At 45.7% G+C, this 63,666-nt stretch overlaps 1 protein-coding gene across 1 annotated transcript; it reads right to left on the reverse strand.

Annotated features, from left to right (window-relative positions):
• Window positions 1-11,301: 11,301 nt before the first annotated feature.
• Window positions 11,302-48,239, reverse strand: LOC121851941 (condensin-2 complex subunit G2-like). Its single transcript, XM_042346007.1, has 27 exons — window positions 48,026-48,239; window positions 46,999-47,217; window positions 45,993-46,214; window positions 45,261-45,370; window positions 43,915-44,034; window positions 33,166-33,339; window positions 31,953-32,135; window positions 31,286-31,397; window positions 30,245-30,402; window positions 29,552-29,695; window positions 29,186-29,280; window positions 28,607-28,676; window positions 27,801-27,887; window positions 26,707-26,799; window positions 22,745-22,870; window positions 21,176-21,355; window positions 19,282-19,434; window positions 17,785-18,007; window positions 17,156-17,262; window positions 16,525-16,710; window positions 16,166-16,236; window positions 15,861-16,020; window positions 15,057-15,218; window positions 14,417-14,533; window positions 13,660-13,809; window positions 12,185-12,284; window positions 11,302-11,639 (listed from the first exon to the last, which is right to left on the reverse strand). The coding sequence occupies exons 1-27, from the start codon at window positions 48,237-48,239 to the stop codon at window positions 11,302-11,304; spliced, it is 4,074 nt and encodes a 1,357-aa protein (XP_042201941.1).
• Window positions 48,240-63,666: the final 15,427 nt, after the last annotated feature.

Consider the following 63,666-nt stretch of genomic DNA (forward strand, 5'->3'; position numbering starts at 1 on the left):
TGAGCGGGAAAACCTTGTTAACGATTTGCTCTCCCAGTTTGTGAACATCGAGTGGGTAACTCTACCACACAAGTACTATAATGGTAAAATTCATTTTAGAAGATGTACATAAAAATAAAGGATCAATGTGGGTTTGACCTTTTCATCCCATTAGTAAACATAGGATGGGATACCATCAATTATGTAGAAATGTTTATTTAAATATTTTGGGCACTGTAAATTTGTCATTGGGAAATCAACACAGATTATTGCAAACATGCACATGCATGCGCACATGCATAAATATGAAATAGGTAGAAAACATGCATAACAATGAGCCGCACAGCGGAGTGGTGAACCTACGTGCCTTTCAGTGTTGTATACATAATGGTCTGCATGGAAGTCAGTATTAAAATATTAAGACAATATCTACTGAAGATTATTAAAAACATGTTGTGCTCTGTACAAAATAAATGCATTGATGTATTAACCTGAATGGTATACAATAGCCAGAGTTGGGAACATATCTAGTGAGAATGTTTTTTTAATAACCACTCTGCTTTGTTGTTTTTGTAAGTACGACCAATCATGCAGGTGTTTCTGCTAAAAGTACGAGTGACATACCATGTGTCTGTACTATTGCAGGCATAAATATACTTCAGGAAGAAACCTTACCACAACGAGTGCCAGTTACACACTTATGTAACAAAATATTCGGATAGAATAAAAACTCACACTTACCTGCACTGCTTGATTCTTAAGTACCATCTTTATGAATCCATAGAATAGACTATGTGCTTAAAGTTAATTGCACATTATGTGTAGTGACATTGCGGATGTCACTGTGTAATGCCGGCCCTGGAGAGGCACGGCGTACGATGTACTCACATCGCGGACACCCCGTATATGTGGGTGTAGTACCGGCCCTAGAAAGGCTCAGTGAGCGAGCGCTGAGACATAGCACTGAGTGGCACCACGCTCGGCGTGCAGTGACGACCCTACAGGATGGGGTGTGAGTGTGTCAGCCATGGAATGGGGTTAGGCCATGGCACTCTGGTTGACCCCGGAGGACACGTGACTGGTAAAGTCTACACAGGGGCCCAAAGTGGGGGCTAGGAGTGGTCACGTGTCGGGGCGAGATCCTGCTGGAGGATTCGAGAAAGTGGTCGTGGCCAAGGGCGGAGCCAGCCACGACCAGTGAGGACATAAGCCGGGTCCCCAGAGGGGCCGGGGTTCAGTGTTGCCGTTGTCATCTGAAGATCTACGTTCGACGTCCGTGTCGAGTCCCCAACACGTGGACCTGGACCCAAGCTGGAGTCCTGTCCGTTGTAGCTACTCCCAGTGTACGTGTAGTTAATTTTACATTCTTTACATAGCCTAAATGTGATCTTAAATTCAAGACTGAATACTATGAATAATCAAGTGTGGGATATAGGTTAAAGTCAACATCTAACAGTAATACTCTTAAAAAAAAAATTTTTAAGCAAAATCAAATGTGTGCAGGCAATCCATCCTCACTGCAATAAGTAGGTCTGCTTCCCAAGCCCTGCTTCATGAAATGCCGAATCTACTTCATCATATACACAAGTCACCGCTATTTATACAATTCCAAGAAGGAACTAAACCTCGCCAGTGAATGCATGTAATGATTTGCCCCCCATCAGTGCAATCAGATTCAGGATGAAAGTATTTTATTGCAATTGTGATAAATGTAGTGCCCTCTTGGCTGCAAGAAGCATGTAAACCAGTTACACGCAGTAAATAAGAAACTAAAATAATTAATTTCACATTTACCTTTAATGTAAAACATATAAATAATCAATGGATACGTTGTTATGTGTCTACTAGACACTGTTAACAGACGGTCTCTTTTTGCGCACCTGGTAATTTTATCGTTACGAAGCACAGTCGCCAGGATGCAGGCAGAAAGTGGGGGCATGTTGGACAACGTCTCCAGGAGCACGGGGGTGCTCTCCGCCATGTTCTGAAGTACAACACACAACGTGAGCTGCTCAACACTGTTTGGGAATCCGTATGCCTTGGAGATCACCAGTCTCACCCTGTGCACATCTGCAGTATGCTCACCTGTCGAACGATCATTTAAAAACCTCATGCCACAGCGAGAAAGAAACAATGTCAAGGTACATAAGCACCTGCATTCTTCTAAAGTTTACGCTCACACTCAGACCGTAAATATAGTAAGCAGCATATTGGTGTATCCCCAATGTACACAAAGTCATACAGTGTATGGCTAGCATTACCTGAATTGATTATCTTTAGCTGTTTGCATTAAACATCTCAAGTGATTGTCCATTAAAACTGTACTACCTGAAATTGAAAACTAAGAGAAATTCCACTTATGGTCTTTAATATAGCCATCCACTATAATGGATTTTTTAAAATCAAATTCTTCCAAGACATCAACAGTACCAAACTTTCAGCTAATGATAAAATTTGTGAGCATTACCAATCAGCTGTTCTCAACAATAATTTGCAGCGAGCCACAGCGCCTGACTAAAGCGGCACTCTGCTCATCGCACGTATTAGGTATACGCACACTCCTATACCTAATAGAAATCAGCGACAAAGTCCATAAACACAATCTCTCAGTCCGCCACTCTTCCTAAGGAGCAACTCCAGCCTTTCATCCCTCATACCTTTTGTATGATGTTCTTAGTTTCAGCAACCACAGCGAACATTGTGATTGAGACAATGTCATGGAAGAGGCTCTCTTGGAAGGCTCTCCACTGACATACGGTGGCCAATAATCCTGCAAGTGCAGGACCAAGCTCCAGCAGCACCTGTAACACCAACACATCCCCATGTGGGTAAGGGTGGAAAACTGGACAACCGACTTGAATACTATGCATACCACTAGTTTTTTATTTATTCAGGGAAGTACTGAGACCCATGTCATGAGGGTACTGCTTTAAGCTATACTCTTAGTTCTTTAAGCTGCTACACCAATTCTTCATTTAACGACACATTTATATATTTGAAGTATGGGAATTGACGGCAGGAACTTCTTGACGGGAACACACTTTTTATTAAATCTTTACGTGTCAAAATACAACGTGTAGTCTCCTTTCTTCCGACTTCACACTCCACTACTCTCGTGTAAACTCTAGGCCTCTGGCTACACACGATACCCTTCACTCGTGTAGACCCTATGCCTCTGGCTACACAATACACTCGACTCGTGTAGACCCTATGTCCCTGGCTACACACACTGCATTCGGCTCGTGTAGACCTTATGCCTCTGGCTACACACACTACACTCGCCTCTGGGTTACACAGAGTCCCGGTCCCGTTAGGACAGCGGGACTAGGTACCGCAGGGCCCTAGGTCTTCATCCCCGTCTTCATTCTTCGCTGGTTACACACTGCCCTCACGCCTGTGTGCATCCCCTTTTATAGCCCCTGCTCACGAGAGACGGAGCTGATGCGTACTTCAACGTGAGCATCGCTCCTTAATGAACCAATCACGACGCACTCTCTCTACGATCCGTTTTCCCCAGCGCGTGTTAACACTCCTCCACCAATCACACCGCGCTGCCACCCGATCACTCCCTCTCAGCACGTCACCGGCCCACAGCCAATCAGTACCCCGTAACCCACGACCCCGCGCTGACCCCTGATCCTCCACCGTCAGCGCGCGTCACCACCTACACAGCCAATCATTACGCGCTGGCATACGATCTCTAATCCAGCGCGTATCACCTCTACATCACCCCCTCCCACATAGCTTGCAGCCGGCCCGGCTGTTAACCAACAACACAACCTAACGTCAACGCAGTAACAAAGAAACTCCACCTCCAGTGTGCCCCGTAACGCAACAACAACAACACAACACAACACTTAAATATGAAGCAATATACAGCCCGACGAACAACACAATAAAAGCGAACACCGGAAAACGAACGCGCCAAGTGTCTCTGTGACTAAACGCAGTGCCGAGGCGCTCCGGCTGCCTCGACTCCTCACGTGGCAGGTCACACAAAGTAGCGCGACCTAGCGCGAGTCCGTCTGGCCGGTCCGTCGTATGGGACGGGACGTTGGCGACCGTCCGGTGGCTCCGGCCGCTCAAGATCCGGCCGCCGGTGGTCGGCAGCTGTCAGTTCCGAGACACCTGGGAGCGGATCAGGCGGAGACATGTGAGGAGCAGGCAAAGACAATTCCCCCTCAGGGTCGCGGTCACGTCACATGCTCGGCCCTCATGACACAAGGGGAGGCCATACGGAGGCGAGAACGGTTTCAGTCGGGAGGGGTGGACGTACCAACGGCGTTTTCCCCATTTTATCTGAACGCACTGGGGGCGTGCAACCCGCACGACCTCCACGGGTCCCCGCCACGGCTTCAACAATTTAGGCGACGTAGCCAAAGGTGCCTGAGGGCAATGCAGCCAGGCCCTGTCACCTGGTTCCCAATTGTGCACGGACACCTTCCGTGCCCGCAACCGCTCGTTTGCAATTTGGCGAGCCCGCGAATTAAGCCGTGCGGCCTCCCTTGCCTCTGTCAGCTTATGAATATTAAATTTAATATGCTCTGCCAATTTCGAATTAGTTCGTGGTGCGGGCAGACCCAGCTGCGTTTCCATGGGCGGGTCGGCTTCCCGACCGTACATCAGATAAAACGGGGAAAATCCCGTAGCTGCATGGGGGGCCATTCTATACGCGGCGAGGACCCCAGGGACCTGCAGGTCCCAATCAACATGCGCCTCACACACCTGCTGGCACAACATAGAAGTCAATGTCCTGTTAAGCCTCTCCACCATCCCGTCCGTCTGCGGGTGGTACGGGGAGGTACGCACCTTCTTGGTACCCAACAGGTCGCACACCTCTTGCAGTAATTTACTCGAAAAATTTTCCCTTGGTCAGTCAGCAAGCGTTCGGGAGCCCCCTTGTCCAGGACGTAGCCCTGGACAAAGGCGTCCGTCACAGCCGCCGCCGACTGGTTGGCGAGTGGCCACGCCATAGGCCACCGGGTAAAATATTCGACCCCCACCAACAGGTACTTATTACCCCTAGGCGTGACCGGAAAAGGCCCCAGAATATCGAGTGCAACGAGCTCGTTAGTGCGCGAGACCTGAATAGATTGCAGCGGTGGATTAGCTGCACGGGCGGTGGTTTCCGTCTGGCGCACTCAACACAACCCTTCAGAATATTCACCACGTCACCCCCATTCCCGGCCAATAATAGTCACGCTGAAGCAGGGCAAGCGTTTTGTTAACTCCCAAATGCAAGAGGCGTTCGTGTGCGGCCAAGACAACCTTCCCCCTCACAGCAGAAGGCACCACAATCGCATGCCGCCGGGACAAACTGTCCCATCTCATCAACAGGCCTTGCTTAAGCTCGTAGGAGCCAGTTCGGTCGTGGTTACCTTCGGAACCCCCGTCTTGCGGCGCAATGCCAGCAGGGAGCTGTCCGCCATTTGGAGACGGCCCCACTCAATCAATGACAGTGAGAGCAGCGAGTCCTGACCCCCTGGGGTAGCGGGACCATCCCCAATTGGTGTGCTCGCGGTCGCAACCAACGCCTCCCTACCTTCCGTAACCGGCGGTTTACAGCGCGCCGATCCCGATAAGCACGCACATTTGTGACAAGGCAACAACCGCGACAGGGCATCGGCATTTGTGTGTCGCAACCCTTTACGGTACGTAGTCGTGAACTGATAGTCCTGGAGGACTTCCAACCACCGCGACAATTGGCCCGAGGGCTGGGCGACCCGCAATGAATACTGGAGCGCCGCGTGGTCCGTCCGGACCGTGAAATGACGACCATAGAGATATGGCCTGAATTGTTGTACAAAAAAAACAATGGCAAGCAGTTCGCGACGGGTGACGCAGTAGCGCTGCTCTGCCGGCGACAACACCCTGCTACCATAGGCGACCACCCGTTCGACCCCTCCAACGACTTGGGACAGCACCCCCCAATGCCCGTGTTGCTAGCATCCGTGTCTAGCAAGAAGGGACTCGCAAGTCCGGATAGCGCAAGGGTGGGGCCCTTACCAAGGCGTCCCGGAGGGAGCAGAATGCAGCCTCCTCCTCCGGTCCCCATCGGAACTTCACTCCTTTCGCCGTTAGAGCGTGCAAGGGTTTTGCAATGGTGGCGAAGTGCTCAACGAATCGGCGATAATACGAAGCAAAACCGATGAAACTGCGCACGTCTGACACTGACGTGGGCGTCGGCCACGAACTGACACAGTCCGTCTTCGCAGGATCGGTAGAAATCCCCGAAGAGTCGACAATGTGACCCAAGTACCTCACGGATTTACGAAAAAGGTGGCATTTGGCCGGTTTAAACTTTAATTTAGCCGATCGCATTCGCAAGAACACCCCTCTCAATCGCTGGAGGTGTTCTTCAAACGTTTTACCGAAAACAATGACATCGTCAAGGTAAATGAGGCACGTATCCCACTGCAAGCCCGACAAAACCAATTCCATAAGACGCTGAAACGTCGCAGGAGAGGAGTGAAGTCCCATGGGTAACCGGTTAAACTGAAACAGGCCCCCTGGAGTCCGAAATGCAGTCTTAGGCTTAGACTCTTCGTCGAGTGGCAACTGCCAGAATCCGGATAATAAATCAAGAGTCGAAAAGTATCGCGCACCAGACAATGCGTCGAGAGACTCGTCCATCCTGGGGAGCGGATACGCGTCGGCCACAGAGATCTTATTCAGGCGACGGAAATCGACGCAAAATCGCAGGGACCCGTCCTGCTTTTTAACGAGCACAATAGGTGCTCCCCAAGGACTGGAAGAAGGCGAAATAATGTCGGCTTCTAGCATATCGTTAACTGCCGACTGAACATGTTCCTTCTCAGCAGGACTCAGTCGGAAGGGATTTTGCCTGACCGGTGCCGCATCGCCCGTTTCAATGTGGTGGCGTAGCAGGTCCGTGCACCCAATGTCATACTTATGTTTACTGAAGACATCCGAAAATTCAATCAGCAACCCGCGCAGCGCACCCAACTGTACCGCTGACAAATCGTCAGAGTCCGCGCACAGCGAATCAACCCAATCGAGGTCCTCCTTCAATGTAACGTTTTCGTGGGGCTCGGATCCGCCTGCGCAACCAGCCTCTCCTCCGCAGGGACCCGCGCCGCGTGAGCTAGCACGGTGCCCTGCTGAATGACGGCCGGCCGCGCCCCAGCGTTTAAAACCATCACAAACGGATCCCTGTCAGCCCCAACCAAAGTGTGAGCCACCGACAAATCGAGACCTCCAACAGCCCTATTAGAAGGACCCAAAAGCATGCCTGTTCCGAGGCCTCCTTCACCCATGGCTTCCGCAACCGGAGGGGAATTAACATTTGTGAACCCGGGGGCACGTGCACGGTCTGTGTCGCTAACGCCTGTATGGTAGCGCACGCCGTCCGAATTTCATTAGGGCTCGTCAAAAATGAAATACGGCGACCCGATGGTAGTTCAATGCAACGCTGATCAATGAGAATTTTGATGGGCATTTTTGCCAAAAAATCAGTGCCCAATAGACAAGGGACCGCCAGGGAGGACGAAACAAAACGGGTCCCGACAATTTGATATCACCAATGCAAATGGACGCCCTAATCTGACCGATAATGCCCAACGATCCCCCGTTAGCGGCGTAAAATGGCACATCCACCGGAAGAAGCGGACGACATTGTACAGGGAGAATATTATAAATGAGATCCGATATAATAGTCGCCGATGCCCCCGTGTCCACTAACACCCTGACCTCGACCCCATCAATAGATCCGGTAACGACGGATGAACCCGCTGAGGCAGCCACTATTCTGTGCCCCAACTCCGACCATTTAATGTCTCCCCGGTCCCGGCCGGAATCCCCCTCTCTGAACCGAATCCCCGAACTCTACTCGGCTCTCCCCGCCGCAACGCGACGACCCATATGTGTCGAGTATGCGGGCCGAGCATGTGAGGTGCCGCGACTTGCCGGGGTTTGCAGGGACGACTTGGGGCCTTGGTCGTCGTCCAGCCGAGGTCCCATGGCGCGCTGACGTGGGGCGCGGCAACCGGAGGCCACGTGGCCCCGAGGCCGCAGTTATAGCAGGTGATGACAGTCGTCGGAGATCTCGGTTGCTCCAGCTTGCGGGCCGCTCGCAGAGGCGAACGACCCCCCGATCTCCAGTCCCCCGGTCGTCCCGCGATGAACGCCTCCTCTCGTGGGCTGACGACTTGGGGCACGGTGACAACTGGGCCCGGAGTTGAGGCCACGGCAGCGTTGCAGACGACCCCCTGTTTACGTTGAAGGACCTCGTGCGCTTGTATGCTTGTGGCGACCCGTAAGGATGAAATATCGGTCTCATCGGCCGTGTTGATGGGGACCCCCAGGTCCTGCGCCAACTTGAGCAGCTGCTCCAAAACCATGGCATCTTGGCCCTCCTCGTCCATACGAGGGAACGCGGCGTCGGCGAGAGCAGCAACGCCGTGCGGTAGGCGAGCACGGTCTCCGTGTCCGCCTTCCGTCTTGCATAAAAATGATGGCGGCACGCCGAGGGAGGACCATAGACCTTGGCCATGAGAGCCAGCGCATCCTTGAGCGTGGAGCGGTCCGACCTGCGTGCGGACGTGAAGGCCGCGAGCGCGTTGTCGTCCAGCATGGCAGGCAGTGCCCGCAGTGCCGTAGCGTCGGACCAGGCGGACATCTCCTGATGCGCCAAAAATCTGCGCTGAAATTGGCTCCAATCCCCGCCTTCCGCCTTGAAGGCTGACAACGTGGGAAGGCGCTGCTGAAAGATGAAGTCGTCCTCCTCCTCGTGCTTCCTCTCTGCCGCCCCGTCGGTGTGTAAGATGGCGGCCCCATCGGCGGGTGTGTGATGGCGGTCCGCCGCGCGCGTTGGTGACGTCAGCGGGCGCGCATGGAGAACCGCTGCCACGTGGTGATGGCCGTTCCCGCCAAAAGTCGGTGCAGATGAAATGGCGGGAATCGCCAAATCGTTTTGGCGGGAATCTGCAGGGCGACCCTGTAGAACGTCGGCCGCCGTCTCCGCTCCTCCCGACGAGCTGATCTCCGCCAAGATGGACGCGGCGGCGAGCAGCAGCTCCGCCAGACGGGAGTGCGCCTCGCGAAGCACGGCGTCAGTCCCCCGTCGCTCGTCCGGCGCCGTCGGCGGATCCTGCCCCGTGGGCAACTCCTCTTCCTCACCCCCGATGCCAGCTGGCCCGCGTCGTCGAGGTTGTCCCCGTGGTCAATCCCGTGGGTCCGACGGTTCCTCCTTGTATCCATGCTTGGAAGACCGTTTCACTTCTGACGCCAGTTGAAGTATGGGAATTGACGGCAGGAACTTCTTGACGGGAACACACTTTTATTAAATCTTTACGTGTCAAAATACAACGTGTGGTCTCCTTTCTTCCGACTTCACACTCCACTACTCTCGTGTAAACTCTAGGCCTCTGGCTACACACGATACCCTTCACTCGTGTAGACCCTATGCCTCTGGCTACACAATACACTCGACTCGTGTAGACCCTATGCCCTGGCTACACACACCACTCGTGTAGACCTATGCCTCTGGCTACACACACTACACTCGCCTCTGGGTTACACAGAGTCCCGGTCCCGTTAGGACAGCGGGACTAGGTACCGCAGGGCCCTAGGTCTTCATCCCGTCTTCATTCTTCGCTGGTTACACACTGCCCTCACGCCTGTGTGCATCCCCTTTTATAGCCCCTGCTCACGAGAGACGGAGCTGATGCGTACGTCAACGTGAGCATCGCTCCTTAATGAACCAATCACGACGCACTCTCTCTACGATCCGTTTCCCCAGCGCGTGTTAACACTCCTCCACCAATCACACCGCGCTGCCACCCGATCACTCCCTCTCAGCACGTCACCGGCCCACAGCCAATCAGTACCCCGTAACCCACGACCCCGCGCTGACCCCTGATCCTCCACCGTCAGCGCGCGTCACCACCTACACAGCCAATCATTACGCGCTGGCATACGATCTCTAATCCCAGCGCGTATCACCTCTACATATTTATGCAATCTAACCCCAAAAACCTATATTATGGTCTTCATTGGTAATATATACATGTGAAGGGAAACCACAGAACTGAAAAACAATCCCACTCATTAGAGAATAACGATTTAAAAAATCTGGACAAATAGGCCAGCAGCCTACTTGCATTTACTAGCCACCTAGTAGCCTCTCATGCACTCAATGATTTCGAAATGAACCAACTCTTCCCTCCAAAATTCTGAATTACAAGTGTGTTCCACTAGTCTTAGCTCAACGAGTAACAGATGGAGACTCAGCCATACTCCTGGAGGCAAGACATTTATTAATACCAACACACTAACACAAAGGGGTAAATGCCCCTTCACCAGATAACAACCTATGGTGGTGGTCCACCAGGCTAACTACAATAACTGCACTGGCAGTAGCTACGATGGACGGGACCCCAGCTTGGGTCCAAGTCCCCGTGTTGGTGACTTGTCTTTGGACGTAGGGCGTAGAACGTAGAGTCTTCAGGATAACAACAGCAGCCGGTCCCACTGGGGCACGGTTTATATCCTGTGTGGCGGGGCTCACTCCGCCCCTAGCCACGACCACCTTCTCGAATCCTCGAGGAGCATCTCCAACTAGACACGTGATCCCCCCAGCCGCCCTTTGGGGGTCCCCGGGTAGGCACCTCCGGTCACGTGTCCTCCGGGGTCAACCAGAGTGCCATAGCCCCTTTGCAACCCCGTTCCGTGGCCGGCACCCTCGCACCCTATCCTCTAGGGGCTGGCACTGCACGCAGCGCGTGGTACCATCCGTCGCTGTCAATTAGCGCTCACCGAGCCCCGCTTAGGGCCGGTACTGCATCCATATTCCAGTGGTGTCAGCGATGTCATTACATCGCACGCCGTGCCTCTCACTGCCCAGCTTCACACAGTGACATCCCGCGATGTCACTAAACAGATATGAATTGCCTTCCACATCCCTTCGCAACTCAAATGAACACTGTACTAACAAGAGTGTCACCTCCTACACAACACTTGCTATTCCATTCCCATTTTTTTCCCAATATATACACATATACAAGTGCTATTAGCGAGCACACTAGGCCGCCTGTCTCCCTCGTGGCGATGTTTACACAATGCATTAGGTACCCATTGGAGGCTGAGTCGACCTAGGGGAGGCCCAAAACCGGTTCAAATAATTACCACTGGTGTTGGTCGTGGGCAGGAATCGAATTTTGGGTCGCCGGGTTTGTAGCGCAGCACACTAACCGCTAAACTACCACTCCCTACATACACATATATACCACACACAGCACATACATCCACAGATAATACGCATCATTAGCAAACAGCCAGAAATGTTAATCGAGAGATTAAAAACTACATTGACCCTGTGGTTAAGGGGGGTACCTGTTGCGCGACATCCGCCTGCTTGCGGGTACAGCGGCCCATCATTTGCAGGAGCTTTTGGAACACGGTCGGAGCAACCTGCACGAGTTCTCTGAGCTTCTCCTGCGAGGCGGCGATGGCGCTACGTGCGGCAGCATCAACGACAGGTTCTGCCCTGCTCCGGGCACGTGTCACTCTGGCCTTTGCGTTCTTGCCGACGGCGCTCGCTCCGGGCACCTCGGTCGCGTCCTCGTGGTCCTGGCACAGGCAGTGCCTCAGCACGCTCTGCAGAAGTTGCAAACCCAGTGGCAGGCACTGCACTCCTTTATCTGAGAGCAATCGTGGGAATTAAACAGTTGTGTTCATTATTGTTGTGTTCAAGGTGTACAAGGAACTGTTCGAAAGATTAATTAATGAAAACAGAATCACTTCATGAAAGCACAATCAGAAGCCTGTTCAAGACTCAGAAGTAAGTTATCAAGTTGCTGCTTCAGTGAACTTTTCTGAAGAAGGCCATTCGGCCACAACGTCAAGATTATCATTAAAAAGGGTTCATTTTAATTAATGTGTCACGTTTTGACTTCAGAAGCAATTTTATTATATCTTAAAGAGCCATTCTCTGATACAGGGTCGTCCACTCCTCGCTAAATATTCAAAGTGAATATGTATTAGTCTCATTACATGATGCCAATGGCACATAACTATGAAAATGGGTGCCAGAAAATAAGTGCAGATGTATGGTGTTCAGAGAATAAAAACTATAAATGATAAAACAATAAAGGCACTGTTGCAATATACTTTTTCGGTGCCTCATGATGTATAATTTACGAAAGGAGTGAATTGTGTGCTATACAATATTATTGAGCTCTCTTGCCTGTTTCCACCACACTGATGGTGAATTCCAGGCAATGTCCAATAAAGTCAGGGTCTGCAAGCCCCACAAGCACTATGTCCTTACAGGCCTTCAGATACACCTGTGAAAGACAACATCAGGATTCAGTGGTCAAAGCTTGAAAGAGTAGAGGTTGGAGGTTGGAATGGGCACGGGGCAAATGTCGTACGATGCTGCTGAAATTATTTTACGGCGATACAGTAGACAAAACACTTAGCATGCAGGACACAGCATTCATGCGGCATGTAATTCTCAGGAAACTTGACTCATTATTGCCAACACACGAGTTGCTTACAGAAACATGCTTTCTTTGATGTCTGGCTCATTAGGCACACACTGGTGTCAACAATGCATAGTTTATTTATTCAGTATATGTTCCTGTGTTATTCATGTTGAATGCTGTGGCTGTGAAGTGTGCTCATGAGTGAAACACTGCCACTTCGCTGCACAAGTCACTTGCCATGGGTGTATATATACGTGTGTAGGTATGTACACTTCATATGGGGAGTGCAAGTGCAGGGGATAGCTCATTGCGCTAACATTTTTACAATCCAGGTTTGATTTGTGGGTATGCAGAGAAGTGGCAAGGACCGGGCATTGCTTATGTAACACAGTCAGATATGAGCATCTATGCAATTTTTTGATCTGGTAAGACAAAGGTGATAGGGCATTGGACTGTCCCACCACTTTCTCATGTTCTACACAATAGGGGCCTAAATTGGTGCTAACTAATATCATTTATCCAATGCAACCAAGCTAAACAAATATCAAAACCGATGCACTTCTTAAATACAAAAATTAGTGGAATTCATTACGCATTGCGATCTTGTCCACATCCTGCAATAAACGGCAATGCATAGCTGCTGAAAGTGCCTGTCTGGGCAGCTCACGGATATAGCAGGCATTCATTTAATAAACAACAAACGTACTTTATTGTGTGCACATGAGACAACAAATTTTTTTTTATGTTTACACGGTATGTGGATATATATATATATGTCCTTGGGTTTAATTTTTTTTGCCAAACTGTGTAAGTGTAACAATGTATATGAAATTAAGCATAAAATTCTATACACAAACAGCCATGCAATGTTTACAAAAATAACCCTTCAATCAATGATTGTTTTGTAAAAACCACTGATGGCCTGATATGCAACTAGTCACCAAGAAATGTAATCTCCATATGTAATTGTTTTAAATCCATAACACTCACACGCAATTTTATGCACTGCTTAATGATGCATCAAAAAAGATGCAGAAATTGAGATATATAATTAATTGGAGCTGAACAGGCCCTGAGACAGCAAAGCCAACACAAAAAGCTATCATCTGGCAGTGGCTTGAACATGGCAGTTGGTGATAAATGTAATTCCGACAGAAGCGACTCCAAAAGAAACTGAATGACTTGTAACCAAAAAGAACAATGAAACTACAGATTCTCATTAAGCATTCCTCACTGTTGCAATGTCGAGCGCGAAGCTCGCTTGAGCCTCAGCCTTGTTGCTAGCAGTGTCGTGTGGAGCCTGGAGTGCGCACAGCACGTACTGCACCACCCAGCTGCTTGTGCTCTCAAAGGAGGCCTGAATCGCGCGGCCTTCTCCATTGTGCTGCCAAATACAAACAAACATATGTACACACTATAATAGAGGTTTTTGGGTTACACACTGCTTACACACACACAATACATAAGTACACAGCCATACTAGTTATTGCTCGCAAAATCCCTGTCATTGAACTGGGTGCTGTGTCGCACTGGCCATCATCATCATTTCATCACTCTAAACAATATGATACCCATGACTTGACAACACCAAAGCAGGGCAGGCAAGTACCTGCATTTATCGTGTCCATCATATCATGGGTTGCATTACGAGATAGGTATTACCATTCAATGTAATTACTTAAAATTACCTGGTCATTCAGTAAATGCAATGCTTTTGGATTACCTACATTACAATACTGTGGAAGTACTGCTTATACATTGACTTATATTGAAGTTATTGTGCAGTATGGCAATATAATTATTACTCCGCTAAAATAGGCCACAGCAATCAGGGCATTTATTTATATATTAAGATTCATTTAAATGGTTGATGAATAAAATTTTTAAGTGGTATCCCACATTGACGCTGCTTTGATAAATGAAGACATGCACCATGGGCTGGAATTGGGATCGCCTATTTGTCCCAGGCTCTTCTCCACAGGGATGCTGACCTTATGGTGAATGAGGATCTGTAGTAGACAGTGCAGCCGGAATACACGTAAGGCCGTCGCACTCGCAGTGTCCACGCCGATCGTCTTCGGGTTTTTAAGGAAGGCTCGCAGAGTGTCCTGTATAAGAGTGCAGGGAGAGATTATCAGCAAATTAAACCACTTGCTCGCTCTTTGTACTTATAAGCGTCGCAAAGCTTTGCCGTCTCTCTGTTGCCTTTCAGTGCTTAAATAGAGGTGACATGGCCAAGCAGTAGCGCATTTGCCGCTTTTTTCAGAGGTTAGTGATTTGTGACTGCCATGTTCAATACTGCGGGTGTATGCACTGTTTACTCCGCAGTGAATGTTAAAGATCCCATGGCATAATTCAAAATAGCAGCCATATAAGCCTGCATCTTGGTACAAATAAAAAAACTACACCTAAATTACTTGTGGTAAAACACAGCACTATCATTCCCTCTTGGCAAACTATGTCAGTCTGTGAAACAAAGTGCCTTCATGATAGTCTTGCACCATAAGAATGGCACAAATACCAAATGTTGTAAATTGTTATATAAATCAAAAGCAGACATTCACAGAAATACAACCCCATTCCGTTGTACTACCCCATTTATTTGTGCGAATGTTCGAGTCACGTAAGCACCTTTGAGGTGGCCAGTAGCTCAGTGAGAGCATTCAGCTTGTGACCAGAATCCAGCACAGAAGCGCAGCACACAGGTGAGCGGAGCATGTACTCTGTGTACTGCAGTGCCAGGTCGGGCTTTGGCAACATGGGTACACTTATCCGCACTCGGTTGACTCTTGTCTGATGGGTGACAGTTGCAGATAGGAACAGGTCAAGTTCGGACAATGAAACATTTCAGTGCGAGTCTAAATCCCACAAGCAATTTTTACACCCGCGAATTTTGTTAGAAAGATTCGTGATTGAAGCAGTAATAGTTGAAACATAAGCAGCACTATTTGCGATGGTCATACTCATAAATAAGAACACTGATGGAAAGAGGTGGTATAATTTTTCATTGAGCAATAATAATATATTTTATATAAGTACTCATGGCTCTGTATAGTTCCTTGGTCTTTGCGTTCCGATTGGCTGCCGTCAACTCACTGCTCAGCGCCTTTTGATTAGCTAATGGCCACGGGCATTTGTGCGGAGAGGGGGCTAAGTAGGAGGGGAGGGCTGCGGCGAGGGGGGGTGCTGGGGATTGTCCCACGCAAGGGGGACACCCAGTGGTGGAGAGGTGGGGGGATATTGGGGGTGGGGGGGACCATCCTTGAAAGACGGGTACATACACTATTTAGTCAATGAAATAGTATCTGTAAATGCTAATGGTAAAAATATTGAAATAAAAAGTCGTTGAAAATAATCATGACAAATATTTATTGTTAAGTAATGTCAATTGAAAGGTTATTCTATCTTTGCCCCCTTGTTATCTCTCAGACTAACCTGTGGAGATTTTTGGCCCAGATTGGCAGACAGCCATTCTGTAATGAGCTCCAAAATGTGACCCGCCTGGCCCCAGCAGCACATGCAGTCCAGCAACGGTGTGAAATCCATGTCATCCACACCCAGTTCAAAGGCACGTAGCCGTGACAACACGCTGCCACTGCCACCGCCACCAACCACACAGGCAAAAAAACGATAGATCAGCGATTGATGGAACCGTGAGCATACACAAAGCTTGAAACTGGTGAGGTATTCTGTGAGAAGTAACTGGAAAAAAAGTATTAAAGTATTTCACCAGCCCTCACCTGAAAGTAGGGATGGTGTTGGGAGGCATGTAGGAAGCAAGAATGACCAGTGCCTGGTAACAGCGCTCGTTCTATTTTATGGAAGAAAACAGTGTAGCAGCCAAGTTGTTCAACCCACGAGACATGCAAGATTTTTGACACTGAAGTACTCGAAGGCAACACACAGTGTCATTCTGATGAAAGGATATGTATATGTACATATGTAAATGAAAAAAAACTTATATATACTCGGTAAATATAAAAACGTAACCATGTTCTATCCCTTTAAGCCTACTTGACAAAGCAGACATCTGAATGAGGACTGGCATGCTCAATTATAATTACAATTTGTATTCAAAGATGTCGCCCAGCATAATCACCTTGAACGTTCTGAAGTAACCGGGCACCACGTCGGAAAACTTAATCACGAGCTGCTGATACACGCGCGGGTTTCCCAGTAACACTTCGCGAATGCTGCTCCACAGGATGACCACCACCTCTAGCAAGCTGCCCACTGTCGTCAGGTCCTTGGCGAGAGGTACGTCCTCATCATCATCATCATCTTCCTGCTGGAAGGCACATGCTCGAGGGTTCAGCATGCGACGCTCACGTGCAGACTGTGCTGATGCAGGTGTTGATGCACAATTCCCACATTACCTGAACACTTACAGCACTAAAGCCGAGTGAGCCACGTGACAACAGTGTGGTAATATGACAGAATTAACAGGTGAACACAATAATTTGGCTTACAAATTACAATTCAGGAAGGACTAGTAGGAGTGTAAGGATGAATGAAATGATCAACTAAAATTGATTATTACTCTCTGATATGCATGCAATAATTAGTTTGCGTGAGAATCAATATATTTGCATGAAATCGGTTCATGCGACCTATGCAGCTACAAAACGTACTATAATTTCCACAATAGGACTATTTTTCCACAATTACCTCGAATTATGACTAATTTAATCGTTATAAGTCTTCCAAGGACATATCAGCACTTATCTTACACTCTCATTTTCTTTCTCATCTCCCTCAGCTTCTTTCTCTTCATTCTGGCGTTTGTGTTTTGGCAGACACGTGTTCAGGCAGTGATACAGCTGCAAAATCAGTTTGGCTGCGGGAGGATGCACACACAAGCAAATCATGAACTGCACTGCCACTGCAGATAATTACATTAAAAATCCCTACTTAAATTTCAACTCACTTTAGGACCACATCAAATATACAGAACTTTACTTCACCACTAGTTTACTCAAAAGGCCGTCAACATCAATCATCACATTTCCATTACAGCTCTCATACTTAACATGCCTTCAGGAGCACACACTGCAGCCGACTGAGATGACAGGGTCAGGGAAGCCAACAGCCAGCAGCATCAATGAGCAAAAACTCGATGCTCCATGGGTAATAATTTTGTAACAAATCACATAGAGATTGAATGCTCATAAGAACTGTGGGAAACACATTTGGACAACCTGGATCTAAGTGAAGTGAGGAACACAGTAGCACCTGCTTAAAAATTATATTACAGTATTTTACTTTTACAATCGAGTAATTGCAAATTATTGGTATATAATGTTTTTTATTTTAGCAATTCATGTACAGTGGACGATAGTGCAAATACATCAGACCTTACCGATATTCGTCGGCGACACGAACTTGTGTAAGTGTTGATAGAAACAGCGGGTGGCAGTGGGGTTCATCTGCACAAGGGTGATGCAGCGCTCACGCCACGTCTCCTCGGGCTGCTCAACCGGCAGGAAGGAGCTGGCCAGAAGCTGCACCAGCCGGCGCGTCACTACGGGGCTGTCCATCGCCAGACGCGCCAACAGGTGCTCCATCGGACAGATCTTCCAGTACTGCGGGTCACAGAAAGGTTAATGGGGCAAACGGGATGGAAATTTAACAAGAAGAAAATGAGGTAAAGCGAGACCTGCTACCCCCCCCCCCCCCCGTTGAATTACGTAACTCATCTCCCAGAATGCTTTACACTAACATTTAAGCATACTTATTATATAAGTAGACTCATTATTTTGTTCTTTTTTTATCATGACTTGTATTCCTACTTAAAATGTATGCTGCTAGACAATTTTATCCAAAAGGGTTAATGGAACAAAAATGTTATGTGGATAGACAGACTGTTGTCTATTTATTAGCTATAATCCTTCTAGAGGCGGAGCCATGGTGCTATCGCGCGCTGCGCTATGAACCCAATGGACTGATTTAGATTTTTGACAATGGCTAACACCCATAGTGAGTGATATCTGAATTGGTTCTGGCCACTCACCAGTGTGGTCAAAACCATAAAAAGTAATATTTGTACTATGATTATAATTCTCCGAACTGGATATAATCATTATATTTTTGTCACTATGGTTTGATGTATTGTTTCGTGAATATTATTGTGGATGAAAAAAAGTTATGATAATCGTAATGTCCCTAATACATGCTAAAAGCTAGATATGACAATAATGTCTGCATTGAAAGTTGAATGGACTTTTCACACTTTAGTCACTTTAATTACCACTTGAAAAAACCTTTTCCTCTTAACTATTTCACAATGGACCCAGGACACATTAAAATTACAAATGTGAAATGGATAAATTGGGGAACAATTTAATTACTTTTAGCATTATTTCATCAAGTTTATCTTTATCACAGTAACTTGAAATAAAATTGCATCATATCGAACAAAATGGGTTTAATAATTAAGTGAAAGAGAGCTATTTGTTCTTAGTAACCAGTCTGCTTGCCAGTGTGGATGGAATATTTATTCACAAAAGATAACAAGCATTCTAGATTTGAAGTTTTCGTGACTGGAAGGATTCATACTCTTTGGTTTTTTCGGTAAAGTCACGTAGGTAAAAATGTATATTAATTAAATCACGACGTTTCGGGCGCAACACAAGCATCCTTCTTCAGGTGGGGATCACTTAGCAAAAGCACACCGCTTAAGTGTGTGCTTTCATTTATTTGAATTTTTTACCTACGCGACTTTACCGAAAAAAACAAAGAGTATGATAACAAGCAACAAGGTTTTCGTCGGTATACTTGCAAAGGCAGCTAATGGATACGAGTAGCAGCACTACAGAGGTTGATAAAAGTGAAAATGCATGAGGAAACTGCATTATACCTTAGCCGCTCGCACAGCCTTGACCTTAAGCAGCATGTCGACAAAAGCCACACGCACCCTCTCAGTTACATCGTGTAGCCCATTCCTGGCTTCTGGAAGGAGCTTCTCCATTAACGGGTGACTCAATTTGTTGTCGAGAACAATTGGCAGGGACTGTGAAAGAGAACACCATGCACCCACAAACATAAAATCATGACTGACGAAACAATTGCTATTTGCAGACATAAAAACTCACAACATGAATCAGTGAAGAGGTAAGCACTACATTTGGCTGACTGTCTCTCGGCTGTCACTATTATGAGTAATTCTTGACACAGACCACATAAGATTCCAACTGCTATTCATATACGCGTATAGGTATCACACCGTGTTCACTAGCATAGCGTGATGAGTACATGACTCATCCCCGAAACACATGTGCATACACCCATATAGGCAATCTCACACACACAAGCACAAATTAAGTCATAAACACACAAGAAATTTGAATTTAGGGATCTATCCTGCTTTGTATGGTGACACAAACAAGGCCTTCATGGCCTTAAATGTCTGAAATAATGCTGGTAAATCTTGAGGTATGTGTAGAGGCTGGTGATATTTGGGGTACCTGTACCTCTGACTCAAGCGTGGCACATATCACATGCACATTATTTACTTGGCCAGTATGCTTAAGACCAAGTGGCCGAGGAAAATGTAATGCGCTTTCTGTCAAAGGCAGTTCTTTAACATTAAACACAGGATAACACTTACAAAAAAAGAATCTGAATTCAATGTCTTAGTTTTGTCACCCTAAGCTTGTTACATGTTTACAAGGTTGTAAATAGGATATGTTACCTTTGTGTACACATTACGATTTTTTTTTTTAAATGTGGTTACCATCACCAGCAAATAACTAAACACTCTTGCTAAGGAGTTCCTGGGTTATTTGAGCATGGAGACTTGACAGGCATGGTTAGTATTCCCTGCAGACCACTGGAAAGAAATGTTACTGTGACAAAACTGCAGCTGTTGTGATTACATAATAGACTGTGCTTGTCTAATTAACAATTATAAAACAACACAACTGAACAATTTTATTTTTGCATGGAATATGCTACAGCTAAGACCATTATCTGCCACAACCCTCAAAAATCAAGGTGACAATATTCCTTTCAGTCACACAAGTAACAATAATCCGCACCATGCAAATATAATGCCAATGTATAAGGACATTTATATACATTATGTAAAAAATACATTGCAAAATTGGTTAAACATTGGAACCTCACTGAGAACATATATTTTCTAAGGGAGATTTGAGGAAATATAAATGTATTATTTATTCATAATAAATTTTGAGTAGGACTCACAATTGGGGATATGGGCAAAGACAGGGTCCCACAATGATCTTATTGCAAATGAGGTTGTAAAATATTTAGGATGCACTCTTTATCAGATGCCATTGTTTTGCTAATTCCATGCAGAAATTCCTGGGCTACAATAGGAATGAAACTGTCTACTGCTTGTACAGAGGGTCCAGTGGACGAGCACAGTGTTTTTATGCTGTCCCTGTTACCATAGTAAAATGAATGTCCACACTTACGACACAAGTGCACAGAGATTTGTGGGACTCCAAAACCTGCTGGGTTGTGAGATATCCAAGATAGCAGAACAAAATAAATGATTAACCATCTGTGTAAAGCTTTGAGTGTTATCCCTTCATACGTGTAGGTTTTCCTTGGGTACGCTGGTGAAAAACACTCATTAATCCTGAGATTCAGTGAGGCTTTACTAGACAAATACATAACATTCTTTCCTGGATAAAAAAAACGACTAACCAGTCAGATCATCACCTTCCTTAAACAATGTATATGGTGGTGGTAGTGATGATGACAATCATGATGGAGATGGGGACCTTGTAGACGGCACAGCGCACATCAGCCGAGGAGGCATCGAATGCGAGGCTGGAGACAAGCTTTGTGAGTAGCTCGGAGAGCGGGCGTCCGGGGATCATCTCCCAGTAGCGCGAGGTTAGGCGGCACACTCCTAGCACCGCGCTCGAGCGCACTCGAGGGCACGGGTCATCCAACACACGCTGCGTGTGTACGCACGCACAAGCAAACACAAGGGGTTTGGTGAGAGAAAAATATACAGTACGTACAATCACACTGCATAACCTATAGTTCAGTCTGTTCAATTTATATGGTACAAGATCATGGTCAGACATTCGCTGCTACTTTACAGTCATCGAACATTACCGTCTTCTCTGCAATACAGCATTAACATACTGAATTCGACAACAACATTTTTTCTCATTCCAACATAATATTAGGCAGGCTATCGGGGAATCTGTGCTTCATGTTAAAGGTTTGCATGTTCAAGGGCCCATCGCTACTAATTTAGTGTTGTGCTATAGCATATTGTGAGCAAATACAAGTACCAATCAAACAGCTTGCTCTTGGAGAAGACATTAACTCTACTGACCAGATGATCTGTATGCAGCAATTAATATTACCTAAATATTGCTGGTAAATGCAGCTCAGTGTGTCAGGATCCTAGTCAGATAAATCACTTGTAATTAATATCAATGCAATGAAAATGGCAACTGCTTGCCAACAAGCGTATTCAGCTTGATTAAACTACCGTGTGCTTATTAGTGGGTATGTATTTATGTGGCCATACTCAAAAGTGTTGCATTGCAGTAAAGAGTACAGTCCATTGCAAGACTGCTTTAATATACAGTACTATTTAATAACATGTACAGACAGTACATATATACATTCGCATACATGAACGTTATTAAGTTCAAATTGTACCGTCATGCAATGTGCATAGAATAGTTATGAAAAAACATGCATTACTTTATATATTAAATAGGTTTTAATTTAGTGTAAAATCAGATTCTTCTGGTCTAAATAAATATTCTGAAAATATAAATAATATAATAACGACAAATATTTATTTTGGACTTATTCTTCACCTAAAACAATTAACTCAGCAAAATTCTGTAGCTTGCTCATTATCTGTCACTGTCGGCAATGATGGATGTGTATTGCAAACGAATGGCTTAGAAATCCGATTGCCAATGTTGAGACACTCGGCCATCTCCTCTGAGATTCTGAGTTCAAGGCCCAGGTCACTGCTCGTGGTTAACTGGCTCACATGTACGGCAAATCTAACGGTGTCAGTCAAAAGTCCCTTTCGTAGAAGAAAAAAATCACCTATCGGGTGAGAGCCCACATATTCATCTGCCCGGCTCTACTACTTCATCAATGGGTAAGAGACAGGTAAAAGTGGCCAAGAGCTAGCCAATGCCTTCCTGAGGCTGTTCCTTGTTGAGACTATCAACCCCAGTGTGTGCAAAGGCTAATGAATGGAGCTGCTCTCACGATCTACATGGCACTGCTAGCACAATATATAGTGGTAAATATCCCCAACTCTACCAACAACAAAAAAAGCATTGATCGATGCACATGACACTCACAAAGAGCTCCTCAAACTGCCTCTGCAGATTCGCATCTGCCTCCTCCCTCCCAAATGCAGGGTCCTGCAGTGGGAAAGCGTCCGTGAACAGCAGGGTGGCGTTGGCCCGTATCTCGCTATTGCTGGCCTGAAACAAAGGCAAACACCCTCAGCATGAGCACTACATGGGGAGAATATCTTTTGGAAACAGTTTCTTTTGTAAAATAGGACAAAATTGCATGATGTAATAGTACAGTTTCAATTCAGTTAAACCTGTTTGAAGAGTAATTGCATATATGAGAAAAGAGGGCAAATTCACATTGTTGAAACAACTTTTCGGTGTGATTGTTAAATGTGCATAAAAACTTGTGAAGCAATCATGATGTATTTTTGAAAAATTAATACTTTTGGATTCAATATAAGTGTTACAAATTGTGGAATGAACTGTTTCCAATGACAGGCTCAACGCACTCAGATAATCGCACTACTGACTAAACATTTAAATATTTGAACAAGAGGAATGACATTTTTAACCCATATTTGAAACTGGCCTGCTTAAGATGCAAGTGCAACAATTAGTAAATAATGCACAGATGTATTTACTTTCAGTTCACCAGTCTGATATTTACCAATTTACAATAATACGTCAAATAGGATGTACATAGGAGTGAGCATTAGGTCTCGGCAAGGTAAGGTAATTTACAATTTTTACCGGGTAAATGGGTAAAGGTGTCGACCACGCCAAGGGGTAAGGTAAAGGGTAGGGTGAAGGTAGCACGGAAGAATTACCCGGTAGGGTAAAAGTAGCGCAAAGTATTACCTGGTAAATACCCTATTTACCGCTCGCTAATCGCTCCGTGGCGCAGTCCGTGGCCTCCATTTTAAAGTGGAATCATCAATGTCGGACCAGATGGAGACGGACCACGTTCTTGAGGTAGAGGATGAGGTCGAGGATGCCAGCAATGGCATTTCCGGGGTCGCTGCAAACAGCAATCGAAAAAGGCAGCGGCATGCGTTCCCGTGGGAGCACACTCACGATTGTATGGAGGGTGATCCTCGTGTGCAGCAAGGAAAGCGGCAGTGCACTGCCGCAAGTGGTTTTCCTCCCACACGAAGAACGCGTCGGGGTGGAAATCCCACCTCAAGAAGCACAACGCGCTCGCCCCAGGCAGCGCGGTCGGGACGTGGACGTCGGCGTCGGCGAGCCGCCTAATGCAGCAAACGCTGAGCTGGCCAACAATCCCGGATCGCCTTCTGGTAAAGTTTGAGAACGCGGTGGTTTATTTTGTTATCCAAGGTGCAATCTCTTTGCGAGCCGCCGGCAGCGATAAGTTGAAGACCTTGGTCCACACATTGACGCAGGGATACGAGGACCCGTCGACCCACACCGTCATTCGCAGGATTGTCGAACTTCACGCCATCATGCTGCCCTTCGTTAGGACGTTCTTCTCCAACCTTGACGTCGCCATCTCGCTCACCATTGACGGGTGGTCGAACCGCAACCTGAAGGGATTTTGGATGGTCACGGTGCACTGGATCGACACCAAATCTGGTGCGTCGAAATCCATGCTGCTGATGATCCTCGATGTGCAGTCTGGAAGGGGTGTCGGCAAGCGCATTGGCACCACTCTGTTTGAACACCTCCAAAGCCTCGGGCACAATGTCTCGACCAAGCTGCTCGCTGTCACCAGCGACAATGGCTCCGATGCGATCAGTGCTGTCAAGACGTTGTTCGCCCTGGTCAGCGCGGATGCCAGATATGAGCAGTTGCGGACTTGCCACCATATTCGCTGCGCAGATCATTCGGTCCAGATCGGCGTCGTCCAAGTTCTCAAACTGATCAAGTCGATGAGGCGCTCGTCAATATCAGGCGCAGCAAGGTCGTCCGGCAGTCGTACCGTTGGGAGGCCGAGATCGCCAAGTTCGACAGCAAGGAGCTGACGTACCAGGACTCGCCGACCAGGTGGAATTCGACGTTTGACATGGGCGATGACGCCATCAAGAAGCGTGTCCCATTGGACATTATCATGGGGCGCTTCCAGGATGTGATCGGCGTCGGTGCTTTCACTGAACTGCAGTGGGCAAACATCGAGGGCATGAAAGCATTCCTGCGAATGCTGTGCCAGGTCATGACCTCGTTGTCGGCGGACCGCAAGTAAACATTGGATCTCGTGCCAGTGATGATGGAGCACCTGATCCGTCATTGCGATCGCGGCGAAGGCGCTCTTAGAGCGATAGTCCTTGACCGCGACGGGGATGAAGGCCGAGCTGGTGCGGTACCGCGACTTTCTGCTTCAGAAACCCGCCATTGTGGCATCCTACTTGAATCCACAGCTGCCGAAAACGACAGACCAAGACAAGCTGGCTACACTGAAGGCCACAATCCGCTCTGTCCTGCAGCATCGCTACTCGGACATGCTCGCGATTCCGCCGACGGCAGTCGCTGCCCATATGGAGGGGTCGCTGTTTAGCACCCTATTCAGCAATGTCGGCAGCTCCATCGACGACGGTGATGAAGTCGATAGTTTTCTGAGCATGGGCGTCACGACCGCCAGCACCTTCATTAACGTAAAGAGCTGCTCCCTGCCCACTACAAGATGGCCTGCGGCTACTTGGGAGCGCCGACGACGTCAACTCCCTGCGAACGCGCGAATAGCGGAGCCGGGCGGGAGTTCACATGCTTTCGCCAGTCGCTGTCGTCGACGCTCTTCATCCAGTCCATGTGCTTGGGGTCTTGGATCGCAGCCGGCTGCCTGAAGGTCCCGTCTAACCGGGCCGGAGAAGCGCAGGATCGTCGTTCGTCCGAGGACAATGGCAATGACGAACTTGATCAGGTTGTTGATGAGATCGTCATCGACCAAGACGACTAGAGAGGAGGTTATGGAGGACGGTGTCGTCGACAGCCTCAATGCCCAATTTGAGAGTATTCTATACAAATAAAGCGCTCTACCTCGCATTTACCTGTTATAAACCTTTTTCATATGTAGTACCCCGGTAATTACCCTGTAATCGGGTAATTTGTATGGAGTAAGGGTAAAAGGTAGGGTAAAGGTAGGCTCGTTGCTTTTTAACTTTTACCTTACCTTGCTAAAGGGTAAAAGGTTAGGGTAGAGTGATTGTATTGTGGTTAGGTAAAAGGTAGGGTAAAGGTAGGCTCGTTGTTTTTACCTTTTACCTTACCTTGCCGTGGCTAGTGAGCATGTGTTCGAGTAACATGCTCCAAAAATCCTTTCTTAGCACTTTACCGGGCCGCCTTAAGCCTCGCTCCACTAAAACGCCAACTTCACCGAGCCCGAGCTTTTATTTTCGTAGTATTACGTAATTGTTTGTTTTCTATGCTTATAACTCTTTTTTCCCATGTATAAACTTGAATTTCGTCAATTTCTACCTGCTCTACAACCTCCTCTCTTCTTCTCCCAGGTATTGCTACAGTTTATTTCAATTTTAAGGTTTTATTTCATATCGAGTTTATTTTACTGGCATTGTTACTTTATTTTAAAACACAATTACACTTCGATTGCTTATGGTCTCAGCCAACAGCGATCGGAGAAGTCTAGGCCTAGCCTAATGCATGGTAAACGGACATTCGGAAGTGACTGCTTTCTGTTAACAATTAATATTAAAATGTTGTGGTATTCATAAACAATTGTTCCATTAGTTTCATTATGGGTAGTGTTAGAGTAGATATTCGATTAAATGAAACAATCATAGGAAGTGCAGAGCGTATGTACAGCGATATACGATACAGGTAGCGATAGCAAAACGGACGGCAGCGCGAAACAGTAATGAGAGAAATCGAACTAGTAATTGGGTAGGGGAGGCACAACTATTTCCGGCTATGGGATTTTATCTTGTTTTTCGGGGAAAATTGTTGTTTCCGACATACAGAAAATTCGGGTTACGGATCGTTTTCGGGGCCCTAACCCTTTCGTGACCCGGGGACTGCCTGTACTGCTGGCAAAATGAGTGAGGGCCAATACTTGCCTTTAGCGCCCTCCACAGGATTGGCTCGTACAGTCGGTGCAGCATCTCGTCCACACCCTGGCGGACCTTCTGAGCGTGGAAGTAACTCAACATCTGAGATATAATGAAGCAATCATGAGTCAAGCACAGCACTCTGTGTTATCGCCTGCAAAGCATTTCCACCTGTATGTGACTCATTGTAATTTATATCGGTTCAAATATTATTAAAGTCAACAGCGCCCACCAATCTCACCGTCTACTCAGACAATCACAGCTTATCAGCCTTATCTGAATCAAATTATATATATTCAGTTCAGTGATAATACTGCCACTTGCTGGACTAAGCTGGTAAGTGTTATAAAGTCAATACCTTTTAGATAACTTGTAAAACTGTCATACTGGTTTTCACACAACCACTCATAGTTATGTGTCTGAAATGTAAAATATAAGTAGGAATTATTTTTCAAATGTGTACATATTTTATATACAAATATTCAAATTGAAATATATATCAATACACCAGCTAGAACTTATTGACTGCAGTGATTGAATACGCATTTTCATATGTATATATTTTTTACATTCCACAATGCTGTGGATTTAAAACCTGCCCATAAAACATCCATTTGGAATAGGAAGAACTCAGTATTAACAAATATTCATTCCATACAGGCTAGGCAGTCGTGTATTCAGTACACTGGACAATGTGCTAGGGTTTAAATCGTCAAGAGTTATATTCCATTCATTCAGCAGAAAGGCATATATTATTACAAAGGCAGAATATAGCACTTCAGTGAGGTCCATTTAAAATCCCGCAACGAGGGTGGGCTGTAGTGTATTGGTGTTATAGCCCAACATGACAAATCCAAACATTACCTCCGACTAAAATTATTCAATATAACAATGGTTATTTTCTTGTATACACTTACCTCTCATTCAAAATAAACAATGTCTCAGTGGGCTCTCCCAAGGTTTAGAAGGTCATTTAGTTGAATTTCAATTTCTGTTAATATAAACTGTGGTTAAAATAACCACACAGGAACCTGGCATATGTAGGCACTTCACTTAAAAAGGCTCCTGTGCTGCAGTTGGAGATATGGAGAGAGTTTTCTTGCCTGCCGCACTTTGGAGTTCAATGGAGAGCTGTAAGGCAGGTACACGCCGTGCTCCATCAGGTTCTGGATGCAGTGTTCCTCCATCACCTGCAATGATAAAATGGTACTTATAAAGACCTGAAAGTTGAAATAGACCATTTGTATAATCTAAAACTTTCGTGACTGCAGGAATTCATATTCTATGGTTCTTTCGGTAAAGTCACGTAGATAGACGATTGTGTTGCGATCGAAACGTCGTGATATTTTTTTTTTATATCTACGTGACTTTACCGAAAGAACCATATAATATTTGTATAACCTTTATTCAAGAGACGTAGATAAACGATTGCTTGTGTTGCAATCGAAGCGTCGTGATATTTTTATTATTTTTTATTCACTTTATATTCATTTTTATTATGTTATTATTTTTCTATCTACGTGACTTTCCCGAAATAGCCATATAATATTTGTATAACTTTTGTTCAAGACAGACTTTTTGAGGTGTGGCAGGTGCTTTAAAATGAATTCTTCTTTACAATTAATTGTAAGTTTAATTATACAGTATATTACAAGCCAGGAATTCAGGCAATGGCCTTATGCTCAAAATATTTTGGGCTTTTATATTTATTTGGCAGTTTGGAAACAATGACCACAAATAATGTAAACGTTGGCTTTTCCACCAATTATTAGGCAGCCATTGGAAATTTACACCTATGAAACTATTCTTGCAAACTAGTATTCTAATTCTGTATATGAAAATAAGTCTCAGAATATTCTCACGCAATCATGCTTTCTTTGACAAGTGTTCTAATTAATTGAGCACTAACCTTCAGGTAAGGGCCTGTGGCCTTTTTCCAGGCTTGAAAATAAATGTCAGCATAGTAGCCCACTTGCACTCTGTGGGAGACATCACATAACCAGCCAAATATATGGAAACATTATATTTAAAAAATAGTTCTGACTACTCATGCTTGCCAGCGTGCCTGAGTTAAAATTTTGAACTATCAACGATAAAACCAAGTTTTCTGTAAGTTTAATTATACAAACATGTTCACCAGATACACTATATATATAAAACTTCATATTAGTTTTACACTTAATTTCATGAAGTTCAACTTTGAGGACTAATCTGGCAGACAAGCAGAGGAAAGCATGTCATTTCTGCAGCAAATAAGTAAATCCACCAGTAATGTTTATGAAATTTTAAAAATGTGCGGGTATATTTACCAAATGTCTAAACTACCTGGACATTATTAATTGTAAAAACGTAAACAATTGTAGCATATTAGCATTTGGCATGTAATCAATAACCAAAATATATGCTTATTGGTTATAAAAAATACCATTTAGCATCGAAGCAAACATCTACAAGTATACAGAAAATGCACAAAGAAAAATGGCCTCACTTAGTCAAAGAAGGAAGGTGCTTCTTAAGAACGGCATGAATCGTCTTGATAAAATCCACATTTAAACCGAAAAGGAAGGACAAGAATCGACGACTCTGAAAAACGTAAATTACACGCAATCAGATAAACAATTATTCAAATCACAGCAAGATTCATCCAAGACATTTATTTCAAAAGATATTGCTGAACAGCATACACAAAGATTCTGTAAATGACCAATATAAATATCCAGTAAAAGTAACAACACAATGCTTTAATGCTCGCTTGTTTTACATTTAGTCCTTAAACTGTCTCCGCTTAGGTTTTTCAAAGAACGGTACGAGAACACCACTTTGATGCTGCTGCCTTTGAGTCCGCTGCTCTCACCTCCTCGGTTTTCAGGTAGATATTTGTCACTATGCATCCCTGCAGCAGCAGCTCCTTCAACTCCTCAGTCTCGGGTGGGTTGCCCAGGAAGTCAAACAGCCGGAAGCTCTCACGCAGGCTCCACAACCGCTTTATCACTGCACCCTGCATTAGAACAGTTTCAGCGCGGGCACATTTTATCTGGCTTGCAAGCACCAAGTCCCACTTGACAATTTATAATACAATGGCTGTGTAGCTACATCAACACAAGCAACCATGTGTTAGAAGTACACACAAATACTTCATATTATCGTGACAAGAACTAAATGTAGATGTGCAACAATTTACCCCCACAGAAATTGTATCTGTAATGACTGAAGTGATTTTTTTCTAAATTCAACTATCTGAGTTTCATAATCTCATTTGCATTGTTTCTTGTTTGTACTGTTTCGTTCGCTCCATTAGCTTCAATGTAACATTACCATATAATTTGCATACGATACACATACATTGTTGATTGCAATACGGACAATTTGATGCATAATGTTAGTTTAATAATCGATTTTAAGCGATGTATCATTACATTCAAAGCTAAATAATAATCTTTAAAAAACGCACTGATTGCAGTAAAAAAAAATCACAAGAATGAAAGTCACTGTCATGAAAAACAACAAATTATAAATTGCCATTCAAGGCATTGCTACATACCAAGGCTTTGCTCTGCTGTATTAAATTGCACCGCAGAATTGTGAGGATCATATTCTTTCCAAGCTCCTCTTTCCCAGGTAGGTCTCTCTCCCACCAAGACTCGCACAGGTTTATGACCGTGTTTCTTAGGTTAGGGTGAGAATCGGTGAAAAGTGGCAACAGGGCTGTCAACAGGGTGAGAAAAACGGTAGAGTAGATTGGAACTAATTATCACCACAGGAACATACATATCTTGTATTGTTGCCTGATGTAACCACCTGGAATGCATTTTTTATACAGGGTGACAAAAAAGTCTGGACAAATAGGGTTATTTCATTTATTTAGCACTGGCATTAAAACATTTAAACAGTTTATTCTTTAAGTTAATATTTATCTATTATCATTATTCATATCTATTTGTATTCTTCCTGTGGGTTCACCACAATCCCGTTGTTTACAAAATTCGACCAAGAACCTTGAATGAATTTAGACAAAACGTAATTTAGGAATGGTCAAAGATTACACGTGAATCTAAAAAAAGTCCAAAAATAACTTCTACAGAGAATTCATGTATACATTCATGTTAATGGAAGTCAGTTTGAAAATTGTTAAAATAAGATAACCCATTCAGTCTTGACCTATGGGCCACCCTGTATATTCAGCATAACAATAATTTGTAGGCTCAATTATTAAATAAACTATTGCCAATATTTTGGTAATCTACCCTATACAGTACTTGAAATCAATATATCATCCAGTGCGCATGCATAACATTTCCCAGTGCAACATCAAGAAGTATTTTATTTTGCAGATATTTATGAGATGAACATACTGCAATAGGTTCATTGGGATATGCAGCTCTAAACAATGAACTGTTATAAATTATCCAAGTCAGAGAAATGTGGCAAATAACTACTTTATGTATCTTGGTTTCGTTCTCCTACTATACATACTCACAAACTTTTACTCTTTCCAATTATAAAAAAACTGAGAAGTCGTGGAAACAGATATAGTCAATAATTTATCAATTTGTATCAATTATTCATAGACGTCACCCTGCCTCTTTACCATGTAGAATGATAGCCGACTCCAAAATGTCTTCTATCACCTCCGCACTGACAGTTTTCACAGCCACAGATAGCACTGTGGCTACAGCCGTCACAACAGCTACAGTTGACTCCTGGATGCAAACACATAATGATGGGAGCAGGTGTCACATTTTAACCACACAACTCCTAACATCAACAATCAAATAACAAGTGCCATCCATTGTCAGAGTTAATATATCACAGTATTTTTAGTGAACGTGTATAAAACCAGTTGAAATTTTTTTCATGTCTTTGCATGCTTACCACAATCATTCATACTCTTTAAAACGTGTTTTTATCTACAGTACTCAGAATATATGACATGCAACTATAATTTAATTAAATGTTTTGGGTATATTAATACAGGTAAATCAGACGAATACAGAATTTTTAATTGTCTGGTAGCTCATGGGCTGATGCAGTAAAATTGACAAAACAATGAGCCAGCAAAGCTGAGATTCTTGGTTCAGGTCCAAGATAAAATAAGGCTTGCAAGTATAAGAAGCCTTAATGATCTCAGCCAGACCACCAATGTGTGTAATTTTCTGTTTACAATCATACTGAGATATTTGGTTGATAGGCATTCGATGAATCACATTAAAATGTACCATGAAAGAGTAAAAGGACAGAATTTAGATGTATAGTACCGATCCCGTGGCTTCTGTCTCCATGTCGTCGTGTTGCGGTGGGTCAGGGTTCCATTGCTCAGCGGGGCAACGCAGCAGGCTCTCAGTGAGTATCTTGCCGATACTCTCAAGTGCATCCTTCAGAGCGCGCAGTGGCAACTCCTCCAGCACTTCCTTCAAGCAGAATGGGTCTGTGCGGCTTTTCTACAAGAAACACCGTGATTATATGACATTTAACTGTTCGGCTGCATTCCCTGAGCAAGTAACGATGTATTGAATAGAATGAAACGAATTCTAACGCTAATGGTATATGTACAACATCATTTGTGCGATCATTATTGTATGTTTTAGAATGGTTTCATGTGATCTGTGCAGTCACTAGAGGCATTATATTTACCAAAATATGAAATAATATCGAATATCAAGGTAAAATTGTAACATTTCACTGAATTGATGCATGTATTCGTGTTCAGGATTCCAAGTAAGGTTCTGGGTAGACGACAGCTTCTTTAGAATGCTGCTGCTAGAGTCCGTACGCACACACCATTTCGCGAGCACATCACACACCTGCTTTCTTGTGTTTACACTGGCTACCAGTCAAGTATCAAGTGGATGAAAAGACCCTGCTGCTGACCAAATCTCAGTGGGTTAACCCCACAATATTTGCAGGAATGGATCCATGTTTACACTCCAACGAGGTCCCTGAGATCTTCAAATCGCCTTCTTCTAAGTCCTCCGAGGTCAAGGCTCATTTCCTGAGGTGATTGGGCTTTTGCCAGTGCAGCTCCCAGACTATAGAAAGCTTTGCCATTGGCAATGAGACGATCAGAGTCGTTATGTATAGATTTAAGTCTGTCTTGAAAACTCACCTATTTAAATTGACCTTCACCCCCTAGTTAGGGGCGTTTACCCTGGTTCTGTTTATATCCTGCTTTCGATACACAGGGCACATAGGAATCTTGCAGAAGGAATACTCCTTACAAATTGATGTTTTTTTTAATATATGCGAAGTATAAACTTACAATAATCACGCTACACACAAAAAGCGTGTTCTGTTCGCATCATCCTTAAATAAACACCTAAATGTAACCATCGTTATTTTCTTCCGTGACATCACAACGTCCCACGTTCCATTGACTTTCTGGCAGCAACAAGCAAACCGTACGAATCTACTGCAGTGTCCGTCGCTAGTGAGTGACAGGGACGCGGCATGTTGGCAGAGGAGAGCCCTCACGTGTCGCTCTACGATCTCCAGCAGCCGTGACGGCGACTCCTCCTTGAGACTCTGCAGGAAGGCGTCTCGGGCAGGTCGGGTTGCAGCAACAGTCGCCTTTCCTTCGAGGCAGCCATTCTCGATGGCTTCTCCAGCTATGCTGCACAGGGTTGTTAAACGTGACACACGTACGAGCTTTTGAGTGGGAAACCCCTCCGTTAAATAGAACAAGGTTCCACAATGGGCTCCCCCTATCTCCGGTTGTAGCCAACATTTTCATGGAGAAATTTGAGACTGACGCCATCCAGACTGCCACTCTACACCCGACCTTATGGAAGAGGTACGTAGATGACACTTTTGTCATCTGGCCACATGGCCGGCCTGCTCTAGACCAATTTCTCGACCACATCAATTCCATACACCCAGCCATCAGATTCACCATGGAAGTCGAAAAAGATGGCAAGCTACCCTTTTTCGATGTCTTAATTAAAAGGAGACCTGATGGTTCAATGAGCCATTCTGTCTACAGGAAAGCCACCCATACGGATGCCTACCTAAAACCGGATTCCCACCACCATCCATCCCAGAAGAACTCCCTCATCAAGACTCTATACCATAGAGCCCAATGCATCTCCGACCAGGAACACATTGCCAGTGAACTCAAACACGTACGCCAAGCTCTTAAGGCTAATGGTTACTCCGACTACACAATCCGCAAGGCCATCACTCCAACCGTCAAGAAGGATCCTGCTGAGGAGCCTTTCAAAACCATCACCTTACCCTACATTGCTGGGGTCACAAAAAAGATCTCCAAAATCCTGATTAAACACAAGATTCAGGTACGATTCAACACAGTACATAAAATCCGTGATCTGGTCCCGTCTGTAAAAGACGTGGTTCCAGACATACAGTACCCTGGCGTCTACAAACTAAGTTGCCTCTGTGGTAGCAGTTACATTGGAGAAACCAAACGACATGTCTCGGATCGCATCCGTGAACATAAAGCAGACCTGAAACACGGTAGGACAAACACCTCAGCCGTGGCAGATCACTGTTACAATTCAGTGGGCTCACATGACATTGACTTCTCCAAGACAGAGGTTCTCTGCAAGCCATCTGGCTACCATGAGAGATTCGTTCATGAGGCGATCCACATATACAAACACAGAGACAATTTCAACCGAGAAGATGGATTCTGGCTCAGCAATCATTGGAAGGACGTAATAAACCACTTCGGATCTTAACTGATTGTTGTTCACGTTTATGGTGACTTTCAGACCGCAGTCCACTCACTGGCATTAACTGTGTATCTTGTGTTCTCCACAGGGAATGCATTATTTGCTCCGCTGCGGGTCTCCTGCCACCGTTCTCCCATTCACATGTTTCATTGCTTCTACATATTATTAACATGCCCTCCCTTTGTTAATGCTACCCCCCCTCCCTTTGGTGCTGCTGATCCTGCATAATGCATGGGCATAATATGACTTTGAAACCCCCCCGCCCACCTCCTACGCATTTCTCATGAATATGCTAAATTCCTCTTGATATGCACATTCTTTTGTTAAGGCTCTCTTCTTCTTCCACCTCCAACTCAGCTTATATATAAGCTCCTAGCTTGGCAGTGTCTCATTCTTCACCTGAAGACGGCTGCTTGCGTTGTAGCCGAAACGTCGTGAGAATTAAATTTGATTTAAAGCTTTCGTGACTGCAGGGATTCATCTTCTTGGTTCTTTCGGTAAAGTCACGTAGAAGGGAAGTAATAAAATAATAAAAAATAATAAAATAAACATAATAAAATTATTCTCACGACGTTTCGGCCACAACGCAAGCAGCCGTCCTCAGGTGAAAACCAGGTCCGTCGAGGCGACAGAGTCTGAATGAAACAGCACACGAGCTTGGAGCATATATATAAGCTGGGCGCATTGACAAAGGAATTTGCATATCAAGAGGAATTTAGCATATTTATGGGAAATGCAGGAATGTGATTAGTACTGCATATGCATGTGCATTATGCAGGATTAACAGCATCAAAGGGAGCTGCAGTTGCTGCTGCTGCTGCTGCAGTTGCTGCTGCTGCTGCAGTTTCTGCTGCTGCTGCAGTTTCTGCTGCTGCAGCAGTTGCTGCTGCTGCTGCAGTTGCTGCCTTATCCATTTAATATAACACTATGTATTATTCTACCCACCCTAATGTGTATTACACTGCTATATATTTACTATACAATTACGACACCATACATTACTCTGCACACTGCACCATGCCAGTGAGTGGAACGCGGTCTGAAAGTCACCGTAACGTGAACACAATCAGTTAAGATCCGAAATGGTTTATTACGTCCTTCCAATGATTGCTAAGCCAGAATCCATCTTCTCGGTTGAAATTGTCTCTGTGTTTGTATATGTGGATCGCCTCATGAACGAATCTCTCATGATAGCCAGATGGCTTGCAGAGAACCTCTGTCTTGGAGAAGTCAATGTCATGTGAGCCCACTGAATTGTAACAGTGATCTGCCACGGCTGAGGTGTTTGTCCTACCGTGTTTCAGGTCTGCCTTATGTTCACGGATGCGGTCCGAGACATGTCGTGACATATGTTCACGGATGCGGTCCGAGACATGTCGTGACATGTCGTGACATGTCTCGGACCGCATCCGTGAACATAAGGCAGACCTGAAACACGGTAGGACAAACACCTCAGCCGTGGCAGATCACTGTTACAATTCAGTGGGCTCACATGACATTGACTTCTCCAAGACAGAGGTTCTCTGCAAGCAATCTGGCTATCATGAGAGATTCGTTCATGAGGCGATCCACATATACAAACACAGAGACAATTTCAACCGAGAAGATGGATTCTGGCTTAGCAATCATTGGAAGGACGTAATAAACCATTTCGGATCTTAACTGATTGTGTTCACGTTTACGGTGACTTTCAGACCGCGTTCCACTCACTGGCATGGTGCAGTGTGCAGAGTAATGTATGGTGTCGTAATTGTATAGTAAATATATAGCAGTGTAATACACATTAGGGTGGGTAGAATAATACATAGTGTTATATTAAATGGATAAGGCAGCAACTGCAGTACAGCAGCAACTACAGCAGCAGCAACTGCAGCAGCAGCAGCAACTGCAGCAGCAGCAACTGCTGCAGCAGCAGAAACTGCAGCAGCAGCAGAAACTGCAGCAGCAGCAGCAACTGCAGCAGCAGCAGCAACTGCAGCTCCCTTTGATGCTGTTAATCCTGCATAATGCACATGCATATGCAGTACTAATCACATTCCTGCATTTCCCATAAATATGCTAAATTCCTCTTGATATGCAAATTCCTTTGTCAATGCGCCCAGCTTATATATATGCTCCAAGCTCGTGTGCTGTTTCATTCAGACTCTGTCGCCTCGACGGACCTGGTTTTCACCTGAGGACGGCTGCTTGCGTTGTGGCCGAAACGTCGTGAGAATAATTTTATTATGTTTTTTTTATTATTTTTTATTATTTTATTACTTCCCTTCGTCGTGAGAATTATTTTATTATGTTTTATTTTTATTATTTTATTACTTCCCTTCTACGTGACTTTACCGAAAGAACCAAGAAGAAGGCTTTTCAATGTACACACATTAATTTGCACTCGAAAGTACAACATACATTATTTTGACCCCATGAATTAATCAATTTGATTTGCGGAATGAAAGTGGGTGGCTTGCATGAAGATAATTAAACATATAGAAGGGATGCCACTCACTTTATTCAGCACATCAAATGTGATTCATTCTAGGGTCAAAATAATGTATGAACTGTTGTAATTACGCAATATTAATGACTTCAACCATCTCGATAAGAGTTACACCTATTTAGGCCAGAATGCCATACAAGGAGCTGGTGTGGCAAGTACTATGACTGACAATCTTTGTCTTCCCGATGCTGATGTTCACATACCCCACCAGGTACACTCATTTAAGACTGAGTCGAAGTAGGGGGGCCCAGGACTAGTTCTGACATCACTTGCCGCTGATATTAACTGTAACTGGGAATTCACTGCGCAAACCACTGTGCCACTGCTACCCACATATGCACACAAAAGACTAAGATCCCCGTTCAAACTGTTAGGGCAAAAGCTGCTAGTGTACACTTATGAATGCCGGTACGGCCCACGAGGGGGTGGATGGCCAGCACCACACTCGATGGCCTTTGTCTCCCCAGTGGCGATGTTTACTACACCGCACCAAGTACTCATTTGAGGCTGAGTCGACCGAGGGAAGGCCCATGGCCAGTTCCGATATAATCGTCACTGGAATTGGCCGTGAGTGGGAATGGATAAAAAATAAATCCATGAAATGGTTCTTACCTTGTACTCCTGTAACCACCATCAGGATGCTCAGCCAAAGAAAACGTTTCTTATCCATTGTCAGTCACAGTGTTACTAGAATAACACAATAGAGACAATGTATTCACACCGGCAAGAAATATAACTCACTTCACTTACAACATTTTCATCATCAGCAGCCTGTTTATATTCACTGCTGAACGAAGGCGCCCATCACGTTGGTCCTGCGATGCCACGGACCATCTTGATTCTGCGCTGATTTTGTCACTCCATCCCCACGGTGGTCACTCTCGACGTGTTCTCTTTCCTTTGGCTGACATTGTCACCAGCTTCATATATCTGGTATCATCCGTCTAGCAGTGTCCAACCAAGGCCACTTTGTTTTCATAAAGATGAACATGATGCACAGAATCATAATGAGATAACAATTAGCTGCACTATGCGTAGACACGAATGCACATCTCAAAGTACACACCTTAAGGGAAACGTGAATATAATAATAAAAACGGGCTAACCTGTTTGTAGAATGTACCTCATCAAATGTAATGTATAGCTCGTCCTCAGACACCGTACTACCACAACCAAGCACAGGCTAGAGACAACTAAAGCTGTCCTCGAAGAAAAACCTGTTAGCACTGTAACCAAATTTCAAAAGATGTAAAATAAATGTAAATTTTTCAACATGCCAACTACTCTTGCGAGAAGTATGCGTGGGTGGGATGGGGAGACGCGTGCTCGCGTGTGAGTTTGAGAGGGCGATACTGTAGAGCAAGGCTCGCAGTGCAGGGGTGGAGAGGCTGTGTGTATACTGTACTCATTGTCTCACACCCACACTAAAGTTAATGCGGAACAGGGCCCACTGGCGGATACAATCACGGCCGAAACGTTGCACGTAAAAGCAATAGCTCGCCCTGCTAAAAACATTCAGCCTGGTCAACATTTAGATGTAGCCAGTCATTTCGTGAAACGAATTGATATTATATAAACTTTCATTACATCAGTCTAACAATATTGGAAATCATATGCACTAAATACCAAAATTAAATACCATACGCATCAACAATTACTTCATTATTTACAATGCCACATGAAAAATCTTGATCTACGAACCTTTTGCCCGTCCATGGACGGGTGTATTGCAGTAAATCTAAAACTTGCAAGCGAAAAGCAAACCGCGACGTGATATTCATTGCATCAATGTGTGTGCAATTAGTAAGGGCGCGGTGACACAGACTTATTACATTTTAAGGTTATAATCCCTTAATTCTAGATTTGAAGCTTTCGTGACTGCAAGGATTCATATTCTTAGGTTTTTTCGGTAAAGTCACGTAGGTAAAAAATTAAAATTAATCAAAAGTAAAATAAAAATCACGACGTTTCGGAGGCAACACAAGCTTCCGTCTTCAGGTGGAACCGTCACAGCACGATAGCTGTATCAAGTAAGAGAAATTCCAAGAAAACAGTCCTTGTATATATACTGGTTGAGGGTGGGAGGAGCCAAGGTAGGCCCTGGATATTATTATTATTGTGAGGTTCGGTGCGGCTGAAGCACGCTGTTAGGAATGAGCCTTTGTTGTGTAGACTGGTTGAACTCGGAGGTTCCAAGAGTTGTTAAGGTGCGGCTGATGTAAAGGTGCGTGTAAATGGGACTGAGCCTTTTGTTATGTAGAGGTGGTGCGGCTGAAACCGCTGCCAGGAATGAGTCTTTGTTGTGTAGACTGGTTGAACTGGGAGGTTCTAAGAGTTGTTAAGGTGCGGCTGATGTAAAGGTGCGGCTGCTGTGAATGGGACTGAGCCTTTGTTATGTAGATGAAACAGCACTTTGCTACGTTGCTGGGATTAATTCTAGATTTGCCAAATATGTGTGGTAAAACTTAAAGTAAGAAAACCAGTGTGTGAAAAAAGAAGAAGAAACTATACGGTAACTGAAGAATAGTGCCTGTCAAATAAGATGGTCCAAATATGTGTAGTTAAATCTTTTTGCATGGTTAATAACATCTTTCCAATGATTACTAAGTTTGTACCCATCATCACGGTTGAAATTATGTCTGTGTTTGTATATTTGGATGGCTTCGTGTACAAACCTTTGATGGTAGCCAGGAGGTTTGCAGAGCACATTGGTCTCGGAAAAGACAATTTCATGAGAGCCCACAGCGTTGTAGCAATGATCGGCAACGGCGGAAGAATCAGTTTTGCCGTTTTTCAGATCTGACTTGTGCTCGCGGACACGATCAGAGATATGACGTTTCGTTTCTCCAATGTAGCAATCACCACAACTGCAACTCAGTTTGTAGACTCCAGGGTATTGTAAGTCAGGAATGACATCTTTCACAGATGGAATTAGATCACGGATTTTATGTACTGTACTGAATCGGACTTGGATCTTATGTTTGTTTAGAATTTTGGAGATCTTTTTGGTCACGCCTGCTATGTATGGCAACGTGATAGTTTTGATCGGAGTTTCATGTGGCTGTTTCTGTATGGTGGGAGAAACAGCTTGGCGGATGGTGCGGTCAGAGTATCCGTTCATCCTGAGGGCCCGATGTACATGCTCAGCCTTTGTTATGCAGTCTATTCTTAGTCTTAAGCCTCACCTTACCATATGAATAAAAAGTGTGCTTTACTTGGCCCTTTCCCCCCCCCTCTCCAACCATTATATAAACGGAGTGGTAGCTCCTGCAATCTCTCATTTACTTGATACAGCTGTCGTGGCTGTGACGGTTCCACCTGAAGACGGAAGCTTGTGTTGCCTCCGAAACGTCGTGATTTTTATTTTATTTTACTTTTATTAATTTAATGTTTTACCTACGTGACTTTACCGAAACAAACCTAAGAATAGGTAAGGTGAAGTTCAATGTTCATTTATTCTATTAATTATAACTGTGTTTTTAGTTTTGTGTATGCTTTTATGTACTGTACTGTATTTTCATATTGTAAACTTTGTGAAAAATGGCCCATGTTAGGAGCATCCTTGAGTGGGGAACCAATTAATGCTATTTCCATTCATTCTTATGGGGAAAATTATGTCGGTGTTCGAACCAATCGGTGTTCGAACACGGTTTTGGAACGAATTAAGTTCGATCTCTGAGGTACCACTGTATATTCCTGGGTGATTATAGTAGTATGACATTCAAAACAGACATTTTCACTTCCCTCTCCGAACGTACTTCTGTGTAAAAAATGAATCATTCAGAGACATTAGTAAAATACAGGTGAAGGTTAACGCTCGAGTAGATGTTGCGATGTCGCTAGACCTGTTGCCTTGAAAGGCATCTCTTGGCTAGAATACATGAGCTTACTGGTTAGCTTAGCCCAGGCATGTCCAAAGTCCGGCCCGCGAGCCAATCACGGCCCACGGTCCAATCACGGCCCATGGTCAGATTTCATACGGCCCGCAGCTTTGGTCCTATAATGTGTTATTTATGGCTCGCTAGCTCTGTCAGAATAAATAATCATAACTTTAAAGATGTAATTCCTCCTTTCACCACACGGTGGCAGCACCATTCTAATGCTATCTGGCTCTGCATCCGTGCCGCGAATCCTTCTCGAATCAAAAAAAAAGTTGACAGTGAGGGCCGCCGCTTTAATGGTAGCTGGACAAAAGCAGGTTTCCAGAAATGCGGTCATTCGCTAAGAAAATGCTGAGCTTATTCGGCTCCACATATTTGTGTGAGCAAACATTCTCAGTCATGAACTTAAACAAGAACCGATTGAGGTCAAGGATGAGTGACTCCCACTTGCGTGACATTTTACGCATCTCAACCACTGCCCTGAAGCCAGACCTGGTCTCTTTACTGAAATCTAGATCTCAGTATCACCCTTCTCATTAGTGTCAGCAAGTTATCTGTTCCTTGATCAATCTGAAATTGAGTGTTTTGAACGGTAACATCTTTCAATATTAACAGTGAAAAGCCTAAAGCACACTAATGCACTTGGACTTATGGCACTTGTTTTATTAAACTCTTGAATATGATTTGGTTATAACTATTGATGTTATGTACCTGTAGATGTGACACAAACTATTGCTGTCTGAAAGATCTTGTAAAAGACAAGGGCAAAATTCACTTGTTTTAAAGTTAATGATAACAGACCACTTTACATACTTATAACTCCTGTTTAAACTGTTCATGAGGCACAGATATTTAACTCATGGAAATTTAAGGTATTCTATACAGTTTGTTCAATGTTACCTGACTGAATGAAAGGCAGAATTGTGTTTTTAGAGTTGTTCACATCTGCCTGAGTGGCTTATATTTGGTTACATTGTCATTTGAAAAATAAAGGTAATTGTGACAATGAAAATAGTTTTATAACAGTGTGTATTTTAAAGTAACTTGTGGTTTAAAAACATGTCAGAAGGAACTATTGGCCCCCGGGCATCTTCACTTTATCAAATGTGGCCCTCTTTGCAAAAAGTTTGGACACCCCTGGCTTAGCCCATTGCTTCTTAAAACTTTATTTTAACCTTGTACCCATTTGCTTCTCAATTGTACAAAAAATATATGTATAATGTAAAAAAAAACATAGGTTTTATAAAAGAAAGTAGTTGTACATACGCGTCCGTGCTTAATGGTTTACCTTAAAAAAAATCTGGCATGTCTCGCACCCTGAAGGGGTGCGTCCACCCCAGGTTAAGAACAACTGGCTTAGCCGGAGCCATGACACGCACCGATGTCCCTGCAGTAACACCATTATTAGAATGCTGTAGCTTACAACATTTTATAATAATAATGTATTATTATTTAACCAAAGTTCCCATGCAGTACATATCCCGACCCCATAACAAGTATTTTATATAACTACTCGACAAAGAAATGCTTCCACAAGAAATATGATGTTCAACAATTCAGTTTAGAAAATATAGTACACACGATGAATGAGAATACACAAAATTGAAACTGCATTTTTTCCCACTATATTGAGTTGTGCACACACTATCTGAACATTATATATCTATATATAAAAGGGAAATTTGTGATTATGTGTGTCTGTTCAAAATGTTTAGCGTACTTCCCGACATGCAACAAACTTGAAATTTGCCATGTGGGTTCTTTCCAGACTGTACACCATGCAAAAACAAAAAAACGACTTTGTATATTTTGGGGGGGGGCGGGGCGCAATAATGAATATTTTTGCACGGCAAGTGAGCTGTGACGTCACATCTGTTATGTCACCCGCGCATGCGCAAGCATCCGCAGTGTGCCTGCTGATGTCACGACCCCCCCCCCCAACCGTCCGGGGTAAAGTGAAATACAAATGTGTTGCAGGTCTAAGGCGTTCTTCGCGCAGCATTGCTTTATTATTTCAGTCGTTTACTGCCGTACGCACCCTGAAAGTTGTGTGTCTGCAGCAAGCGCGTCTATGTGTACCTATGGACGCGCGCGTGTGTGTGGGGGGAGCGGTATGTAGTGGTTAGCATGCTGCGCTACGAACCCGGCGACCGAGTTCGATTCCCGCTCACGGCCACCACCGGTGACGATTATTTCAACCGGTCCTGGGCCTCCCCTAGGTCGACTCAGCCTCAACGAGTAACTGGTGGTGGGTGTGTGAACATCGCCACTGGGGAGGCAAAGGCGGCCGGGCGTGGTGAATCCAAGTCCCAGGCGAATCCGGATAGTAAAGCTAGTAGGTTATAAAGGTTTGAGATGGGGACAACCCAAGGGTAAGTAGGCGGGGCTAGAGATGGAATTTGCAAGTAAATGTAAGATCGCATAGCTAGGTATACCTCGGCCATTGTATATCTCGAGATTAGCATGCCAATCTGTTAATGTAACTCCACGGTTACGGTGCTGAAGAAGACATTGTATTACCCAAGTAAATTGAAAGTAACTTATCAAGTTGGACACGTACTTTATTGACCTTAACTTAGGTAAAGATGCAGGCAGTACGAATACATGCTTTGTAAATCCATTTAGGAAAATTGCAGAATAGACTGGTATTTTGTGCAGGATAAGTAGTGTGTGTTATTGTGTACATGGTTGGTATAGTTGATGTTCACATCAAAACCGTCTTTAAAAAAACACTCTACATTTCACTTCTTCAAAAATGTGTGGTTACAAACTACAAATGTTATATGGGTCGATTATAAATATGATTATGGAAGTTGATGCCCTTTTACGACCACGTTCACCTTTGGGAATCGTTCCTTCAGGGATACTTTGTAACTGTAAAGGTGAAGAAATGATAAAATGCAATTAATAGAATGTTCAGGATATTACTGTAAATTTCATGTAAAAATGTTGGCCATTACAAAAAAATGAAAAAGATTGCATCTCACCTCATTTTCTAGTGCAATGTCAGTTGGCCATGATTCATAAGTAATCTTTACTCTTAAATTATACTTTGCTGTAAGACATGAATTACAAAAAGGCGTTAACATAATATCTATTTTAAAAAGCCGGTACAATGTAAAATAGATTTTATGAGACAGATGGATATTTTGTACTGGCCTACCTGGTCTGCATAAAAACGAAGCTTCATCCGAGCCGTCGACACAGTCAATGTCACCATCGCAAACGAGAAAAAGCGGCACGCATCCACTGCTTTTGCAAAGGAACTCCCCGTCAATACAGGCTGCAAGGCACATAACACCACACTCTGAGTAAAATTGAAATCAAGGTTTGGTCACTGGTGTAGTTATTACAGGTTTTATAACTTTATTTTTTGCAAATATTATGGGTCATTCAAAATGTGTAGTGACATCGGGGATGTCACTGTATGGTGCCGGCCCAGAGGGCCCTGGCGTGTGATGCACTGTCATCGCGTACACCCCGTAGGCAGGTGTAGTACCAGCCCTAGTGGGGCTTGATGTGCGCTGGGATAGCGCAGGCACCACGCATAGCGTGTAGTGCGGGCTCCCACAAGGGGGAGTGGGAGAGTGTCAGCCCAGGGGCAGGGTTGCCCCGGGCCATGGCACTCTGGTTGACCCCGTAGACACGTGATCCGGAGTGTCCACAGAGAGGCCCCCAGGTGGGGGGCTAGGGGGCGATCACGTGTCCGGGGAGAGCTCTCGAGAGGGATCGAGAGAGAGCTGGAACGCTCGAGAAGGCGGGCGGGGCCAAGGGCGGAGCAGCCCCGACCCAGGGGGATATAAGGTGGGTCGCTGCATTCTACAAGCTGAAGCTCTACATCCTACAAGCTGGAAGCTCTACAGGCATCAACACGTGGTCGGGACCCGAGTGAGGGTCAGATCCTTCGTAGCTGTAACTCCTCCGTATAGGGTAGTTAGCTGGGTGGCCACCACCCTAGGCTGTATCTGGTGAAGGGGCAGTTACCCCTTTGTGTTACGTGTTGATGTTACAAATAAATGTGTTGCCTCTAAAGAACAACGTCTGCGACTCAGTTGGACTCACTACAAATGTATACTTTAAACAAAACGAAACTCACTACAATTGCTTTCATCTGAAAAGTCCCCACAGTCGTTGATGCCATCACAGAAGCTCTCTTTCCCCAGGCAGGTCCCATCACCACAAGGCAGCTGCTGGTCTGTGCGGCACTGGCATTTGGGAGTTTCGTCACTCTGGTCTGCACAATCAGGCTGGCCATTGCAGAAAAAATGCCCAGGGATGCATTGCATCTTGGTAGCACAGCGAAACTCACTCGCTGCACAAGCTGGTTTGTCACAAACAAAATACAATTAGACTTTGTGTTAAGAAATATTGATATTTGTTGCCACACTTGCACAATCATACAATGCATATAATCTGAATTCGCAACCACACCACAGCACAAATGTTTAAAATATAAATTTTAGTTAAAATCAGATACAGTTCTCAGCGGAAAACATACCAATCTCACACTTGCTTTTCATCGGAACCATCGCTGCAGTCAACTACCCCATCACAAACGTAGATTGTATCCAAACATTCCGTTGCACTATTATTGCATTTGTGCTGGTTTGGAGTACAAGCTGTTAAAAAATTCAACCGATTACACCGAATTCATTAACGATAGCCACATTCATTTAGTCAAATGGTTCAATCAAAATGTATATACTCTTTGGTTCTTTCGGTAAAGTCACGTAAGTAGAAAAATAATAGATCACGACGTTTAAATCGCAATACAAGCAATCGTCATCAGGTGGGACAACCACAGCAAGAAAAAACTGCTGAAGTAGGCGAGAGATCTGCCGTGACACGAGGTTATTTAGGCCTCGGCAGTAGGGGGGGACAGAGAAGGGCGGGGTGGAAGGAAGCGGGGCAGCAAGTGGACCCCGCCGCAGCACCCGGGTCACTGGAGTAAAGTGGACTACAGCGGCAGCACTGGAGAGATCAGCTGGAGGGGAGGGGGGAACTTTCTGCACCAGCCTGCTTCCCCCCCACCCCCCCAGATCTTTCGCCTACTTCAGCAGTTTTTTTCTTGCTGTGGTTGTTCAACCTGATGACGATTGCTTGCGTTGCGATCGAAACGTCATGATCTACTATTTTTCAACCTACGTGACTTTACCAAAAGAACAAAAGAGTATGGATTCCTGCAGTCACGAAAGCTTCATATCAAGATCAAATGTATATTTTAAACAAAACAAAACTCACTGCAGTTGCTTTCATCAGTAAAATCCCCACAGTCATTGACTCCATCACACAGGTACGCTATTCCCAGGCAGCTCCCATTGCCACAACGTATTTGGTCTGCGCTGCATGCACAGTTTGGGGTCTCATCGCTCTGGTCTGCACAGTCAGTCACCCCATCACAGTACAGGCTTCCACGAATGCAGTGCTTCTTATCAGCACAGCGGAACTCACTTGTGGCGCATTCTGGTGCGACACAAATAAAAGATGTAGATTGTTAATTCATTGAACAATTCTTGGATCGTTTCTACTTCTTCATGCGTGACGTAGTTTGCATTCTGATCAAGTAACAGCTACCAGATTTCGAAAGGACGAATTGGCATCATCACTGTACTCTGTCTTGATTTATTTAGATCATCCATGGATGGGGTAGCACATCATAATTGTTGTCTTAGTAAAACCTCGTGTTTTGCATGGAGACCTAACATCCGGGTTAGGACTTGTACGTGTATTTTGAAAACCCGCCAATTGATTTTACAGTGGTATGTTAAAGTAACACATGAGAACAAATTACATTTCTAAACTCGCACGTGACTTTTGTGCACACAGTGGAGACGTCGTGAACAAGCATCACTTTGCGGGTTGTTCACATTTCGATGTGCAGCAGTGCAATTTCCAGTTTTTTTCCAATTTAAGGAGTTCCCTTGAACACTTTCGTATGTGTGAGACAGTATATCTGCTATTTTTTCAAGAACATGCTGCATTTAAATATTGAAACTCATTGAAGATTTTAAAACATACCTCTTTCACAGTCGCTTTCATCAGATCCGGCACTACAATCAGCTTCTCCATCACAAACGTAGATCCATTCCAAGCATTCATTGTTGCTGTTGTTGCATGAAAACTGGTTTGCAGTACAGCCTTGAACAAAATAGGAAAAAAATATCCATGAAAAGGTTATTTAGAATATTCATTTGAAAAAAGTACTATGAATCATTAATAAGTGAATTCAATTAATAAGGGAACTTACTGCAGTTGCTTTCATCAGTAAAATCCCCACAGTCATTGACTCCATCACACAGGTACGCGATTCCCAGGCAGCTGCCATTGCCACAACGTATTTGGTCTGAGCGGCATACACAGTCTGGGGTCTCATCGCTCTGGTCTGCACAGTCAGTCACCCCATCACAGTACAGGCTTCCACGAATGCAGTGCTTATCATGACAGCGGAACTCACTTGGGGCGCATTCTGGTGTCACACAAATAAAAGATGTAGATTGTTAATTCATTGAACAATTCTTGATTCGTTTCTGCTTCCTCATGCGTGACGTAGTTTGCATTCTCATCAAGTAACAGCTACCAGATTTGGAAATGCCAAATTGGCATCATCACTGTATTCCGTCTTGATTTAATTAGATCATCCATGTGTGGCACATTAGGAAGGGACCACTCTTTTAATTATTTCCTTGTGCAGCAAGGGAGTAAAGTGTGGTTCTGTGAAAGTCCTGATGTGCTGTGCAGTGAATCAAGGCATGTGTGTACAGCAGCATGTGATGACGGAGTTGGGCCTGTAGGTGGCTGGCAGCGTTAATGATTAACTGGACTTGGACACCAGTCACATGGTTAATGGCGACTCGGAAGAATTGCTGTGTGTGACACACGTGTTGGTGCATTTACAAAGTGACGGTGCTGTTCTTCACAAGATTGCTATTAACCACAATACATGTGTCTGCCCTCGACTTGGAGCACTGCCCACGTCCTTCATTTCGAGTGTGCAACACATGGATGGGGTAGCACATCATAATTGTTGTGTTAGTGTAATAAACGACTCTGTCAGGCTCTCTTGGTCTCCGTTGTCGTTTATTTAAGTTCTTCGTATGCACCCCGCTGGTCCTCGGCCGGACCCGCGCCGCCTCCGCTCTCTCCGTGTGCCCGCACACGCCGCCAGCCACACCGCTCGCTCCGTGTGCCCCGCACACTCCGCTAGTCACTCACTAGCCACGTGTGCCCCGCACACTCTGCTAGCCCCTCACACACCGCTAGCCCCGTCTACCCACGCACACCGCTGGCCGACGGTGTACGTCGGTCTTCGACCACGTGGCAGATGGCGCCGCTCCTCCCGCACTGCCCAGCGTGGCTTCCCCTATTCTTGCTCCGTTCCGACTCCTCGATCTCTTCCGGCTCTCTCCCTATATCCTTCCCATCACGTAACCCTGACGCCTCCTTCCCGTACTGCCCCCGTCTCCGCCACCCGTTCACCTCGTCTCCCATTGGAGCCGAGGTGAGCAGTGGCTCCTCCCACACGCTCCGCCGACAAGGCTCCGCCCCCCAATGCTCCGGGCCGTGTGATTGGCGCGGAGGTCAGCAACCACCCCATTTATGCTCGCATTACATTAGCAAAACCTCGTGTTTTACATGGAGACCAAACATCCGGGTTAAAACTTGTACGTGTATTTTGAAGGCCCGACAATTGATATTACAGTGGTATGTTAAACTAACACATTAGAAACAAATAACATTTGTAAACTTGCGGACTGGCACGTGGCGTTTGTGCACACAGTGGAGACGTCGTGAACAAGCATCACTTTGCGGGCTGTTCACATTTCGAGGCGCAGCAGTGCAATTTCCAATGTTTTGTCCAATTTAAGGAGTTTCCTTGAACACTTCCGAATGTGTGAGACAGTTTATCTGCAATTTTTCAAGAAAAGCTGTATTGAAATATTGAAACTCATTGAAGATTTTCAAACACACCTTTTTCACAGTCGCTTTCATCAGATCCGCCAATACAGTCAGCTTCTCCATCACAAACGTAGATCCACTGCAAACATTCATTGTTGCTGTTGTTGCATGAAAACTGGTTTGCAGTACAGCCTTGAACAAAATAGGAAAAAAATATCCATGAAAAGGTTATTTAGAATATTCATTTGAAAAAATACTATGAATCATTAATAAGTGAATTCAATTCATAATGGAACTTACTGCAGTTGCTTTCATCAGTAAAATCCCCACAGTCATTGACTCCATCACACAGGTACGCGATTCCCAGGCAGCTCCCATTGCCACAACGTATTTGGTCTGAGTGGCATACACAGTCTGGGGTCTCATCGCTCTGGTCTGCACAGTCAATCACCCCATCACAGTACAGGCTTCCACGAATGCAGTGCTTCTTATCAGCACAGCGGAACTCACTTGGGGCGCATTCTGGTGTCACACAAATAAAAGATGTAGATTGTTAATTCATTGAACAATTCTTGGATCGTTTCTACTTCTTCATGCGTGACGTAGTTTGCATTCTCATCAAGTAATAGCTACCAGATTTGGAAAGGACTAATTGGCATCATCACTACCAGATTTGTAAAGGACTAATTGGCATCATCACTGTACTCTGTCTTGATTTATTTAGATCATCCTTGGATAGGGTGGCACATCAAATGTGTTGTCTTAGCAAAACCTCGTGTTTTGCATGGAGACCAAACATCCGGGAAAGAACTTGTACGTGTATTTTGAAGGCCCCACAATTGATATTACACTGGTATGTTAAAGTAACACATTAGTACAAATAACATTTGTAAACTTGCGGACTGGCACGTGGCTTTTGTGCACACAGTGGAGACGTCGTGAACAAGCATCACTTTGCGGGCTGTTCACATTTCGAGGCGCAGCAGTGCAATTTCCAATGTTTTGTCCAATTTAAGGAGTTTCCTTGAACACTTCCGAATGTGTGAGACAGTCTATCTGCAATTTTTTCAAGAAAAAGCTGTATTGAAATATTGAAACTCATTGAAGATTTTCAAACACACCTTTTTCACAGTCGCTTTCATCAGATCCGCCAATACAGTCAGCTTCTCCATCACAAACGTAGATCCACTGCAAACATTCATTGTTGCTGTTGTTGCATGAAAACTGGTTTGCAGTACAGCCTTGAACAAAATAGGAAAAAAATATCCATGAAAAGGTTATTTAGAATATTCATTTGACAAAATACTATGAATCATTAATAAGTGAATTCAATTCATAATGGAACTTACTGCAGTTGCTTTCATCAGTAAAATCCCCACAGTCATTGACTCCATCACACAGGTACGCGATTCCCAGGCAGCTCCCATTGCCACAACGTATTTGGTCTGAGTGGCATACACAGTCTGGGGTCTCATCGCTCTGGTCTGCACAGTCAGTCACCCCATCACAGTACAGGCTTCCACGAATGCAATGCTTCTTATCAGCACAGCGGAACTCACTTGGGGCGCATTCTGGTGTCACACAAATAAAAGATGTAGATTGTTAATTCATTGAACAATTCTTGGATCGTTTCTACTTCTTCATGCGTGACGTAGTTTGCATTCTCATCAAGTAATAGCTACCAGATTTGGAAAGGACTAATTGGCATCATCACTACCAGATTTGTAAAGGACTAATTGGCATCATCACTGTACTCTGTCTTGATTTATTTAGATCATCCTTGGATAGGGTGGCACATCAAATGTGTTGTCTTAGCAAAACCTCGTGTTTTGCATGGAGACCAAACATCCGGGAAAGAACTTGTACGTGTATTTTGAAGGCCCCACAATTGATATTACACTGGTATGTTAAAGTAACACATTAGTACAAATAACATTTGTAAACTTGCGGACTGGCACGTGGCTTTTGTGCACACAGTGGAGACGTCGTGAACAAGCATCACTTTGCGGGCTGTTCACATTTCGAGGCGCAGCAGTGCAATTTCCAATGTTTTGTCCAATTTAAGGAGTTTCCTTGAACACTTCCGAATGTGTGAGACAGTCTATCTGCAATTTTTTCAAGAAAAAGCTGTATTGAAATATTGAAACTCATTGAAGATTTTCAAACACACCTTTTTCACAGTCGCTTTCATCAGATCCGCCAATACAGTCAGCTTCTCCATCACAAACGTAGATCCACTGCAAACATTCATTGTTGCTGTTGTTGCATGAAAACTGGTTTGCAGTACAGCCTTGAACAAAATAGGAAAAAAATATCCATGAAAAGGTTATTTAGAATATTCATTTGACAAAAATACTATGAATCATTAATAAGTGAATTCAATTCATAATGGAACTTACTGCAGTTGCTTTCATCAGTAAAATCCCCACAGTCATTGACTCCATCACACAGGTACGCGATTCCCAGGCAGCTCCCATTGCCACAACGTATTTGGTCTGAGTGGCATACACAGTCTGGGGTCTCATCGCTCTGGTCTGCACAGTCAGTCACCCCATCACAGTACAGGCTTCCACGAATGCAGTGCTTCTTATCAGCACAGCGGAACTCACTTGGGGCGCATTCTGGTGTCACACAAATAAAAGATGTAGATTGTTAATTCATTGAACAATTCTTGGATCGTTTCTACTTCTTCATGCGTGACGTAGTTTGCATTCTCATCAAGTAATAGCTACCAGATTTGGAAAGGACTAATTGGCATCATCACTACCAGATTTGTAAAGGACTAATTGGCATCATCACTGTACTCTGTCTTGATTTATTTAGATCATCCTTGGATAGGGTGGCACATCAAATGTGTTGTCTTAGCAAAACCTCGTGTTTTGCATGGAGACCAAACATCCGGGAAAGAACTTGTACGTGTATTTTGAAGGCCCCACAATTGATATTACACTGGTATGTTAAAGTAACACATTAGTACAAATAACATTTGTAAACTTGCGGACTGGCACGTGGCTTTTGTGCACACAGTGGAGACGTCGTGAACAAGCATCACTTTGCGGGCTGTTCACATTTCGAGGCGCAGCAGTGCAATTTCCAATGTTTTGTCCAATTTAAGGAGTTTCCTTGAACACTTCCGAATGTGTGAGACAGTCTATCTGCAATTTTTTCAAGAAAAAGCTGTATTGAAATATTGAAACTCATTGAAGATTTTCAAACACACCTTTTTCACAGTCGCTTTCATCAGATCCGCCAATACAGTCAGCTTCTCCATCACAAACGTAGATCCACTGCAAACATTCATTGTTGCTGTTGTTGCATGAAAACTGGTTTGCAGTACAGCCTTGAACAAAATAGGAAAAAAATATCCATGAAAAGGTTATTTAGAATATTCATTTGAAAAAATACTATGAATCATTAATAAGTGAATTCAATTCATAATGGAACTTACTGCAGTTGCTTTCATCAGTAAAATCCCCACAGTCATTGACTCCATCACACAGGTACGCGATTCCCAGGCAGCTCCCATTGCCACAACGTATTTGGTCTGAGCGGCATACACAGTCTGGGGTCTCATCGCTCTGGTCTGCACAGTCAGTCACCCCATCACAGTACAGGCTTCCACGAATGCAGTGCTTCTTATCAGCACAGCGGAACTCACTTGGGGCGCATTCTGGTGTCACACAAATAAAAGATGTAGATTGTTAATTCATTGAACAATTCTTGGATCGTTTCTACTTCTTCATGCGTGACGTAGTTTGCATTCTCATCAAGTAATAGCTACCAGATTTGGAAAGGACTAATTGGCATCATCACTACCAGATTTGTAAAGGACTTATTGGCATCATCACTGTACTCTGTCTTGATTTATTTAGATCATCCTTGGATAGGGTGGCACATCAAATGTGTTGTCTTAGCAAAACCTCGTGTTTTGCATGGAGACCAAACATCCGGGTTAGAACTTGTACGTGTATTTTGAAGGCCCGACAATTGATATTACACTGGTATGTTAAAGTAACACATTAGTACAAATAACATTTGTAAACTTGCGGACTGGCACGTGGCTTTTGTGCACACAGTGGAGACGTCGTGAACAAGCATCACTTTGCGGGCTGTTCACATTTCGAGGCGCAGCAGTGCAATTTCCAATGTTTTGTCCAATTTAAGGAGTTTCCTTGAACACTTCCGAATGTGTGAGACAGTCTATCTGCAATTTTTTCAAGAAAAAGCTGTATTGAAATATTGAAACTCATTGAAGATTTCAAACACACCTTTTTCACAGTCGCTTTCATCAGATCCGCCAATACAGTCAGCTTCTCCATCACAAACGTAGATCCACTGCAAACATTCATTGTTGCTGTTGTTGCATGAAAACTGGTTTGCAGTACAGCCTTGAACAAAATAGGAAAAAAATATCCATGAAAAGGTTATTTAGAATATTCATTTGAAAAAATACTATGAATCATTAATAAGTGAATTCAATTCATAATGGAACTTACTGCAGTTGCTTTCATCAGTAAAATCCCCACAGTCATTGACTCCATCACACAGGTACGCGATTCCCAGGCAGCTCCCATTGCCACAACGTATTTGGTCTGAGCGCATACACAGTCTGGGGTCTCATCGCTCTGGTCTGCACAGTCAGTCACCCCATCACAGTACAGGCTTCCACGAATGCAGTGCTTCTTATCAGCACAGCGGAACTCACTTGGGGCGCATTCTGGTGTCACACAAATAAAAGATGTAGATTGTTAATTCATTGAACAATTCTTGGATCGTTTCTACTTCTTCATGCGTGACGTAGTTTGCATTCTCATCAAGTAATAGCTACCAGATTTGGAAAGGACTAATTGGCATCATCACTACCAGATTTGTAAAGGACTTATTGGCATCATCACTGTACTCTGTCTTGATTTATTTAGATCATCCTTGGATAGGGTGGCACATCAAATGTGTTGTCTTAGCAAAACCTCGTGTTTTGCATGGAGACCAAACATCCGGGTTAGAACTTGTACGTGTATTTTGAAGGCCCGACAATTGATATTACACTGGTATGTTAAAGTAACACATTAGTACAAATAACATTTGTAAACTTGCGGACTGGCACGTGGCTTTTGTGCACACAGTGGAGACGTCGTGAACAAGCATCACTTTGCGGGCTGTTCACATTTCGAGGCGCAGCAGTGCAATTTCCAATGTTTTGTCCAATTTAAGGAGTTTCCTTGAACACTTCCGAATGTGTGAGACAGTCTATCTGCAATTTTTTCAAGAAAAAGCTGTATTGAAATATTGAAACTCATTGAAGATTTTCAAACACACCTTTTTCACAGTCGCTTTCATCAGATCCGCCAATACAGTCAGCTTCTCCATCACAAACGTAGATCCACTGCAAACATTCATTGTTGCTGTTGTTGCATGAAAACTGGTTTGCAGTACAGCCTTGAACAAAATAGGAAAAAAATATCCATGAAAAGGTTATTTAGAATATTCATTTGAAAAAATACTATGAATCATTAATAAGTGAATTCAATTCATAATGGAACTTACTGCAGTTGCTTTCATCAGTAAAATCCCCACAGTCATTGACTCCATCACACAGGTACGCGATTCCCAGGCAGCTCCCATTGCCACAACGTATTTGGTCTGAGTGGCATACACAGTCTGGGGTCTCATCGCTCTGGTCTGCACAGTCAGTCACCCCATCACAGTACAGGCTTCCACGAATGCAGTGCTTCTTATCAGCACAGCGGAACTCACTTGGGGCGCATTCTGGTGTCACACAAATAAAAGATGTAGATTGTTAATTCATTGAACAATTCTTGGATCGTTTCTACTTCTTCATGCGTGACGTAGTTTGCATTCTCATCAAGTAATAGCTACCAGATTTGGAAAGGACTAATTGGCATCATCACTACCAGATTTGTAAAGGACTAATTGGCATCATCACTGTACTCTGTCTTGATTTATTTAGATCATCCTTGGATAGGGTGGCACATCAAATGTGTTGTCTTAGCAAAACCTCGTGTTTTGCATGGAGACCAAACATCCGGAAAGAACTTGTACGTGTATTTTGAAGGCCCGACAATTGATATTACACTGGTATGTTAAAGTAACACATTAGTACAAATAACATTTGTAAACTTGCGGACTGGCACGTGGCTTTTGTGCACACAGTGGAGACGTCGTGAACAAGCATCACTTTGAGGGCTGTTCACATTTCGAGGCGCAGCAGTGCAATTTCCAATGTTTTGTCCAATTTAAGGAGTTTCCTTGAACACTTCCGAATGTGTGAGACAGTCTATCTGCAATTTTTTCAAGAAAAAGCTGTATTCAAATATTGAAACTCATTGAAGATATTCAAACACACCTTTTTCACAGTCGCTTTCATCAGATCCGCCAATACAGTCAGCTTCTCCATCACAAACGTAGATCCACTGCAAACATTCATTGTTGCTGTTGTTGCATGAAAACTGGTTTGCAGTACAGCCTTGAACAAAATAGGAAAAAAATATCCATGAAAAGGTTATTTAGAATATTCATTTGAAAAAATACTATGAATCATTAATAAGTGAATTCAATTCATAATGGAACTTACTGCAGTTGCTTTCATCAGTAAAATCCCCACAGTCATTGACTCCATCACACAGGTACGCGATTCCCAGGCAGCTCCCATTGCCACAACGTATTTGGTCTGAGCGGCATACACAGTCTGGGGTCTCATCGCTCTGGTCTGCACAGTCAGTCACCCCATCACAGTACAGGCTTCCACGAATGCAGTGCTTCTTATCAGCACAGCGGAACTCACTTGGGGCGCATTCTGGTGTCACACAAATAAAAGATGTAGATTGTTAATTCATTGAACAATTCTTGGATCGTTTCTACTTCTTCATGCGTGACGTAGTTTGCATTCTCATCAAGTAATAGCTACCAGATTTGGAAAGGACTAATTGGCATCATCACTGTACTCTGTCTTGATTTATTTAGATAATCCTTGGATAGGGTGGCACATCAAATGTGTTGTCTTAGCAAAACCTCGTGTTTTGCATGGAGACCAAACATCCAGGAAAGAACTTGTACGTGTATTTTGAAGGCCCCACAATTGATATTACACTGGTATGTTAAAGTAACACATTAGTACAAATAACATTTGTAAACTTGCGGACTGGCACGTGGCTTTTGTGCACACAGTGGAGACGTCGTGAACAAGCATCACTTTGCGGGCTGTTCACATTTCGAGGCGCAGCAGTGCAATTTCAATGTTTTGTCCAATTTAAGGAGTTTCCTTGAACACTTCCGAATGTGTGAGACAGTCTATCTGCAATTTTTTCAAGAAAAAGCTGTATTCAAATATTGAAACTCATTGAAGATTTCAAACACACCTTTTTCACAGTCGCTTTCATCAGATCCGCCAATACAGTCAGCTTCTCCATCACAAACGTAGATCCACTGCAAACATTCATTGTTGCTGTTGTTGCATGAAAACTGGTTTGCAGTACAGCCTTGAACAAAATAGGAAAAAAATATCCATGAAAGGTTATTTAGAATATTCATTTGAAAAAATACTATGAATCATTAATAAGTGAATTCAATTCATAATGGAACTTACTGCAGTTGCTTTCATCAGTAAAATCCCCACAGTCATTGACTCCATCACACAGGTACGCGATTCCCAGGCAGCTCCCATTGCCACAACGTATTTGGTCTGAGTGGCATACACAGTCTGGGGTCTCATCGCTCTGGTCTGCACAGTCAGTCACCCCATCACAGTACAGGCTTCCACGAATGCAGTGCTTCTTATCAGCACAGCGAAACTCACTTGGGGCGCATTCTGGTGTCACACAAATAAAAGATGTAGATTGTTAATTCATTGAACAATTCTTGGATCGTTTCTACTTCTTCATGTGTGACGTAGTTTCCATTCTCATCAAGTAATAGCTACCAGATTTTGAAAGGACTTAATTGGCATCATCACTGTACTCTGTCTTGATTTATTTAGATAATCCTTGGATAGGGTGGCACATCAAATGTGTTGTCTTAGCAAAACCTCGTGTTTTGCATGGAGACCAAACATCCGGGATAGAACTTGTACGTGTATTTTGAAGGCCCGACAATTGATATTACACTGGTATGTTAAAGTAACACATTAGTACAAATAACATTTGTAAACTTGCGGACTGGCACGTGGCTTTTGTGCACACAGTGGAGACGTCGTGAACAAGCATCACTTTGCGGGCTGTTCACATTTCGAGGCGCAGCAGTGCAATTTCCAATGTTTTGTCCAATTTAAGGAGTTTCCTTGAACACTTCCGAATGTGTGAGACAGTCTATCTGCAATTTTTTTCAAGAAAAAGCTGTATTCAAATATTGAAACTCATTGAAGATTTTCAAACACACCTTTTTCACAGTCGCTTTCATCAGATCCGCCAATACAGTCAGCTTCTCCATCACAAACGTAGATCCACTGCAAACATTCATTGTTGCTGTTGTTGCATGTGTAACGGTTCCGGAGACACTTGTAGATGTAACTTCTTTATTACAATACAACACTCCAACAGTCCTGATACTCTGTTACAGCCTAGGTACACAGCCTAGCTACACAGCCTAGATACTCTACTCTGGCTACGCTCTGGACTCGCCCTCACAAGGTCGTAGCGTCGGGAGTTCCAGAGTCCCAGCGCTGGCTCTCACAGCATCCCAGGGTCTTCAGATGGCTGGTCGTGGGTCTTGGGTCTTGAGTTACAACTGGGCCCGATCGTCCAGGGAGCTCTCCTTTTATGCCTGGTCCGACGAGGGGTGGGGCCGTGTGCGCCACCAGACATCCCACAGAGCACACACAGCCCCCCCCCGTTGGCGGCGCCAAAAAGGCTTAAGCGCCTGGGAACCCAACGCCTGGCGCCCAAAGGCTTAAAAGCGTCTGGACCCCCTGGGAACCCAGTGCCTGGCGCCCAGAGGCTTACGCGTCTGGACCCACCTGGGAACCCAGAGCCTACAGCAGCCCCTCCCTTCTTATGTCACTACATTACCCCCTCTACGTAGCCTCCAGCCGACCCGGCTGTCAAAAAAAATACAATTGTACAAGAAATTATTTGTTAACCATCAGAATGAGTGTGTGACAATCAAGAAAAAAAATGAGAAGAAAGCGCCTCTCCCCTCCTGTGGTCACCGATGCAGAACAACACTGTATAAACACATATATGCAGGATGAACGCACGCCCCAATCGCCCACTATACATGATGGCAAGTGAGTGGCGTCGCGTTGGGACGAGAGTTCGTGGGCGGGGGTCATGAAAATCGTTTGAGTTTTGAGCGAGTCCGAGTGGCAGGTCCATCGGTCGCGACGGAGGCGGGAGGGGACCGACGACCCGCTGTTGCGCTTGTGTCCTGGGTCGCTGATCCCGCGGGCAAGCTTGTTCCCGCTTGGTCGGCCGTGGCGGATTTCATTCCAAGGCACCTGAGGGCGGGTCAGCGGGACCTGCCCGAGAGTTAGAAGCAGCATCATCGCGGCGCGGCTCGTCAGACATGTCGCGCTCTCGGCCCGGAGAAGTGAAGGAGGTGTGTAGGGTTGAATGTAAGGTTTTAGACGTGACGGGTGCACGAACCAACGTCGCTTGCCATGCTGGATCCTGACACACTGCGGGCGGAGAACGCGAATAATAACAACCGGGCCTCTCCAAGGCTTAAGCAGTTTTGAGGAAGTAGCCAATGGTACCTGCGGGCAGTGGAGCCAGGCGCGGTCCCCTTCCACCCAAACGTGGCGGGATGTGCGGAGATTCCGCAACCGCCGTTGGCAAGCTGACGGGCTTCTGAGTTATTTTGAGCAGCCTCCCGGGCATCCATGAGACGACGCACATTAGCACGGATGTGGTCGGCAATCTTAGCCTTAGGTGCGGGCTGTTTAATGTGCAATTGTACGTCGATTGGGGGGCAAACCTCCCTACCATACATAAGATAGAATGGCGAGTACCCGGTGGCAGCATGGGGCGCCATTCTATAGGCGGCCAAGACACCAGGTATGTGGAGATCCAATCAGTCTGTGACTCAGACACCTGGTGGCTTTAGCATGGAGGTAAGTGTCCTATGTAATCGCTCGACCATACCGTCAGTCTGGGGTGATATGGCGAGGTGCGAATTTTGTGTGTCCCTAGCAGGTTGCACACATCCCGCAACAGCGTGGAAGAGAAATTTTTCCCTTGGTCGGTCAGCAGGCGTTCGGAGCACCCTTGTCCAGGACGTAGCCCTGGAAAAAGGCCTCCGTAATGGCTGCTGCAGACTGGTTGGGGAGTGGCCAGGCCATGGCCCATCGGGTAAAATATTCGACCCCAACAAAAGGTACTTACTACCCCGAGGAGTAGCGGGGAAACGGACCCAAAATATCCAATGCGACGATCTCATTGACCCGGGAAACTTTAATGGATTGGAGCGGCGGGCAGGACGGCCTAGCAGGTGGTTTCCGCCGTGCACATTCTGTGCAACCTTGCCACAAGGTCAGCCACATCGTTTGCCATGCCGGCCAGAAAAATTCCAATTGGATTTTAGCTAGTGTTTTCTGAACACCCAAGTGCAAGAGGCGACTGTGGGTTTCCCACACAAGTCGCCCCCGCAGGGAGGTGGGCACCACCAATGTGTGGGATTGGGACCCCCATCCAATGCATGAGGACGCCTTCCCGGATGACATATGATACGGGGCCCCCCTGCCCCTGTGACCCTCGGCATCCCTAGCGCGGCGTCTCAATTTGAGGAGGGAGACGTCTTCCATCTGAAGACGTCCCCAGTCGTCCAACCGAGGCCCAGCAATGCGTCCTGCGGAACTTGCGTGGAGGGAGCCCCGTGGTCCCCGACCCATCCCCGGCCGCCGGCCGCAAGGGATGGGGCGGTTACCCCGTCAGGCTGCTACAACGCCCCGCACCCAAAAAACAAGCACAGCGCCCATTGTTCGGCAGCCGCGACAACCCGTCGGCGTTCCCGTGTTGAATCCCCTTGCGGTAAATGACAGTGAACGCAAAGTCCTGGAGGATCTCGAGCCAACGCGAGAGCTGTCCAGATGGTTGGTCCACTCGCAAGGCGTATTGTAGCGCCGCATGGTCGGAGCGTCTGTGAAATGCCTGCCATACACGTATGGCCTGTACTGCTTTATGAAAAAAACGATAGCAAGCAATTCGCGGCGCGTCACGCAGTAACGTTGCTCCGCGGGCGACAGCACCCTGCTGCCCATAGGCGACGACGCGCTCCACTCCATTGACAATTTGCGACAGCACCCCTCCAATTCCGGTGTTGCTGGCGTCTGTATCCAGAATGAACGGAGTGGTAAAATCTGGATAGACAGGGTAGGAGCATCGGACCAGTGCTTTTCGGACGGCATTGAAAGATTGCCTGTTCTAACTCTCCCCAGCGGAATTTGACCCCTTTGGCCGTTAATGCGTGGAGGGGCTTCGCGATGGATGCGAATCCCGCAACAAATCGTCGATAATATGAGGCGAAGCCGATAAAACTCCGCACCTCCCCAACAGAGGTAGGAGTTGGCCATGAGCGCACGCAATTTGTCTTTTCGGGTCCGTGGCAATTCCCGAGCGGCTGACAATATGGCCCAAATAACGAACCGAATCCCTCATGAGGTGGCACTTTTGCGGTTTGAATTTGAGGTTAGCCGTTCGCATTTTAAGGAAAACTGCCTTCAATCGCGTGAGGTGTTCATCAAAGTTTGGCTGAACACGATTAATCGTCAGGTAGATTAGGCAAGAATCCCACTGGAGCCCAGCGAGGACCAGCTCCATCAGGCGCTGGAACGTCGCCGGGGCCGAGTGAAGACCCATGGGAGTCTGTTGAATTGGAACAGTCCCTGCGGCAGTGCGAAAGGCCGTCTTTGGTTTGGGATGCGTCATCAAGGGGTAGCTGCCAAAACCCCGAGAGGAGATCCAAGGTGGAGAAGTAATTGCGCACCTGCTAAGGCATCGAGCGACTCGTCCATCCTGGGAAGCGGGTAGGCGTCGGCCACAGAAATCTTATTAAGTTTCCTGAAGTCAACACAAAAGCGGAGGCTCCCGTCGTGCTTCTTAACAAGAACGATCGGCGCCCCCCATGGGCTATTTGATGGCGCAATGACATCGGCCGCCAACATATCGTTGACGGCCACCCGTACATGTTCCTTTTCGGCCGGGCTCAACCGGAATGGGTTTTGACGAATTGGAGCGGCATCACCCGTGTCGATGTGGTGGCTTAGCAATTTAGTGCAGCCAATGTCGAATTTGCTTTGACTGAAAACGTCGGCGAAATCGCTCAGCAGCGTGCGTAATTTAGCATGCTGTAATGGTGACAAATCGGCAGAAGTGGAGCAAAGCGCGTCGAGCCATCCTGTGTCAGGACCTGGCTTGGCAACGGAAGAGACTCGCCCCCTACGTGACCCACGATCACATCTTCTGGCGGGGCTGGCGTCGCGTGAGCAAGCACCATTCCCTGACAGATAACGGCCGTTTCCAATCCCGCGTTAAGGACCTGGATAAAGGGGTCGTGGTCGCTTCGCACGAGCGTTTGTGCACACACGAGGTCCGACACCCGCTCAGCTGAACGCGAAGGCCCGATCACAGCACCCCCATGAACGCGTCGTAATCAAGGGGTTTACGAAACCGGAGGGGAACTAACATCTGAGAGCCAGGAGGAATGTGAATTGTGCACGCCGCCAACGCCTGCACCGTCGTAGATGCGGAGTGCAACCGAGTGGGTGTGGGTAGGAAGGCCATGCGTCGGCCGGAGGGGAGCTCAATACACCCTTTGTTAATGAGAATTTTAATGGGCATCTTCCCCAAGAAATCTGTTCCGAGGAGGCACGGAACGGCGAGGGTTGATGAGACCAAAATGGGCCCAACTAATTGGACGTCAGCAATGCGGATCTGAGCATTGATCCGTCCGGTGATGCCCAACGAACCCCCATTTGCGGCATAGCATGGCACATCAACTGGCTGCAAGGGACGGCATGTATCGGGCAAATGTTATAAATTATGTCTGAAATGATGGTCGCCGACGCACCCGTATCGATCAACATACGAACATCAACGCCCTCGATGGAACCCACTACGGCAGAGGACCCTGCCGCAGCGGCAACGACCCTATGGGCCAACTCGGACCATTGACCTGGTCCGAGCGCCCGGTTGTTCAATGATGGGCCCGAATCCCCCTCCTCCGAAGCATGACCCCCCTGTGTGGTGTGAGGGTGCGTGCTTGTTGTAAGTGGGGGCCGAGAGTGCGAGGTGTCGTGACTCGCCTGGGTATGCCGAGGATACGGTGGTGGCCGAGGCGCCGGAGGTCCTGAAGTCCGGCGTCGGGGGACCCGGCAGCCGGACGCCACATGGCCCCGAAGGCCACAGTTGTGGCAGACGATGGACGCTCCGTCCTGGCGCGAGGTTGGCCGGTCCCGCTGGTGGTGATCTCGCTGGGATCGCCAGTTGGACGATCCGCGATTTTCTGTTGCTGCGAAGGCCTGATGAGGCCCCGAATGCACGTCATAGGCTTGTGCATCAGGTGGGCCTGCGCCGGCGGCGATGGTCGTGTCCTCATCGCAATGTAGGTGTGCTTGGATGCACCTGGCAGCACGTAGCGACGTGAAGTCGTCGTCGTCGTCGGCTGTCGGCATGGCAACTCGAAGCTGGCGGGCCAAGCTCATGAGCTTCTGCAGCACGAGTGACTCCACAGCGTCTTCATCCATGCGAGGGTAGGCAACCTTCGCCATGGCCAGCAGCGCGCTGCGGTACCCCATCGCCGACTCGGAGGCCTTCTTCCTCCTCGCATCGAAGCGGTGACGTGCTTCGGATGGGGGTCCATAAATCAGCCGCATCTGATGAAGGGCATCCGTGAGCGTGGCACGTTTCGCGCGTGGCACAGCAAGGAGTGCTGCGAGGGAGTCGTCGTCGAGCATGGCCGGGAGGCCCTGGAGCGCTTCATACTCCGACCAGCCGGACGTCTCTATAAGAGAGACGAACCGGCGTTCGAACGCTGCCCACTCACCCCCCTCTGAAGAAAATGCCTTGAGTGCCGGCAGGCGTTGCTGGACGTGAGCCAAGCTTCCGTTGCCTGGCAACCCGGCTGAAGCTGGCTGCGCGTTCGCAGCGCTCTCACTCGGCGGTTGCAAGCAGCTGTCACCGGCGGTGAGGGACGCAGCGCTGATGACGCGGCGTCATCGGGTTGGCCCACGCTGGGCCCGGAAGTGACGTCGCTCCCAGCGGCCATGCTCCCCCGCAGAAGTGACGACACACCCGGATGTGTTTGTGTTGGAGCCGGCGGAATGGCGCGGTCGCTGCGCCGCCTCTCTCCCTCCTGCCTCCGCCTGTGAGCGACGCATGTCGTCCAGGATGGAGACGGTGGCGTGGAGCAGCTCGGTGAGGCGAAGCAGCGTTTCCTCCATTGCTGCTCCCGACGCTGGAGGAGGATCGGCAGGTGTGGTGGACGCTGCTCAGCCGGCGGTGCGGCGTCGTTGTCGGCCCGAGTTGGCTGCCCCGTCGCCGCTTGCTCCTCAACATCGCCGTCAGGACTGAAGGTACGTGGCTTACTTCTTGTCTCCATTGCCACCTCTGACGCCAAATGTAACGGGTTCCGGAGACACTTGTAGATGTAACTTCTTTATTACAATACAACACTCCAACAGTCCTGATACTCTGTTACAGCCTAGGTACACAGCCTAGCTACACAGCCTAGATACTCTACTCTGGCTACGCTCTGGAACTCGCCCTCACAAGGTCGTAGAGTCGGGAGTTCCAGAGTCCCACGCTGGCTCTCACAGCATCCCAGGGTCTTCAGATGGCTGGTCGTGGGTCTTGGGTCTTGAGTTACAACTGGCCCCGATCGTCCAGGGAGCTCTCCTTTTATGCCTGGTCCACGAGGGGTGGGGCCGTGTGCGCCACCAGACATCCCACAGAGCACACACAGCCCCCCCCCCGTTGGCGGCGCCAAAAGGCTTAAGCGCCTGGGAACCCAACGCCTGGCGCCCAAGGCTTAAGCGTCTGGATCCCCTGGGAACCCAGAGCCTACAGCAGCC

Source organism: Callorhinchus milii, unplaced genomic scaffold (genome assembly GCF_018977255.1).
Source record: "Callorhinchus milii isolate IMCB2004 unplaced genomic scaffold, IMCB_Cmil_1.0 Scaffold227, whole genome shotgun sequence".
Classification (NCBI taxonomy): Eukaryota; Metazoa; Chordata; class Chondrichthyes; order Chimaeriformes; family Callorhinchidae; genus Callorhinchus; species Callorhinchus milii.

Bases quoted from the DNA above. Each gene is read 5' to 3' on its own strand.
- LOC121851941 (XM_042346007.1), bottom strand. From the start codon at position 48,239: ATGGGAGACGAGGTGAACGGGTGGCGGAGACGGGGGCAGTACGGGAAG. The intron at 28,677-29,185 runs GTGAGGCCATTT...TGTCTCCCACAG, and splicing joins CACCTTCCTTCTTTGACTAA to AGTGCAAGTGGGCTACTATG. The intron at 16,711-17,155 runs GTAAGATAAGTG...GCCTTCCAGCAG, and splicing joins ATGAGAAAGAAAATGAGAGT to GAAGATGATGATGATGATGA.